Source organism: Carassius gibelio, chromosome B18, assembly GCF_023724105.1.
Source record: "Carassius gibelio isolate Cgi1373 ecotype wild population from Czech Republic chromosome B18, carGib1.2-hapl.c, whole genome shotgun sequence".
In the NCBI taxonomy this organism is placed as follows: domain Eukaryota; kingdom Metazoa; phylum Chordata; class Actinopteri; order Cypriniformes; family Cyprinidae; genus Carassius; species Carassius gibelio.
The window spans coordinates 28,047,462-28,119,550 of record NC_068413.1 but is presented as its reverse complement, the minus strand read 5'-3'; the positions used below and the strand labels follow the sequence as shown (position 1 = coordinate 28,119,550).

Here is a 72,089-nt window from a genome sequence, read left to right as displayed (position 1 = left end):
AGTGTCAAAGGCATCCTGCAGATACTGATAGGTCTGGTGAAGAGTTTCTCCACAGGTATAAATGATTGTGTCGTCAGCATAAAAATGAAACAGAGCATTGTGGACATTTGAACCGAGGTCATTTACGTAAATGGTAAATAAAAGTGGGCCCAGCACCGATCCCTGAGGAACCCCTGATACAATTTGTAAAAAACCTGAAGAGATACCGTCAAAAGTGACGCACTGAGTCCTAATTTTCTTTCCAACCAACTGTCTTCTCAGAAAGACCAATGTTGAGCAGTCTCTGTTTTAAAATACAATGGTTCACCGTATCAAAAGCTTTATAGAGATCGATGAAAAGAGCTGCACACATCTTTTTGCTGTCCAGTGCCTCAATGATGTCATTCACAACCTTCAGTGAAGCAGAGATGGTACTATGTTCCTTTCGGAAACCCGACTGAAACTCTGAGAGAATATTATTAGCACTTAGGTATTCTTTCAATTGTTCACTTACTAGTCGTTCTAGAACCTTTGACAGCACAGACAAGTTGGAGATAGGCCTATAGTTGTTTAGCAAGGTAGGATCACCTCCCTTTAACAAGGGGAGGACATGGGCAGATTTCCAGATTGATGGCATAACATTCTGAACCAAAGACAAATTAAAAATATACATGAGTGGTTTAGCAATAAAATCTGCAGCAGTTTTTAAAAAATATGGCTCTAAACAATCTGGGCCAGCAGGCTTTTTGGTGTCCAATGACATTAGAGCTTTATGTACATCATCGATTGAAAATGGGGCAAAGGTAAAAGAAGAAGGCTGGCCAACACAACATCTTCCAGCAACATTACCATCAGAATGGGAGTTTTTTGGAGGTAGAGATTGGTCAAACAAAGAACCAGATGCAACAAAATGTTCATTAAAACAATTTAGCATCGCCGATCTGTCCGAGATAGTAATATTGTCCCTGATGATATTGGGAGGCAGCTCATTATGAGATTTAGTTAAAGAAATTGACTTGATAGACTTCCAAAAAGTCCTAGGGTTATTTAGATTGTCTGTAGTAGCCGCCAGATAGTATTCAGATTTGGCATGTCGGACAGCGGCTGTGAACTGGTTTCGTAGTCGTCTGAAATTAATCCTATCGGCCTCCACCCCTGATTTCCTAGCCTTTGCCCAAGCCACATCCCTCTCATGAAGAAGTTTGCTAAGCTCCGTCGAAAACCAAGGGTTGTCTCGTCCCTTGACTCTAAACTTACGCAATGGAGCATGTTTATTAATTAGTTGCGAAAATCCATCATGAAAGTATTTCCAGGCTGTTTCGAAATCATCAATAAGCCCGATACAGTCCCAATTAAAATAAAATAAATCATGTGTAAAACCTTGTAAAGAGAAATGTTTCATATCACGTTTTTCAATGCATCGAGGCCTTGTTTTTGGAATTTTGGCATTTCTAACGGCAGCAATCATGCAATGATCACTGATGTCATTAGCCAACACACCAATTTCAGAAAATTTACGGGGAGCATTTGTCAATAGCAAATCAATTAGAGTAGATTTCTCTGGGTGTTTTGAATTTGGACGAGTAGGGGACTCAATTAATTGTGTAAGATTGAATCTACTGCAAAGACCCTTCAATCCGTCTGAAGCAGGTTTGAACCAGTCCCAGTTCATATCACCTGCCAGGACAATCTCACTGTACTGCAGCTGTGATAAAAGCTGTGACAGCGTCTGAAGGGTGTCAGCTAATGCAGAGGGTGGTCTGTAGCTTCCAACAACAGTGACGGTCATGCCTTTGTACACCTCAACATTTAGGGCCAGAAATTCAAGTTGTTTACTCACAGATATGGACAAAACTACATTGGCAATGAACTTGCTCTTTACATATATAGCCACGCCCCCAGCCTTACAAGGCCGGTCAGTTCTAAAGACATTGTATCCACTGACAGCAATGTCTTTGTCTGTGACTAATTTAGAGAGCCATGTTTCTGAAAGAATTATAATATCTGCATTGGTGGATTTTGCCCAAATACGTAAAGAATCAATCTTAGGGAGCATACTTCGCATATTCAAATGAATAATACCCAACCCAGACCTGTTTTTAAAATCAGCCGGAGTATTGCAGATCTTAGAGTCAATATCAACTGGGCCAGGATTTGGCTGCACATCACCACAGATAATTAACAACATAATAATCAAATCTCTGTTTCATAGTTGCACCAAGGTTCACAGCATGTTTAGTATGTAATGAGTTAAAAAACAACTTAAGATCATTGTCAGATAAAACAGTGAAGCTTTTCAGAACAGCAAGGCACAAAGAGCGGAGGAGGGATTCAGAAGGAACACTATAGAGTGGCTGTAGTTTTTGCACAGGTAACTCTGGCCTGGAGCAAGTCATACTGGGAACAAATGAGGGACCCCAAGCCTTCACTAGAGAGGTTTCATCAGAGACATTCATATGCCCGTGTCCCCAGAGCAAGACAAAACTCAGCAGAAAAAGTGTCATTTTCGGCACTGTAGAGTTGCAGCTTAAATTGGAGTGCAATTTGCTTGGCAGATGACTGCGTGTGCCGGCAAAGAGAAGGCTGGAGAGTTTGGTGGCTCAACAAACAAGCACAGGTGCAGGCAAAGGAGAAGTCTTACCAGTCGAAGCCAGGTGAAGCAGCAATAAGTGTACCATAGTTTACCAGTAAGGAGAAGTCTTACCAGTCGAAGCCAGGTGAAGCAGCAATAAGTGTACCATAGTTTACCAGTAAGGCCAAGAAGGAAGCCTGTGGAAGACCGTGCGGCGGGGAGACATGGGCAGCAACAGCAGCAAGGAAGTGCAAGCCAAACAGCAAGAGCAGCATGCAGTGAAGGTAAGTTGATTAGCCAGATCAACGCAGGCAGGCAGCAGCAGCAAACAAATCCAGCAAAACTTTTCAGCTGAGATGGTATAGGCAACGGGCAGCAATTAGCCAGGAAGTTGAGGCATTAAAATACAAAATTCCACTTCTTGGTTGATTCTTGGTCGGGCTCAACAAACATTAGACAAACAAACAAACAAACACTGCTACACATGTGCGGCCATCTTGGAATCTATCAATCGAATCTATCAATCGAATGTAATGAATTTTGAAATAACACATGACATTTCAGAGATGAAAAGTAAACAATTGAATTACTTCATCTGATGTAACAAAAAGTTGCATCATTTGTTTTTGTTTTTTACTGCTTTTGTTGTTCATTTTCATCCCTTCAGATGTTTATGACACTAATATAGTGTAGCTTCCAGCTGTGCTTTAATTAAAAGTTTCCTATTTTCCATGTTTGTGAAGACTCCTGTCAAATTTGCTCTCAGGTGAGTACATGCCACTGGAGATTTACGTCAGTTTGTTTTTGCAGGTTGTTACCTGTCAAAGGCTTTGTGTTGTGTCCGCATTAACCGCACCCCTAGTCCACAAACTTCCTGAGCTTTCAAACATGTGATCATGTGTCCACATTAGGTCAAAAGGTCAAAAGCTTAGCAATATATATAGAGCCTATAGTCACTTATAACACTTTTTTATGCTACTCTAGTGAAGGTCCCCCAGACATCGTCTTTTTGGACATATGTTCTTAGACTATAACTGAAAATAAGTTAACCTTTTCAGGCTTGTGTGACCCATGGCAAGTCTTAATTATCACAAGGATGAAAAGACTTCATTCAGTACAGCAATTCCCTGTCCTCTGCATACATCCTCATGATTCCTACCTACTTTGGCAGCGCTCATGTCCACTTCTTTTATGGGCCTCTTGGCCATAAAGAAACAATGATTGGTTTATTTCTCTTGCAGCATATACTGATCTATGCGGGGGAAAAAAAATGTGCATACAGACTTTGTATGTATATTTTAAACAATTATGATCACTATACTGAATAATATATCTAACATAAACTTTGACAAAATTCACTAAGGGTGCTCTGTTTCAAATAGACCTTTGTCATTTTTATGTGATAGTTTGCGAAAACAATAATGAAACCTGCTGACTATGTATATGTATGAGATTTACTTTTTTCTGACCAACCATTTGTATGCAGTTCAGTTAGATTTAAACATTTAATGTATCAGAATGAATGACAACATAACAATTGAAAAGTTTTCTAAACCAAGATGTCAAAAGTAGATTTTAAAGTTCAGGTCGAATTGGCAGTCTTAAAGGAAAGCAAATTCTAACATGATTTGTTGTGGTAAAAAGTAACTTATTTATTTATTTATAGCTACATTCATTACAAATTCCACTTAGGTGTTAAAATGAAATGAAAAGAAAAATCCTATTGATACAAATCTCACTGGTACATTTTACAGTCTGTTTTGAGTACAGAACTATACTTAAGTCACATCCTGTCACTGCCAATATCAACTGAGTGTTCTGGTCTCCAGCGCCATCTACTGATTTAAAAGCATCATTAACATAAGCTGAATGAAATTAGAGGCAATGTCACTACAATAACACCATTATCACTTTTATCACTCTGGTTCAAGACTGTTAATTATATATATATATATATATATATATATATATATATATATATATATATATATATATATATATATATATATATATATATGTAAACATTCATACAACACACACATACTACTCGCACGCACGCACACGCACACACACACACACACACACACACACATTCATATTTATGTTTGTATCATATGTATATATAAAGTACTGTGCAGAAGTCTTTAACTTGTATTTCCCCATTAGTCAACGATGTTGCTTAATACCCGGCCATAAAGGGACTGGAGCTATCGCGCAGCACGTAACAGAAAACGTCAAATCTAACAGGATTCTATAGATAAACTATACAGAAACCCACTTTTCTTCCTACTCAATGATTAAATTCAGGCAAACTTTAGCATGGGGAGTATTTTGACAAATTTACATAATGAAAAGATGATATAAAATTGCCTCTGAAAATGGCATTTAAGACTTTATACATTTTAAGGGCCTTAATTTCCTCTAGATTGTTTTATCAACTTGTAATACTTTTTAAGATCCCATGGACACCCTGAGTAGAAATTTGTGAACAGGTTTATCAGCTAGAAATGTGCAAATAAAATGTATGATGCCTGCTTCTTGTTTTCTAAACAACAAACAATTAAATTGACCTAATTTAGGCCTGTTAATGAATTTTGAAATAACACAATATGACATTTCAGAGATGAAAAGTAAACAATTGAATTACTTCATCTGATGTAACAAAAAGTTGCATCATTTGTTTTTGTTTTTTACTGCTTTTGTTGTTCATTTTCATCCCTTCAGATGTTTATGACACTAATATAGTGTAGCTTCCAGCTGTGCTTTAATTAAAAGTTTCCTATTTTTATGAACCATGTTTGTGAAGGCTCCTGTCAAATTTGCTCTCAGGTGAGTACATGCCACTGGAGATTTACGCCAGTTTGTTTTTGCAGGTTGTTACCTGTTGAAGGCTTTGTGTTTTGTCCGTATTAACCGCACCCCTAGTCCACAAACTTCCTGAGCTTTCAAACATGTGATCATGTGTCCACATTATATGTGTCTACAAGATAGAGGTCAGAATCTTAACAATATATACAGCCTATAGTCACTTATAACACTTTTTTATCCTTCTCAAGTAAAGGTCCCCCAGACATTGTCTTTCTTGGCCATATGTTCTTACAGTATAACTGAAAAATCAGTTTACCTTTTTAGGCTTGTGTGAGCCATGGCGAGTCCTAATTATCGCAAGGACAGGCATACATCCTTATGATACTTTGACAGAACTCATATCCCCTTCATTGATGGGCCTTAAAGTCAATGATTGGTTTCTTTCTCTTGCAACATGTCCTGCTCTGTGCAGGAAATTAGCTTATACAGGCTTTGTATTTATATTTTAAACAATTGTGTTAACTTTAATGAATAATATATCTAAAAAAACATGAAAGAATTATAGGCTCTAACATCAACTTTGACAAAATTCACCAAGGCTGTTGTTTCAAATACTCATTAAATAGTCATAAAATGTCATTTTCATATGATAGTTTGTGAAAAAAATAATCAAACCTGCTGAACATTTACATGTATGAGATTTACTGTTTTTAACAGTTTTTTTACTGTTTTAAACATTTAATGTATTAGAATGTATGACAACATAAGCAAATGAAAAGCTTTCTTAACCACGATGTGAAAAGTAGATTTTAAAGTTTAGGTCGAATGGTAGATTTAAAGGAAAGCAATTTCTAAATGCAACTTTATTTGTTGTGGGAAAGAAGGAACTTATTTATTTATTTATTCATTCATTTATTAGTTACATTCATTAGAAATTTCACTTAGGTGTTGAAATGAATTGAAAAGAATATTGGTACAAGTCTTACTGGTACATTTTACAGTCTGTTTTGAGTGCAGAACTATACTTAACTCACTTGCTGTTACTGCCAATGTCAACTGAGTGTTCTGGTCTCCAGCGCCCTCTACTGATTTAAAACCAACATTAACATAAGCTGAATAAAATTAGTGGCAATGTCACCACAATAACACCATTATCACTTTTATCACCGATTTATAGTGCATTATATATATATGTGTGTGTGTGTGTGTGTTTGTGTGTGTGTGTGTGTTTGTGTGTTTGTGTGCACGCGTGTGTGCTTATGTAAATAGGGCTTGATGTGTCAGTCAGTCTTTACCCAACAAGCAGTGTATGTATGTATGTTTGTGTATATATATATATATATATATATATATATATATATATATATATATATGTATGTATGTATGTATTGGCTGTAACACTGAGAACCAAAGTGATTGTTCCTTACATATCATAAAATTTGTCCACTGCAATAAGTTTGAGGATTATTACAAAAAAAAAAAAAAATAATAATAATAATTCTCATTAAAACTAATGAAAGATTACAGAAATTGTTTGTTGCAAAGTTTTCTGAGTTCACTATAATTTGCATTTATTTGTTAATCAAGCCATGCACATCAATTGTACAGTACCTGTGGGTCAAGTCTCACAGAAACTCCTAATCATTAAATGTTGTTCAAAATAACAATTCTCCAAACAACTGAAGACAGCTTCTGTTCGTCCCTAATCACTCATGATGTAATGTTACAATTAATATTGTTTTTTTTATAATGACACCTTGGGATCTTATTTCATTGCCTGAGAAGAAAACACTCACTTGTCAGGACATGTCTAAGAGGCTGCCGTACACCTGTCCTACACCCTTAGGCCAATGATAAATTAAATAAGTAGAGCTGATTTTTTTCCCTAAAGGCTTGACTGATTATACCACATCACTGCTTTGAAACTTTATGTCCAATTAAATCACAATCCTGGGCGAACAAAGATTAAATTATGAAACAAAGACATTTTTGACATGTTTTGTTGTTGTTGAAAGGCTCACAAACACAATTCCTCTGCCCACAAGACTTATCTATTTGTTTTTGCCAGTACAGTTGTTTTGCCTTAGAGAATAAAGTAACTCAAGGTTAATTACTGTTAGACTGTGAGAATTTGCATATATATATATATATATATATATATATATATATATATATATATATATATATATATATATATATATATATATATAAAAGAAGAATCTGCAACATTTAGGGAATAAAGAGGTAATAACCTAGGGAATTGCAAAGTATTTTTAATATAAGTATATTGAAAATAAAGGGTGCCTATTCTAATATTTTGTAGTATATCTATGACCAATTATGCTAAACAACAATCTTACATTTGTAAGATTTAGCATTAACACACTTTGTACCTTTTAATAGTACATATGTAAAAAATGCTGGGTTATTATTTCAATCCAAACAATCGGTTGTGACTGTTGGGTAGCGATGCTAGGTTGATTTGACCCAATTTGGGTTGATAATAGTAATAAGTAGCCTGATGGTACTGGGGATGTGGACGTGAAAGATAACATGCAGCACATCATGTGAGTTCAAATGCAAATGATTCTGTCGAAATACATGTTCGCGGTGCACCAAAGTCGCAAAATTGCGACAAGACGTCATACATAATAAAATAGACTATAGTTCATTATATGGTGTAATATCCTATTTGTATTCCCTTCCACTAGATGGCAGACATGTAGTACTTTGATTCTAGACCAACATTATGCCATGTTTCTGTTCACAGTGTTCGAGGAAAAAGCAGAGGAAGTGAGCTCCCATGTCATTGATACGGAAGCAATTCATTTCATAGCGTGAGTGTAAATGGTGTGATCTATGAGAGAAAATCGCGAGATGGCTAATACATAGTTGTACCGCGAGGATGTGTTGCAAATGTTGTTCACCGATTCTGACTCTGAAGGGGAATATTTGCCTTTTGGAAATGACGATCGGCCGTCTAATGAACGCGCTTCTCGCATTACTTTGCAGCGCAATGGTGCTGCCGTGCAAGGCAAGAGTGTTCACGAAGCACAAACAAGCGATCATTTCGACCCTTTGCTCAACAGGTATGCGGGTGGCAGAGGTGAACGTGGTCATAGTGTCCATAGGAGGGCTGTTGCTGATTGTGCACACTCTAATGCATGGCCGGCAGACAATACAGGTGCAGTCTGTGTGGAGAAGGTGCGCTCTGTACTGTGCCATGCAATGAATAAGAGGAACCATACTCTCAAGGACTACGAACTGTGTCACATAGATACCTGATTGGGCAGATAGCTGGTCAACCGATAAATAATAGGCAGACGTATTTTACTATGACACAGTAATATAGTAATAATGTACTACTTTTCCCTTTTTTTCTGATCATTTGGAATGAGAATAAAAAGACAAAAAACAACAACAACAAAAAACAACAACAATCAAAAAAAAAAAAAAAAAAACTGCAAACATCTATTCAATATCTATTATTTCCTGATTATTACTGATCAAAAAGTAGGCTACTGTTCACTTGCGTTTTACTATATAGTGTAGTAATATAGTAATAATTTAGTATTTTCTCCTGTTTTACTCTTACTCTTTACTCTTTATTTTTGCTCGGACAAAACAGTTCCAAATGGAGTTGTTCCTGTAAGAATCCATGTTTTGAGCAAGTCAATGATTCACTCATAAAGACATTCACATGTCTCGAAATAGTGTTTTGAAGAAATTGGTTTAATCAATGCAGCAATGACTCACTCATAAAGTAACATGCTGCCATCTGAGGTAACATCCAGAAAGGAAATATTGACAGCAAATCCACAGCCAATATGTTAGAACAACAAAAAGGGTATTTTCATAGAGGTGCAATAGCCAAAAAACAAAACAAAAAAAAGTATCAGCTTCAGACAGAGTATGCAAAATGTTCATGAAAAACTAAAATATGATTGTTACTGGCATAAAAGTGGGGAAACATTTTATATGATAAAAAATGGATGCTACAAAGCACAGTTACTGTAGCTCAACTGGTAGAGCATTGTGTTAACAAGTGCAAGGTTGGGGGTTTGAATCCCGGGCGAGAGCGAGAGTACTCCTGCCTTCACGTGATATCGGAAACATCCTATTTCCCACCATGAAGTCATAATTACGAGCTTGATGCATTCTTTTATGTTAAAAATAACAGTTAACAGTGAAAAGTTTACTGTTTTGCTGTACTTTGGATCAAATGAATGCTGGCTTGGTGAACAGAAAAGGCTTCTTTAAGAACATTAACAATCTTACTGTTTAAAAACTTTTGACTGGTAGTGGATACTATAGGTGTCACACCCTCAGCTCGTTCCCTCAGCCCCAGTCACCATTGCCAGTCACCATCCACTCAATCTCCCATGCACCGCTCACGTGAACCGTCACCTGAATACTAATTACCTGCACCTGCACCAGCAATCACCACACCTTTAAATACTCACCTCACTCACTCACTCACCGGCTGGAATCAAGATTGCATGGACACTCTTAGTGGATCTTCTGCCTGCTCCTTGTGGACCGTATTGTGACTCTGTGGAGATTCAGACACAGCGATTAAGGGAAGTGACTCTTTGTTGTCTGGCCTAGCTTTGTGCTTGAACTCACCTATTGATCAGTGCTTGAAGATTCACCGTCTGTGACCACACTTACCTGCTCTGTTAAAGTCCTATGTTAATAAAGCTTCACGAAAATACTTACCCGTCTTCTCCTCTCCTTGTGTGGATGTGACAGGATTCCAGCCCATAAAAACAGAACTTCATATCTCCCATGGATGTTAACGCTGCAGCTCAGGGAGCGGCTCCGGACCCGTTCACCGAAATGGTGACTGCCCTCCGCCAAGTACTACAGTCAGTTTCACCACCCACCGAAACTGGTGCTTCCGCCACCAACAGCACGCCCCTTGCACGTCCCACGTGCTATACGGGTGAACCGAGTGGCTGCAGTGGGTTTATTCTGCAGTGCTCACTGTTCGTCAACGCAAATACCAGTAAATTCCCCAATGAGGCCACCAAAGTCGCCTTTGTGATCTCTCTCCTCACCGGACGAGCGCTACAATGGGCAGAGGCTCTTTGGAGCTCCCAGAGTCCAGTTCTATCCTCATTCGACGCCTTCGTCACCCACCTCCAGGAAGTGTTCGGGGTGGCTCTAACTCCTCTTTCAACCCATGATGAACTCTTAAATCTCCGCCAGGGAGCCGCTGAAATACACGACTACACTCTCCGTTTCCGGACATTAGCCGCCACCAGTGGTTGGAACCAAACTGCCCTACTAGCTGCATACCGTAAAGGTTTAAAACCCCAGATCAGAAAGCAAATGGTCATTTACGACGATAATGTCAGTCTAGAGACATTCATTAGAAAAACTATAAATGTTGCTCAGCACCTCTCGGCTTGTGCCTCCCCGGCTTCATATACCATCTCTCCATCGGCCAGAACGCCCTCGCCCCAACGAGACCAGGAAGAACCCATGATCACCGACTCCTACCGCCTAGATGCCTCTGAACGGAGACGCCGCATCCAGGAGCGGCTGTGTTTATACTGTGGCGAGGCCACTCACCTGATCCACGCCTGCCCGGTCCGTCCGCCTCGCCCAATGGTGAGTACAGTTTCAATTACCCCATCTGTATCTCACATACCTCATATCAAAGCCCAGATAACAATTAACTCACGTAATCTTTCCATCCATGTCCTGGTGGATTCCGGAGCCGCAAGCAACTTCATTTCATCTCACTTCGTAGCCAAGCACCGTATACCCATCATCCAGAATGAGACCACTTACCGTATCACTACCATCCAAGGATCACCATTAGGCGGTGGCAAAATAACTAGAAGGACACACGAGCTACAACTCGTTCTGCCCCACGGACACCGGGAACAACTGGCCCTCCTCGTACTTCCTCGCGCTACCGTTGACGTCGTCCTGGGTAGGCCGTGGCTGGCCCAACATAACCCACAAATCAACTGGAGCACAGGGGAGATCCAGGCATGGGACCCGGGATGCCAGAGTCACATTCACCGTTCACCAGTCCAGAGTTCACAGTCTGCGCCACCGCACCTTCAATTGCACTCCACCTCCATAGGAAGACCTGCCTTTTACTCCTCCTACTCCGATGTGTTCAGCAAGGAACAAGCCACCCGATTACCGCCACATCGGCCCTGGGACTGTTGTATCGACCTGCTGCCAGGTGCCAAGCTACCACATGGGAAAATATATCCACTCTCCCGTCCTGAGCAGGTGGCGATGGAGGAATACATCCAGGAGGCTCTCGATCAGGGGTTCATCAGACCATCCACATCTCCAGCTGCATCCAGTTTCTTCTTCGTCCCCAAAAAGGATGGCGGACTTCGACCATGCATCGACTATCGGGTGCTCAATGACGCCACCGTCAAGTTCGCCTACCCGTTACCACTCGTTCCGGCGGCTCTGGAGGAACTGCGCGAAGCCAAGGTATTCACCAAACTCGACCTCCGCAGTGCCTACAATCTGATCCGTATCCGAGAGGGAGACGAGTGGAAGACTGCCTTCATCACTCCTGCCGGGCACTACGAATATCAGGTTATGCCCTATGGGCTTGCTAACAGTCCATCCATCTTCCAGAGTTTCATGAACGAAATATTCCGTGATTATCTCCACCAATTCGTCATTGTCTACATAGACGATATCCTGATCTACTCCCGGAACATAGAAGAACACCAAACCCATGTCCGCCACGTCTTACAACGACTCCGAGACCACCACCTCTACCTAAAAGCTGAGAAGTGTGAGTTTCACTGCACTACCGTCTCCTTCCTCGGATACGTGATCTCTGCGGAGGGAGTTCAGATGGAGTCAGCCAAGGTAGATGCTGTGGCCAACTGGGCGGAGCCCACAACGGTGAAAGAACTCCAGCGTTTCCTTGGCTTTGCCAATTTCTATCGGCGCTTTATCAAGAACTACAGCCTGCACTCGGCTCCTCTAACATCCCTCCTAAAAGGAGGTCAGCGCCAGCTGCGCTGGACACCCCAAGCTCGAGAGGCCTTCAGCCATCTTAAACACCTCTTCACCTCAGCACCCATTCTTCGACATCCTGACCCGTCCAAGCCTTTCGTCGTAGAGGTTGATGCGGCCAATCACGGCATTGGAGCCGTGTTATCCCAAAGGTCTCGTGAACCTTGCTCACTCCATCCGTGTGCGTACTTCTCTAAGAAACTCTCTCCTGCCGAATGCAATTATGGAATCGGAGACCGTGAGTTGTTGGCCATTAAACTCGCCCTTGAGGAGTGGCGGCACTGGCTAGAGGGAGCTCAGTTTCCATTCACTGTTGTCACCGACCACAAAAATCTCCAATATCTGCAGAACGCCAAAAGACTCAATGCTCGTCAGGCTCGTTGGTCACTCTTCTTTGCTCGCTTTAATTTTCAGATCACGTATCAGCCCGGTCACAAGAACACTAAAGCAGATGCCCTGTCCCGTATGTACTCACCAGAACCAGACACCAACAAGCCTGATTCAATTCTACCACCCTCCGTTTTCCTCGCGCCCATCCTCTGGCAGATCGACGAGGAAATTCGAGCCGCCACCCTCGAGGAGCCTGCACCTCCAGAGGTCCTCAGTTTATCTCCAGGGTCTGGCGAGCGTTCTTCCAACTCCTCGGAACATCCGTCAGTCTATCTTCTGGATATCATCCTCAGACCAACGGCCAGACCGAGCGGAAGATTCAAGAAATCTCACGGTACCTCCGTACTTACTGCTCCCAACACCAGGATACCTGGAGCCAGTATCTGCCGTGGGCTGAGTATGCCCAAAACTCCCTTCGCCAAACCACTACAGGCTTAACCCCTTTTCAATGTGTTTTAGGCTATCAACCACCGCTGTTTCCCTGGTCAGGAGAAGTCTCTGAGGTGCCCGCGGTAGATCACTGGTTCCAGGAGAGCGAGAGGGTGTGGGACTCAGCTCACATCCATCTCCAACGGGCAGTTCGGAGGCATACAGAGACCGCTAACCAACGCAGATCGCCTAATCCCGTCTATCTGCCTGGAGACAAGGTTTGGCTCTCCACTCGGGATATCCGCCTCCGACTGCCCTGCAAAAAGCTGAGTCCCCGCTACATAGGGCCGTTCACCATCCATTCTCAGATAAATCCCGTCACCTACCGCCTGGACCTACCACCACGCTACCGGATTTCACCCACGTTTCACGTCTCACTGCTAAAACGTCACACTGATCCAGTTTCTCCTTCCTCCACAGTACCAGAACCGCCTCCCCCTCCAAACCAACCCGAGATCCTCGGAGACAACATCTACCAGGTCCAAGAGATCCTCGACTCCCGGCGGCGGAACGGCCACCTGGAATACCTCATAGATTGGGAGGGGTTCGGTCCCGAAGAGAGGTCGTGGGTACCACGCAATGACATCCTGGATCCGGCTCGCCTCGAAGATTCCACCTCCTCTCCACCGACAACACCCGGACCGCCCGGCTCCCAGAGGTCGTGGTCGTCCCCGTCACCGCTCTAGGATGCCTGGAGTCACCCGTGGGGGGGGGGGGGGGGTAGTGTCACACCCTCAGCTCGTTCCCTCAGCCCCAGTCACCATTGCCAGTCACCATCCACTCAATCTCCCATGCACCGCTCACGTGAACCGTCACCTGAATACTAATTACCTGCACCTGCACCAGCAATCACCACACCTTTAAATACTCACCTCACTCACTCACTCACCGGCTGGAATCAAGATTGCATGGACACTCTTAGTGGATCTTCTGCCTGCTCCTTGTGGACCGTATTGTGACTCTGTGGAGATTCAGACACAGCGATTAAGGGAAGTGACTCTTTGTTGTCTGGCCTAGCTTTGTGCTTGAACTCACCTATTGATCAGTGCTTGAAGATTCACCGTCTGTGACCACACTTACCTGCTCTGTTAAAGTCCTATGTTAATAAAGCTTCACGAAAATACTTACCCGTCTTCTCCTCTCCTTGTGTGGATGTGACAATAGGCAACTTAAAAATTTTAATTGGCTTAGAAATCTATTAACTGCTGGACAATAACAAATAATAATGATTTGTTTATATACTACAAACATTTGTATCATGTAATAAGGCAGAATAGATTCTATACTGTAATAATAGCATTGTTCATATACTTTATTTATCACCTGCTGGAGATGACTTGGAAAAACCATATTGTCACAATTGTTTGTTAATATCTTTGTGTTTCCAAAAGTGTCTCTTTTTCTGTGAAAACTGTTTTCATACAGTGATAGTTGGACACTGTTGCCCATTTTAGGAGTTTCCTTGTATGAGTTTCTGCGAGAGAGCACCCTCCAACTTCGAGTATGAATTAAACACAATCTGTACGAGAGTGTTTAGCGCTCTGTGATGTTCATCTCCTCTTCTGGGTCCGAATGCAATACCAGGTCATGCGCAGACTATCCTGTCTCATTGAGTTTAAATCTTAATTTATTCACACCAGCTCTTGAAATCCTCTATGCAAACGCAATTGACTGAGAAAGTGTGGGGGGGGGGTTCCCGTGAAAGTGTGGGGGGTGGGGGGGCACATACCCTGTGTCCACCGTGTAATCTACGCCCCTCCATCTTATTATAGTGTGCATACTTATTACAGCCTGAATATTGAATGCTGCCTAATTTTTATGTATCAGAGAGCCACAGCTACTCTTAAACTGCTGTAATTGAAATTGTGTTTGAATGCACATGTCACAGGTCAGAGCGGACCACAGGTGTCGTGAGTCACGCCCCTCCCTTGTTTCCACCTCGAGGAGGTCCCAAGAACACCCCAATGACCAGACACACAAGAAAACCAGTAATTAAATATTAAAACCACTTTATTAAATTACTAAAAAAAAAGGTTATTGTGGAAGGGGGAAGGGAAGCTAAAATCCAATTCTCTGATTGGGGAATAACAGTCTCGGGTCTCTTAAGCTCCGTCACGGGAGATCTCAGGTGAGCCCTTCACTCCTTTTTCCTTTGGGCTATATCAACAATCAGCTTATTCACCAGTGTCCCTTGTTCTGGCTAACCTCCTTTCCTGGACGTGACAAACACAAGTGGTAAGTATTTGAAATTTGAATGCACGGTGGATACCTGCTGCTACTCGCGGCAACTCCGAGTCGGCCCAGCGGATTTGGACTCCCGGTCGTCCCGATGAAAGTGGAGCGTACAATGGCTGACGGGATCCAACTGACACCGTACTGGGAAGCGTACGGGGAAGCTCCGCGGTTTCTATATCCTGAGTGGCGGGTCAACGTGTGAGTAGATGCTTCAAAGGGCCCCACTAGTTCTGCACAAGAACATACAGGTAGACATAACAGGACTTGGGCACAGACTGTGGACAGAGGGGCCGCTGGTTCTTTACTCAGGACACAGGTAAGTCTATAGACAAGACAGCTGGGGCTTCTCTTGGCATATAGGCGAGTGTACAACACAATATGCTGGCTTTAACTTTGGGCATAAGGTAAGTACATCAAAGGTAACTGGGACTTCACTTGGGCATACAGGCGGGTGTACAACACAATATGCTGGCTTTAGCTTTGGGCATAAGGCAAGTACATCAAAGTAACTGGGGCTTCACTTGGGCATACAGGCGGGTGTACAACACAATATGCTGGCTTTAGCTTTTGGCATAAGGTAAGTACATCAAAGTAACTGGGGCTTCACTTGGGCATACAGGCGGGTGTACAACACAATATGCTAGCTTTAGCTTCGGGCATAAGGTAAGTACATCAAAGGTAATTGGGGCTTCACTTGGGCATACAGGTGGGTGTACAACACAATATGCTGGCTTTAGCTTTGGGCATAAGGTAAGTACATCAAAGTAACTGGGGCTTCACTTGGGCATACAGGCGGGTGTACAACACAATATGCTGGCTTTAGCTTTGGGCATAAGGTAAGTACATCAAAGTAACTGGGGCTTCACTTGGGCATACAGGCGGGTGTACAACACAATATGCTAGCTTTAGCTTGGGGCATAAGGTAAGTACATCAAAGGTAACTGGGGCTTCACTTGGGCATACAGGCGGGTATACAACACAATATGCTGGCTTTAGCTTTGGGCATAAGGCAAGTACATCAAAGTAACTGGGGCTTCACTTGGGCATACAGGCGGGTGTACAACACAATATGCTGGCTTTAGCTTTTGGCATAAGGTAAGTACATCAAAGTAACTGGGGCTTCACTTGGGCATACAGGCGGGTGTACAACACAATATGCTAGCTTTAGCTTCGGGCATAAGGTAAGTACATCAAAGGTAATTGGGGCTTCACTTGGGCATACAGGTGGGTGTACAACACAATATGCTGGCTTTAGCTTTGGGCATAAGGTAAGTACATCAAAGTAACTGGGGCTTCACTTGGGCATACAGGCGGGTGTACAACACAATATGCTGGCTTTAGCTTTGGGCATAAGGTAAGTACATCAAAGTAACTGGGGCTTCACTTGGGCATACAGGCGGGTGTACAACACAATATGCTAGCTTTAGCTTGGGGCATAAGGTAAGTACATCAAAGGTAACTGGGGCTTCACTTGGGCATACAGGCGGGTATACAACACAATATGCTAGCTTTAGCTTTGGGCATAAGGCTTACGGTGAATCTGCAGGGAAACGGGAAGAGAATGTAACTCACAGACACTTGAGGAAAAGACGTCAGGCGTTCCTTTTCTGAGGATTCAACCAACTGCTGATAGGAATGTGAATAGGCAGCTGCTGCTGCGCCGGGCCGAACACGGCCTCCGCTGGTATCACACACACAGGCAAGTCGTTTCCTCCGGGGCGTGTTACACTGGGGAGTCGAACGCTTTCCTCCTCTTTCTCCCAAACAAAGGCAACAGGTCTAGACAGGGGCGAACCTTTAAAGAACTCCACAGCAGAATATACACACACACACAGCTGATTTCCTCCTACAGCAACCAACTCCTCAACGATAGAACTTCCACTACATCCACACTGTTTTTACTTGAAATTGTTTCTCACCACTGCCACGTAGAGAAGAAAGGTAAGGTGTCGTCGACGGCATATAATTTGAGATGTTTTCTTCGCCCGCCTCAGCACTCTCTTCTTTTACAGGGTTTCGTCAGGCCTGAAAGGTGTTTGTTGACGACACAAATACAGCACCACACTGCAATTTTCCAGTGCATACACTCACAGCAACGGACATAGACTCACCCACTGCACTCCACACACTCTTGGTGAATTAAGGGTCACAACCCCATCTGACTCAAGACTCGTCCTGGAAATCGTAGAAGACTGATGCAACGAATATTCCTTTAAAACGTCACCGCCACGACACCCCAAATTTTTGCTCTCGCTCACTGGTCCCGGCTCACCCACAATCCTCCTCCACAGTGGGGCCGCACAATCACTATGCCACAAACTCACAAGAAGGCTCACAGATAGTTCACTCCAAAGGATATTGTTGCTGGACGATGGTTTAGGGTACTCTCACCGTTATTAACACGAGGCCTCTTTTCCCCTCTGCTTCCCAGCTCTTGGATACTCCTCCAGCTGTCACATAACCCGTCGAAAGGGCCTCCTTTGGCGGTACTTCCAGTGAGTCTTCCTGTTTCCAACCACTCAAAGTTTGTTACACATGTCCATAAAGTCTTTCACAGTTAAGTAGACATCCCAATATACTCAGCCCAGTTTCTGTTTCTGCTGAATCCTTGTCTCCGTCTTCGTCCAGCCAACAATATCCTCCGCCTTCTTCCTGCTGCCCTCGCCCAAACACTCCAACTCACTCGCCGAAATGGCTGGAATAAAAGACCTCCTCTCTGCAGCTTCTGAGGCCCTCTTTATCCTCCTCCTGCTCTTCATACTGCCCAATCCGCGATCTCGCTGCTCGTCTAACCACCTGCGAGCGATAAACCCCTAATTTCTTTTCCCGGATTTCCCTGAAGTATCCAGTGTTTGAGGATTACGGTCCGGGCGGAACCAATCTCCGTCGTTTTTTCGTTCCCCCCTTACAAAGTCACCCCGTGACATTCTCCCCCGCCAATCCGTTCTAGTCCCTAGAACGTCTTTCTGCCCACTCACCGTAACGTGCAGGGGGGCATCCTCGGTTCTCTCGCTGGGACCGCCGAGGTGGCGAAGCAGGGTCAACTCTGGCAGGCACATCCACAGGGCCCCTTGGGACCACTCGGGCGGGCACAATCACAGGGCCCCTTGGGACCACAGCCCATCCCCCAACCCACGGGGCTACGGGCACCGGCTCTTTTGGAGCCTCCTCCACGGGGCTAGGATAATTTGGACAGGGGCGGATCATGTTGCGGTGGACCACTCGGTCCGGCCCGGCCTTCCCTTCTGGGTAAATCGTGTACACAGGCTGCCCAGAACGCTGCTGGCCTTGGATCACATATGGAGTGGTCTCCCACCAGTCACTCAACTTTCCTTTTCCTTGTCGCCTGTGGTTCCGTACCAGTACTCTTTCTCCAGGGAGTAGGGGGGCCTCTCGTGCCGTCCGATCATATAGCCGCTTGTTCTTATCTCCGGCCACTCGTATCCGCTTGGTGACTTGCTCATAAGCAAAATGGAGGCGTTGATGGTGACGGCCCACCCACTCTGTCAGGCTCACCTCTTCCTCGGCCACTGCTGTCCCCAACATCAGATCTGTTGGCATCCGCACATGTCTGCCAAACATTAAATAAGTAGGGGCATACCCTGTAGTACTGTGTACGCTGTTATTGTATGCCTGGATTAAAGTTGGCAAGGCACTCACCCACTCGTTCTGGTGATCCCGGTCCAATGTGCCCAATAGGCCCAACAGGGTCTGATTAAACCTCTCGCACCCCCCGTTACCCTGGGGATGGTAGGAAGTAGTGTGAGTCTTCGTACACCCATACAGTTGGCACAGTTCCTTTATCACTCGAGACTCAAAGTTGGGTCCTTGGTCCGAATGCAGGAAGACAGCCCTCCACAATGCCGTGGCAGTGGTATTAGCCGTCTGATCTGAGGTAGGAACAGCCCAAGCGTACTTCGTGAACAAATCAGTGACCACAAGAATGTTCTGGTAACGGTCCATGGGTCGCCCAGCGTCAAGAAGTCCACAGCTACAATGTGGAGAGGGGCTTTTGCATTTATGGGGACCATCGGTGCTCTGGCCTCTTGCCTTGATTTAAATAGAGTACATCGGGGACAGGCCTGGATAAAAGCATGCACTGATGCCTCTAATCCTGGCCAGTAGAAGTGTCGGCGCAGAAGGGACACCGTTTTCTCCTGTCCTTGATGCCCCAGTTGGTCGTGGTAAGCCGCTAACAACCCGTTCCACTCCCTTCTGCCGTTGGGCTAGCACAGCCCCCAAGCCGAGGTTGCTGGCATCTGTATAAAGAACGAAGGGTTTAGTGAAGTCCGCGTAGGCTAAAATTGGAGCTTGCAACAGCTCCTGCTTCAGCTGTTGAAAGGCAGCCTCACACTCAGGACTCCACGTAATGGCAGGGGACCCGCGGCCTCGAGGGCGTCCCGTCCCGGACAGCAGCTGATTCAAGGGCTTTGCGATCTTAGAAAAATCTTTAATAAACCGTCGATAGTATCGTACAAAACCCAAGAATGATCTCACTTGCCTCACTGTCTTTGGGGGACTCCATCCTCGTACTGCTGATACCTTTTCCGTGTCCACAGAAACCCCCGCGGCACTCACACAGTGGCCCAAAAACTTGACCTCTCTCCGCAGCAGGTGGCACTTGTCTGGTTGGAGCTTCAACCCATACCTCTCCATTGCCTGAAAGACCTGCTCCAGATGTTGCAGATGAGATTCAAAGTCTGGGGAATAGACAATCACATCATCAAGACATACAAGTGTGGACTCCATCAACTGACCTGCCAAACACCGTTGCATGAGCCGCTGGAACGTGGCGGGGGCGTTAGGGCATCCGGTCCAATCAAAAAGACCAAACGGGGTCGTGAAAGCGGTCTTCTCCCGGTCTGCCTCGTCCACCTGTACCTGCCAATATCCACTGGCCAAATCCAACGTGAAATACCAAGCTGATTTTGTCAAGCTGGCGAGTGAGTCTTCAATTCTGGGTAATGGAAAGGCATCCTTCTTAGTCACTTGGTTCAGTTTCCGGTAGTCGACACAAAACCTCCAAGCCCCTGTCTTCTTCTGCACCAGTACAATAGGAGCCGCCCACGGGCTGCTGCTTTCTCGAACGATCCCCTGGTCGAGCATACCTTGCAGCAGACTCGGAACCTCAGTATATAAAGTAGGTGGTATCGGGCGATCTCTCGCGACTGGGTCCAGCTTCCTCCGTGGGGATCCGATGTTTCCCTATATTCGTACATCCATAATCCTCATCATGGGCAGAGAAGACGTGCTGCCACTTCCTTAGAAGTTCCTGTAGTTTATGTGTCTGAGTCTGCTCCAATTCCTCTCCTCGTAGGGATTCACCCGATAGATGGCCGGGCACCTCTTCCCCATCCCTCCTGGAGGGCGAGTCTATTTGGGTCAGGCCCACTTCAACCACTGTAGGGCATACCTGGCGGAAGCTCACGTCCCTTTCTTCTCGCACTTGATGGGGCTCCACCATTGTTACTCTTACCAAACTTTGGTGTTTGTGTAGATGTATGGCACAGGGCTTCTCGTTTCGTACCTTGACCGGAACTCGTCCTCGTCGGATCACCGCCAGTCCTCGGGCCACTTCCACACTTTGACAATCCAAATGGGGCTCTACCAGTACCCAGCCTTCTGGCCCGTGTTCCTGTTGGGGGACCCTTACCCATACTATGGCCTCACTCCGGGCCGGTACGGACAGTGGGTAGCGACAAGCTACTCGACCAGTCTCTTCCCGGTTCCTCCGGACCCTGGTCATCTGTATCCGGCGACAATCAGCCACAACACGTTCCCATTCTTGTCGTTCTGCAGGCGGTATTCTCTGAACGGGCTTAACCCGAAATAATTCCTCCCAACACTCCGAGAGGACATTCATACCTAGGAGGGCTCTATGAGTTCCCAAGCAGTGGTCTTGGACGATGATCACTCCTTTCTGGGGTACAACAATTCCGTGAATTTCCAAATCCGCTAATCTGTAGCCAATATAGGGGATGTCTAACCCATTTGCTCCCTTCAGGGTAAGCCAGGGGACCTCTGTGCCTTGCACATTCTGTTTCCCAAACAGCTCTTGTGACAGACTCTCAGAAAATAGGGTGACTTGCGATCCAGTGTCAACGAGACATTGCACCTTGATGCCACACACTTGGACCTCCACTACAGGGCTATGCCCAATCATCTTGTCCTTCGAGCCAGCTTCTATGGATGGGTCAACTAAGGGGGTCCCGACCACACGACCCACTGTGGCCGGTCGACCTAAAAACCCCCCTCCGAGCCTCTTCGGGGACCACACTGTCGACTGTAGTGGCCAGGTTTTCCGCAACGGTTACAAATCGGTCGCCCCTGTTCATCCCACTCAAATCGAGGGCGGTCAGGTCGGCTAGACCGCCTTCCTAGGTCTTGGCCACCCTCTGAATACACACGGCCTCGGGGGGTCGGCCCTTCCTCTTGCCTCGAAGTGCCGAGTCGCACCTCCAAAAGGGTTTTAGATAACTCTGTTATTTGTTCACGGACATCCTTGAGGAGCTCCGTTTTCAGGGCCTGTTTCCAGTCGGCTGCTGCTGGAACAGCCATTGCAGTACCACTTATGGCCGCACACACAGGGGGATCTTTTACTTCGGCCTGATCGATCTCCAGGGCCACCGCCTCCTTCTTCAGGTCCTCGAATGTAAGCTCCGGGTCTCTTCGGAACTGCACTCGCAGGCTCTGACGTACTGGGCCTTCTCTCAACCCCAGCAGAAATTGGTCTCTCAGCAAGGTCTCTCCATCCCCGAGACCATGATCTTGGCGTCCTTGTAGCCTCGTGAACTGCTCTCGTAGTCGCAATGCAAAAGCTCTGATAGGTTGTCGGGGGCCTTGTTTACAGTTAAAGAACTGGGATCTAAGGACAGCTACTGGGGTGGTATCACCATATTGTTCCGTCAAGAACTGGAAGACGGTTTGAGCGGTGGCTCGGACGGCCTCTGGGGCGGCCTGGACTTCCCGCCGTGCTTCCCCCTCTAGAGAATTTAGAACAAACTGCAGCTGCTGTGCCGCACTCAACCCTTGGATCCCGGCCAAGTATTCAATCTGAGCTTTCCATTCGGCTAATTGTACCTCAGACTCAGTTCCGCCATACTTCTGGATCCAGGGGTTCCCCATGAACACTGGCACGACTCGGGGGAGGGCCTCTGGCAACTCGTGGTCGGCCATTGGGGGACCTTGGTCGCTCAACCCGAGGTGGAACCCTGCCGACTACGCCAAAAATCTGTCACAGGTCGGAGCGGACCACAGGTGTCGTGAGTCACGGCCCTCCCTTGTTTCCACCTCGAGGAGGTCCCAAGAACACCCCAATGACCAGACACACAAGAAAACCAGTAATTAAATATTAAAACCACTTTATTAAATTACTAAAAAAAAAGGTTATTGTGGAAGGGAGAAGGGAAGCTAAAATCCAATTCTCAGATTGGGGAATAACAGTCTCGGGTCTCTTAAGCTCCGTCACGGGAGATCTCAGGTGAGCCCTTCACTCCTTTTTCCTTTGGGCTATATCAACAATCAGCTTATTCACCAGTGTCCCTTGTTCTGGCTTACAGGGCGACTGTCCAGGGCCCCCTCCTTTCCTGGACGTGACAAACACAAGTGGTAAGTATTTGAAATGTGAATGCACGGTGGATACCTGCTGCTACTCGCGGCAACTCCGAGTCGGCCCAGCGGATTTGGACTCCCGGTCGTCCCGATGAAAGTGGAGCGTACAATGGCTGACGGGATCCGACTGACACCGTACTGGGAAGCATACGGGGAAGCTCCGCGGTTTCTATATCCTGAGTGGCGGGTCAACGTGTGAGTAGATGCTTCAAAGGGCCCCACTAGTTCTGCACAAGAACATACAGGTAGACATAACAGGACTTGGGCACAGACTGTGGACAGAGGGGCCGCTGGTTCTTTACTCAGGACACAGGTAAGTCTATAGACAAGACAGCTGGGGCTTCTCTTGGCATATAGGCGAGTGTACAACACAATATGCTGGCTTTAACTTTGGGCATAAGGTAAGTACATCAAAGGTAACTGGGACTTCACTTGGGCATACAGGCGGGTGTACAACACAATATGCTGGCTTTAGCTTTGGGCATAAGGCAAGTACATCAAAGTAACTGGGGCTTCACTTGGGCATACAGGCGCGTGTACAACACAATATGCTGGCTTTAGCTTTGGGCATAAGGTAAGTACATCAAAGTAACTGGGGCTTCACTTGGGCATACAGGCGGGTGTACAACACAATATGCTGGCTTTAGCTTTGGGCATAAGGTAAGTACATCAAAGTAACTGGGGCTTCACTTGGGCATACAGGCGGGTGTACAACACAATATGCTGGCTTTAGCTTGGGGCATAAGGTAAGTACATCAAAGGTAACTGGGGCTTCACTTGGGCATACAGGCGGGTGTACAACACAATATGCTAGCTTTAGCTTCGGGCAAAAGGCTTACGGTGAATCTGCAGGGAAACGGGAAGAGAATGTAACTCACAGACACTTGAGGAAAAGACGTCAGGCGTTCCTTTTCTGAGGATTCAACCAACTGCTGATAGGAATGTGAATAGGCAGCTGCTGCTGCGCCGGGCCGAACACGGCCTCCGCTGGTATCACACACACAGGCAAGTCGTTTCCTCCGGGGTGTGTTACACTGGGGAGTCGAACGCTTTCCTCCTCTTTCTCCCAACCAACAGGGCAACAGGTCTAGACAGGGGCGAAACCTTTAAAGAACTCCACAGCAGAATATACACACACACACAGCTGATTTCCTCCTACAGCAACCAACTCCTCAACGATAGTACTTCCACTACATCCACACTGTTTTTACTTGAAATTGTTTCTCACCACTGCCACGTAGAGAAGAAAGGTAAGGTGTCGTCGACGGCATATAATTTGAGATGTTTTCTTCGCCCGCCTCAGCACTCTCTTCTTTTACAGGGTTTCGTCAGGCCTGAAAGGTGGTTGTTGACGACACAAATACAGCACCACACTGCAATTTTCCAGTGCATACACTCACAGCAACGGACAAAGACTCACCCACTGCACTCCACACACTCTTGGTGAATTTAGGGTCACAACCCCATCTGACTCAAGACTCGTCCTGGAAATCGTACAGGACTGATGCAACGAATATTCCTTTAAAACGTCACCGCCACGACAGCCCAAATTTTGGCTCTCGCTCACTGGTCCCGGCTCACCCACAATCCTCCTCCACAGTGGGGCCGCACAATCACTATGCCACAAACTCACAAGAAGGCTCACAGATAGTTCACTCCAAAGGATATTGTTGCTGTACGATGGTTTAGGGTACTCTCACCGTTATTAACACGAGGCCTCTTTTCCCTTCTGCAATCTCCGTCGTTTTTTCGTTCCGCCCTTACAAAGTCACCCCGTGACACACACGCACATCCTTTTTAGTTTCGCTTTCGTGACAGGGACTGGAAGTGGCCACAAGGGCCCTATGCAGCCGCTTATATCGCTTATTAGATAGGGCCGGTGTCCTGACATTTTATCCTACCGTCAGATTTTCCTACGCGGGTTTACTGCGCACGCGCACATCAATATCGCGTCCTTTGTCTCATGCTAAACAATGATATTTAATGTATCTGCATTACTGTAAGGATAGGTTTAGGGTGGGGTAGGTGTAGACTTTAATAAAAACGCAATCTAATTGGTAGAAAATAATATTTATTGTTGGTTTCCTGTAACTGTATCCCTTTTAGCTCGACCGCGAATATAACACATAATTACTGTATTTGCAGTACTGTAAGGGTATGATTAGGGTTGTGGTAGGTGTAGACATTAATTAACCATAACTTTACAGTAGAATTTTCGTTGTGGAATTGAACTACCCACTTTTTTGTTGGGAGGTAGGAAAATCTGACAGCGTAGGACAAATCGACAGAACACCAGCACTGTTTTCTGGAATGGAATTTTGAGGAAAAACGTGTTTGAAGTCAGACAGGTTTTACTTCTACTTAACGATTGCTGTCATGAGCACTATACTACATTATTACACTACCAGACTAACCTGAAGAGGAAAGTTTTCCATAGTTTATCATGATGGGCATAGTCTCTGAACTTTTGATCACCCCTTGTTTTTTTTAGATAGCACGAATAGTGTACCTTGTAGTTTACATTTAGAAAAGTGAGCACAGCGCAACTGTGCATACAGTATAACAGACTGTCATCAGACTGCTTCTCTTTAGTAACTTCTTCATCCTATCCTTCATGTCTGGATGTGAAATAATCAATTAAAATGTCATTTTGGGCACCGACATCACCTAAACTGGGCAGATTGAGATAAGCAAGATCATCTGCTTCAGACTGCATAGTTTTCTTGTGCTCTGCAATCTCACAATATGAAAAAAATAATAAAATTAAAAAAAACTTTGCGTGCCATAGTTTACACAGGACTGGCGGGAAATGTGCACTGATACACCTTTATTATATATGTTCTGTGTTTTTTTTTTTTTTTTTGATAGGTTAACTTTTTTTGTGGTATTAAGAGAAAGCAACTACACAGCATTCTTAACATGAGAGAACTTTCTACTTGCCGCAAATAAATCACTATTTTTCTGCACTAAACAAGTGAATTTTGCCTAGATATTTTATGAGATAATAGACAAGATGTTATAGAATAATAATTGAATGAAACCCTAATAAAAAATAGAAATAAACATTGACATTCAGCCTATTTTTTTTCAATAGGTTTTTCCGGATCTAATTACATAGTAACTTAAAAGATTAAGCAAAGTAACTATTTAATTTATTTTTAGAATTTGTACATGAATGGAATAAGCAAATCAAATATGTTCATGTCTGAGATTCTGTAACAAGGAGTCAGAGACGTTCGGATCCAATTGCATTATTTAGAGAATGGTCAGACAGGCAGAAATCAGATAACAGCGTCAAGTGTGTCAAGGGATATCAAGAATAAGTAACGATACCAGGCAGAGGTCGGGACAGGTGACAGAGAATCACAGGCGGTATAAACAATCCAACATCAGACACGGAAGGAACAAACACTAGGAAAATGCTCAGACATGTCAGAATGGGCTAAGCAAGACTTCCCCCCAACTCAGAGTCCAAACACGGTATATACAGGGGAATGGTAATGGGGAACACCTGGTGGTTATTAGGGGATCATGGGAAATAGAGTTCAGACCGCAAATTCAATAGTCCTGAGTGGTGTGACATTTACTGGACTTCATGGGCACTCCAGCTGATGATCGTGACATAGAGCTGGAAGCCAGGGCAGAGTTGAAGAGCACCAGTGAGGAGCAGGCAAAGCAGAGAGCCAGGTTGAGACTGGCAAGGCAGGATCCCACCAGAGTGGAGTAGGAGGAGCAGAAGCCCACCAGGGTGGAGCAAATGGAACCGGAGCCTACCAGGCAGAGCAGAGGACCATCACAGCTGAGCAGACGGGACAGATGCCCACGAGGGCAGAGCAGAGGACCACCATAGCCGAGCAGATGGGACAGAAGCCCACAAGGATGGAGCAGAGGACCACCACTGTGGAGTCGATGGCACAGGGGAGCAAGTCTGGTCAGTTAGGACTAAAACAGAGAACAGAGAAAAGGCGGGTAGAAAGTTCCCAAATGGCCTCCGTAGCCATGACAGGGCAGGTAGATATTTCACAGATGGCCTCCATAGCTGTGACAGGACAGGACGAGGGGTTCATAGATGGCTTCCATAGCTGTGACAGGACAGACAGGAAGTTCGTGGGCGGCCTCCGTGGCTGTGACAAGACAGGCAGTGAGTTCATTGATGGCCTCAATGGCCATGACAGGACAGGCAGGAAGTTCACAGGTGGATACTACTGACAACTCTGGAGGTTCTGCAGCTGATGCTGCCACCTCTGGAGGTTCTACAGCATCAGCACCCGATGTGACTGGCTGGCTGTGTATTGCTACGGTATAAATCGTCCCAGCAGCTCAAGATTCCTGAACAGTTTAGTTTAGAGCGAACTATCGGGCCTTGTTCCTCCTCATGTAAACACCTTCAAGCAGTTAACGGCTGCGTGACGTCGACCAGCGTAGCGCAGGCCTAGGGTTCGGTTCGGTGAAAAAAAAAAAAACCTAAGGTTCGGCCGAAACCGAACCCTGTCAAAAAGCCCAGTATTCGGCCGAATCCGAATCCGAATCCTGGATTCGGTGCATCCCTAGTAATTAGTCTAGTAGTTCACCTGTTTCAGTAAATGCAGTCTTGAGCCGGAAAGATAATTGATTAGTTCGTCTCATGAGTCTTTGGGGTTTTCAAGTAACAGTGACAAGTAAAATACCCATAAGCTTTAACCTTTGCAGTCTGAGCCGGGAAGAGACTTAATTAATAACAATAACTCTTTATTACCTTTGTTATAACATTCAGTGTATGGAAAATAACCATTATGACAGAAATTCATACATTTATAGAGCTTGGCAACCGACGTCACAACGCAGTGCATTCTGGGACGTAAACAGGAGGGCGCCACCATTTTGTGAGGCCACACAAAAATTTATCAAAACAATGTTGAAAAGTGGATTAAATTAACGAAATGTACTATATAGAGACAAACTTCTACCGGACGCAAGAAAACGGTACCTGGAAAAGATGGCATTGATCGGAAATCTGGATCCATATGAGGTGCCTTCAAGAGAATGTACTCGAGACCCCGACGATTTACCTCCTCTGACTTTTCCAGATATTTTTGTATATTTAGTATGTGGTGTGAGTGCTTATACCGAGGCTCAATTTCGTAATTTTAAATCTATGGAAGCCCACGTTCAGTTCACAAATGGCTGGGTCCATGACTTGGAAGCGTACAAATCGTTGAGTTGTGAAAACACCGTCGTCCGTACAAAGGTGAGTATCATCTTGCTTACCTACCTGTGATTAGTGAAACACACATCTTTACACAATATTTAATGTGCGTGATATACAGGCCTGCGTGCGCGATCACAAATGACCTATATATTATATACAACAATGTAAAAATGTGTTCGTTAAATTATCTTTTTTTAAAAACACTGTCTCGTTCCTTGAATGAATAAGGTTTTGAACGAATAATTTAAGAATCGAGTGAGCCAGTGATTTATCTGCCCATTCAGATGGACAATTTTCCTGCCTCCCAATGTGCATACTATCTAGCCTATCTGCCCTAAATAGTATTGATCGTTTTATTGTCATCATTATTTATCCATGACGGGCCTAAACTAGGCAAGGTTTTAGCACATTTAGCAAAATATTGTTTAATTATCAATATTGACCAAAATTCCTCCATTTCAGGCCCAAGAAGGAAAAAAGAGAGCTTATAAATAATAGTTTATTTAATAAGGCTACTTTTTCATTAAATGAAAACCTTTAAAAAAAATTATGTGAAATTAGCAACAGGACCCAAATATATATAATACTTGTGACCACTGCTCTTTTCATTTACTGTTGTTCTGTATGTACACAGGTTATGCACTCACAGCGATTGAATGAGCCTCCTCTAAAGCCCTGGGTCATTGTGAGCAGCGCTGGGAAGGTGGAGTGTGCCCATTGTACCTGCATGGCAGGGATAGCTGAGACCTGTACTCATGTAGGTGCTCTCTTGTTTAAGTTGGAGGCAACAGTTCGAATTCGTGGCACAAAGACTGTCACTGATGTGCCAGCATACTGGGTTTTGCCCAGTAACTTAAGCAAGATTCACCCAGAAGTGGGATATAGGATCAATTATACCTCCTCAGTTGCACAAAGGAAGATGTAACCAGGTCTTAAAACGAAGTCTTGGCATAATAATCCCTTTCTTAAAGTTAACTGAGTCTTGAGATAAATGTTTTAAGCTAATTAATCAAAGTACATTTTCTATGTATTAGAGAAAAAAAAAGAAAAAAACATCATCTACAATAAGTGATCAAATGCATAAGAAGATAGAAAAAGAGCGATTTTCCCCTTGAAAAAACTGTTCGCACCACAATTCCCATGCTCCTTTTTGTGAGGAGCTGACCAATCACTGAACTCCAAAGTTTCAGGCAATCGAGCTCCGCCTTGACTTCCTGTTAGCTACTTCCTGACTGAAAGACTGCATGGCTGTTCGTTGCCTATCTGAATTCCAATTTAATTACCATCCATAGGGTAAGAAACATAAATATCCCCTCCAACGGGATTTCATTAATTAATGAGGATGTTAAACATATGATGACGGCTATGTTGTCATGTTTACACTTTATAGAGAGCGCGATCGGCAGACGGTTGCCGCTGATCAGACAGCCAATTTAGAGAGACCCACTCATTGACTCAAAGGTCAGGTTTTTTTTGCCAGATTCATTCCAGTGACGCACATGGATCGGAAGTCACGCTCGACCTGGAGTTGAAGCCTTCCGGTTGAATTGGGATTGGATGTTGGATTCCCAGCTTACGTTGGGTGGCGAGCCACGGACCCACGAGCATAAGTTTATGTGCAGTCTCACTTTCCCTTCTTCACGGATTGTGTGGTAGGATCCACGAGCACTGGCATACTGATACTGTCACGACACTGATTCAACCAAAGAAAAAAGGGCCCCAACGAGCAATAAGACTATTTTTGGAACTGGGTTTTATTTCTTTTGTTTTAAGGGAAACTTATGCCGGCTTTATTATTTTCTTATTTCTGTATGTACATTCTCTGAACTAAATTGTTACACTGTTTGTTATTGTTCCTTTTGTTAAACAAAGAGTGATCACAATAACACAAATTACTGTTTCCTGTCTTTATTGATGTCAAACCACTGGCTCTTAAAGATTTAGCATCTTCTGTTACTGGTCCAAATACTGTTAAGGATAACTAATTACCTGTTACCCTGTTACCATATCGTAAAAAGGGTTACAGTTCTGGCGAGCCAGCCAGGAGCCAATTGGTTTGAATATCAATATTGAACACATGTCCAATATGGACTTTGTACAGAGGTGTGGTGTTAAAATCCCAAATGCAGTTATTGTTAGTGGGCTAACACAAGCAGGGGACCAAGATGGACAGGTTATTGACTTCCTTAAAGAATATGGGTCTATCAAAAGAACCATTTTAGTTGATGAGGATGAATCTGAATTTTACCAAAACCTGATCGTTGAGTATACGCATGACACAGCTCTAGGAACACTAAGTGGAATATTGCCATACAAATATGCCTTGCAAAATGACCCCTCTGTTGTTTACAACATCAGAGCTTGGAGCAGTGCGTACCAAGGTGAAGTCAGTGGTAATATTACCAAAACTTACCTGTCAGAACTTAAGGCCTTAGCCAAACTTAGCGGTGCTGAGTACGGATGTGTGCTTAAAACAGTGATGTCCCAGATTAGTAAAGATATTGAAGCAATGAGCTCTCTATCAGAGGAAGTTCCTCTTACCCATGCTGAAACCCCCACTGAGACCCAGCTGACCATTACCTCCACTGAACAGCACCCCCCTGTCTTATCCTCAGACACCGCTCACAGAAATGATGGCCTTCCTCCCCCTGGCACCATCCCAACCAACAGTGTGGGTACAGCCCCTTCACTTTCAGCAAATGACATGAATCCCCCAGAAGTTCAAAAGGTTGTGGTTGAACACATTGTAAGGAGCGAAGCAATCAGCCCTTGCTTTCAGCCCCAATTAAGGCTCCGCTCCTTCTCTGGAAAGACTCCCAGGCCCAATAACGAAACCGATTATGACACCTGGCGCTCCCATATTGAACTGCTGCTAAATGATCCTAACATACTTCTCCTTCAGATCACCAGAAAGATTGTAGAGAGCTTGCTTCCACCTGCAGCTGATGTGGTCCAAGTATTACGGCCCAATTCACCCCCTGTAGCTTTCCTGCAGCTACTTGATTCGGCTTTTGGCATGGTTGAGGATGGGGAAGACCTTTTTGCACGTTTCTTAAACACGTTTCAGAATCCAGAGGAGATTGCTTCCGCTTACCTTCATCGGCTGCAGGTAGCATTAAACCTTGTAGTAAAAAGGGGTGGGGTTGCACCAGGAGAAGTTGACAGACACCTTCTAAAGCAGTTCTGTATAGGGTGTTGGGACAGTGTTCTGCTCTCTACTCTGCAGCTTGAACAGGCGAGAAGTCACCCGCCTTCATTTGCAGAGCTCCTGCTGATGTTGCGCACAGAGGAAGACAGGCAGCAAGCCAAAGCCAGCCGCATGAGGAAACATATAGGTGCTACCAAACGAGTCCAAGTTCAGTCTCAGAGTGCATGTGCATGCGCAGACCCAAAGGAGAAACCACAGGTTTGTCCCAGTGCCATTGAAGACCTTGTGAAGCAGGTTGCTACCCTGCAGAGCCAGCTGACCTCTTTCATGGCAGAGAAAAAGAAAGATAGAAAAGGAACCGCACAGAAACCGCAGAGCCGAACACCAGACAAAACAAATGCAACCATGCAAACCCAGATAAGAATAAAGCAGATGAACAAACCCCGGCCCTGGTACTGCTTTAAGTGTGGAGAGGATGGGCATATCTCCTCCACATGTACTGAAGCTCCCAATCCTGCTTTGGTGGCTGAAAAACGAAAACAGTTGGAGAAGAGATTAAGTGAGTGGGAAATGCAAGCTAACCCCAGCTCACAGTTAAACGACTAACGGCTCCTGTGGCAGGACATACAGGGGCTGAGACAAATCAATGTCCCTCAGCTTTAAACCTCATAGTCAACTCACAAGCATGCACCAGCATTGAACAATCAGACAGTAGTCCCCCATTCAAGTTTCCTAAAGGACTCATCGGTACGAAAAGTACGGCTTTTGTGAATATAAAAGATCAAGAAGTTACCTGCTTGCTCGACACAGGCTCACAAGTAACAACTATTCCACAGTCATTTTATGAACGACATCTCTCAGGACAGGAGATTAAACCGCTCCATGACCTCTTAGAGGTAGAAGGGGCAGCAGGACAGTCTGTCCCCTACTTGGGGTACATTGAACTAGCTGTAACTTTCCCAAAAGAGTTTGTTGGAGTACCAATTGAAGTAAACACACTTGCATTAGTGGTCCCAAATCTTAACACCATTACAGAACCCCTTGTGCTTATAGACACCAACACCCTTGATGTCCTTTACAAACATCTGTTCCGAATCTGGGGTTAAACATCAGCCTATCCCACATGGCTATCGAGCAGTCCTTAAAGTACTTGAAGTTAGACACAACCAAACAACCCATCCTGAGCCCCAAGGTGTTGTGAAATTACTGGGGAAAAGTGCTCAAATTGTTCCAGCTGGCCAAACTGTCGTACTTGAGGGAGTTTCCCCTGTTAGTGGATTCCAGAATGAGAAATCTGTTCTGATTGAACACCCAAACTTACCCTCCTTGCCGGGTGGCTTGCTTGTAAAGGCCAGCCTGGTTGATCTTCCCCTCCGGCGACCCTATAAGTTACCAGTCATAATTTGTAATGAGTCTGATCATGATGTTGTCATTCCCCCAAAGAGCACAATAGCCCAAATGTTTACCTACCAGACCATCTTGTTAAAGCAGCACAATGCAGAGTCAGCTGAACCATCCAAAAAGACGGCGGAAGCGGAGCCCTCCCAAAAGTCCACTCTGAGCTTTAATTTCGGTGAGTCCCCTATCCTGCCTGTGTGGAAAGAACGCATCACAGAGAAACTAAATAACATGCATGACGTGTTTGCAAAACATGATGCAGATTTTGGCCGAACAGACAACGTGACACATCATATAAAACTTTCAGACGACACTCCTTTCAAACAGCGCGCACGACCAATCCACCCTCAGGATATTGAGGCCGTTCGAAACCACATCCAGGAGCTCCTTGATGCAGGAGTCATCAGAGATTCAGAGTCTCCATTTTCATCACCAATCGTGGTTGTGAGGAAGAAAAATGGCCAAGTCCGCCTGTGCATAGACTATAGACGGTTGAACCTCCAGACCATAAAGGATGCGTATTCTCTCCCAAAGCTAGAGGACACATTCTGTGCACTCAATGGCTCTCAGTGGTTTTCTGTCCTCGATTTAAAATCTGGCTTCTACCAGATAGAGGTTGAAGAGGCAGATAAGCCAAAAACAGCTTTTGTGTGTCCACTCGGCTTCTGGGAGTTTAATCGGATGCCTCAAGGAGTGACTAACGCACCTAGTACGTTCCAAAGGCTAATGGAGAAATGCATGGCGGCCATGCACTTGAAGGAAGTATTGGTTTTTCTTGATGACCTGATCATATTCTCCAAGACCCTTGAAGAACATGAAGAGAGGTTGATGAAGGTGCTATCCCGTCTCAAAGAATTTGGCCTCAAACTCTCCCCAGAAAAGTGTGTCTTCTTTCAGACATCAGTCCGATACCTTGGTCATGTGGTGTCTAGAATTGGAGTACAAACTGACCCAGAAAAAAACTGCTGCTCTCAAGACTTGCCCGTCCCTAAGAGCCTGCGAGAATTAAGATCTTTCCTCGGGTTCGCTGGGTACTATAGGAGGTTTGTTAAAGGTTACTCCAATATTGTGAAGCCCCTCCATGAGCTAACCTCTGGCTACCCACCTTCCCAAAAGAGAGCTAAAGTGACAAAAAGATCAGAATACAGAGACCCAAAAGAGCCCTTTGGGGAACGATGGACCCCTGCTTGCCAACAAGCATTTGAGACTGTAATCGAAAAACTTACCACCGCCCCTGTGCTAGGTTTTGCAGATCCTCAGAAACCTTATGTACTGCACACTGACGCCAGCACCACTGGACTTGGTGCAGTTTTGTGCCAAGAACAGGAGGGCCAGTTGAGAGCGATTGGATATGCGAGCAGAGGGTTATCACGGAGTGAAAGTCGCTATCCGGCACATAAATTGGAATTCTTAGCGTTGAAGTGGTCAGTCACCGAAAAGTTTGCAGATTATCTATATGGTAATCAGTTCACTGTCGTAACTGACAGTAATCCGCTAACTTACATATTGACCTCAGCTAAACTGGATGCGACGAGCTGCAGATGGCTGGCAGCACTGTCCACATTCTCGTTCAAGCTTCTCTACCGACCTGGGAAACAGAACGGTGATGCTGATGGTCTGTCACGCAGGCCACACGGAGTCTTGGAGGATGACCCAAAGCCACAGAAAGAGAGGGAATGCATTTTCCAGTTCACCAAAGACCATCTCTCTGACCCAGATAATGCCAATGCTGTTAATGAGGAAGTTATACAAGCAATCTGTGAAAGACAACTTATTTACAGCACCCAGGTTGATGACAGTAACACTAGAAACGTTGTTTTAGTTGAATGCCTTGCCGCCTATGCAGATGCGGTGCCCCAATGCTATCAACAAGCAGACCAGTCTGGTGGACTTCCCGCCATCCCTCACCTGTCTGAAGCAGAGCTGGCGGATAGACAAAGGGCCGACCAGTGTATAAAACATGCCATTTCCCAAATTGAGACAGGTGACACACCACCCCCTACCTTGCGAAATGAACTTCCTGATCTTCCTTTCTTCTTAAGAGAATTAAGCCGCCTTGAACTTGTGAATAATGTCTTATACAGACGACGCCAAGAAGGTCCCAAAACAAATTACCAGCTTGTCCTCCCAGCTGAGCTTCGTGGCGCAGTTTTGACTAGCCTCCATGACCATATGGGTCATATGGGAGTTGACCGTACATTGGACCTTATTCGGACCAGGTTCTATTGGCCAAGGATGGCTGTTGATGTGGAGAGAAAGGTGAGGACTTGGGGCAGGTGTGTGCGGAGGAAAGCACTTCCAGAGAGAGCTCCACCCCTAATAAATATCAAGACCACAAGACCCCTTGAACTTCTATGTATGGATTTCCTTTCCCTGGAACCTGACAGAAGTGGAACTAAAGACATCCTTGTGATCACTGATCACTTTACAAAGTTTGCTGTGGCCATTCCCACTTCCAACCAAAAGGCCCGTACAGTGGCAAAGTGTTTGTGGGAGGACTTTATGGTGCACTATTGAATGCCAGAAAAACTACACAGTGACCAGGGACCAGATTTTGAATCCCGCATGATAAAGGAACTCTGTCGAGTGGCCGGCATTCAAAAGGTGAGGACAACACCCTACAATCCCAGGGGTAACCCTGTGGAGAGATTTAATCGCACCTTACTCAATATGCTTGGCACCCTTCAGAACCAAGAAAAGTCCCATTGGCGTGATTTTGTCAGACCCCTTGTCCATGCCTACAACTGTACTAAAAATGATGTGACGGGTTCACACCTTATGAGCTGATGTTCGGGCGCCAGCCCCGCCTACCAGTTGATCTGGCATTTGGACTACCGCTGCATGGCAAGCAACACACGTCACACTCCGAATATGTGCAGAGCCTTAAATCACAGCTTGAGGAGAGCTACAAGATAGCCATGAGTAATGCTGCAAAGACTGCACACAAGAACAAAACACGGTTCGACAGACGAGTGATCGCCTCAGACTTGGAGCCTGGAGACCGAATGCTAGTCCGGAACGTCCGCATCCGGGGGAAGCATAAGATCTCAGACAAGTGGGAGTCTACCGTCCACGTAGTAGTGAACAGGGCAGGTACCCTACCTGTCTATACTGTCAAGCCCGAAGTCAGTGATGGTCCATTAAGAACTCTGCACAGGGACTTACTCCTCCCATGTGGATTCCTACCTATGGAGGGAAGCAGCAAGTCTGCCAAACAACCTGCAAAGCGCAGATTAGCAACTAGTGCAAATCCTGTTCTGGATGCTGACCCTTCAGAGTAGGAAGAGGATGAATCCATCCCAGTCCATTGGTTCAGTGAGGTCTCAAATGTGTTCATCCCCACAGTCCATGAAGGTCTAGTACAGCCCAGAGAATCCTTGTCTAATGAACGACATAGGCAGTATACCGTATCTCCAGGTCCCTGTTCTGTCGAGAGCCCAGTAAATGCCCAGACCGTAGATTGCTCCCTTGAACTGTCTGATATGTCTACTGATACCCCAGTCAGTCCCCTGAGGTCCAGTAGACTTACCAACCATTGCAGTAATACAGAAAACTTACTTACTGAAAGCATCGCCCCAATCGACCAAGTACCTGAAACAGACCCCATTAAAAGTAACCTGCCTGATACCCACTTACCTGAAGTGCATTCTGTGGAGAAAGAGACCACACTTGATGTTGTCAATGACATCTGTAATGAACAGCAGTCGGTGTCTCCTGACATGTCAGAGCGTGAGGAGGAAGTAGACAAAAAAACAACTGAGGAGTCTGTGGAAGGAGAGAAACCGGAAATGGATGGAACTGAATCCAGAGAGGAAGCAGAGAGAATGGCAGTCACAGATGCTCCTGTCAGGAAATCTGGAAGGGAACGTCAACCGTCAAGGCGACTGGATTTCCCTGAACTCGGAAACCCATTGGTCACAGTTGTTAAATCATTTCTCCATGGGTTGACCACTGTGTTATCCTATGTTTTGAATGAAGATCAAGTAGTCTCTGCACCTTTCCTCCCATACCCCCCTCAGATAAAGCACATTTGAGCTCTTCCATGTACAGGGACGTACATGAGTTCAGGAGGGGATAGTGTAACCAGGTCTTAAAACGAAGTCTTGGCATAATAATCCCTTTCTTAAAGTTAACTGAGTCTTGAGATAAATGTTTTAAGCTTATTAATCAAAGTACATTTTCTATGTATTAGAGAAAAAAAAAGAAAAAAACATCATCTACAATAAGTGATCAAATGCATAAGAAGATAGAAAAAGAGCGATTTACCCCTTGAAAAAACTGTTCGCACTACAATTCCCATGCTCCTTTTTGTGAGGACCTGACCAATCACTGAACTCCAAAGTTTCAGGCAATCGAGCTCCGCCTTGACTTCCTGTTAGCTACTTCCTGACTGAAAGACTGCATGGCTGTTCGTTGCCTATCTGAATTCCAATTTAATTACCATCCATAGGGTAAGAAACATAAATATCCCCTCCAACGGGATTTCATTAATTAATGAGGATGTTAAACATATGATGACGGCTATGTTGTCATGTTTACACTTTATAGAGAGCGCGATCGGCAGACGGCTGCCGCTGATCAGACAGCCAATTTAGAGAGACCCACTCATTGACTCAAAGGTCAGGTTTTTTTGCCAGATTCATTCCAGTGACGCACATGGATCGGAAGTCACGCTCGACCTGGAGTTGAAGCCTTCCGGTTGAATTGGGATTGGATGTTGGATTCCCAGCTTACGTTGGGTGGCGAGCCACGGACCCACGAGCATAAGTCTATGCGCAGTCTCACTTTCCCCTCTTCACGGATTGTGTGGTAGGATCCACGAGCACTGGCATACTGATACTGTCACGACACTGATTCAACCAAAGAAAAAAGGGCCCCAACGAGCAATAAGACTATTTTTGGAACTGGGTTTTATTTCTTTTGTTTTAAGGGAAACTTATGCCGGCTTTATTATTTTCTTATTTCTTTATGTACATTCTCTGAACTAAATTGTTACACTGTTTGTTATTGTTCCTTTTGTTAAACAAAGAGTGATCACAATAACACAAATTACTGTTTCCTGTCTTTATTGATGTCAAACCACTGGCTCTTAAAGATTTAGCATCTTCTGTTACTGGTCCAAATACTGTTAAGGATAGCTAATTACCTGTTACCCTGTTACTATATCGTAAAAAAGGGTTACAAAGACATTAGACCAGAGAATAAATATGCAGTCCACAGCACCAGCCATAAGGAGTCGGGCACAGAAACTGAAAACTCCTCCAGGTAATCTTGAAGATTTATCACCGCTTCTTGATACATTACTGCACCATAGCAAGGCTGTTGGTTTGTCAGGGATGGAGAAGTACTATGCCCAATACACACAACACACAGCTGCTGCACCATCCTCTTCTTTACCTCCATGCCTGGCAAAATCCCTGTATGATGAAAGCATAGATGCAAGTGACCTGTCTGCTTTCCTGCTGGCCTGTGAGGAGCACATAAATGCTGTAAGTGTGACTGACGAGCAGGCAGTAGCTGTAGAAGAGTACACCAGGAAACAACATCTGTCATCTGCATGGTATGATTACAGAAGCGGAAGAATTACAGCATCAAAAATGCATGCAGTATATGCCACCTCTCTGGAGAGGCCATCCCACACAGTATTTACGCAGGTGTGTTACCCACACATACAGCACACAGTATCAACTGTCCAAACCAGATGGGGTATCAGTCATGAGGGGGATGCTAGAAAGGCCTACACTGAATCCAGAGCTGCATCTCACACAAACTTCAAAATTGAACCGTGTGGCTTTATAATTAACAGTAGCTTCCCTGAAATCGGAGCGTCACCGGATGGCCTGACTATGTGTGAATGCTGTGGGAAGGGCTGCCTGGAGGTGAAGTGTCCTTTCAAGTATCGGTCCTGCAACATCCAGCAGGCATTGGACATGAAGGACAAAGACTTTTGTCTCCAGTTGTCATCAGACAACCTTCAGTTGAAAAGACACCATCGCTTCTACACACAGATCCAGACACAAATTTTTGTCAGCCAATCAAATCACTGTGATCTTGTTGTTTGGACCGAAAACGATTTCACAGTGGTGCGTGTCTTTCCAGACCAGGAGTTCTGGGAACCTCGTCTACAGAAAGCACAAGAATTCTTCAAGAAAGTGTGCCTCCCAGAACTTGTTGCAAAATACCACTCAAAGGACATGCAGCCTCATGTTCCAAGTGAAAAAGAGCAGTAGTAAAGAAGTGGCTGTTGTTCATGAAAGAATTGCACTCAGGCCTACTCAGTTAAGAGTTGTTTTTTTTTAAATGTTTTACTTGACTCAGAGTATTAGCCTGTTACTTGAAACTTGTTACTTGAAATTCAGTGTTTCAAAGTAGTTCAACACAAGAAGCACAAGAAACAAAAACATTTGCAGGATCTTTTTTTGTATTAAAAAATGTTTAATGTTCAAATTGTCATCCATTTTCATCTGAAGTATTTAATGTACAAATAGCATACCATGTTCATTCTAAAGAAGGTACACACACCCCAAATACAAACATGTTCAATATCAGGAGGGTACCACACATTCACACACACCAAATTTCTCCAGGGGTCTTTTTACCATATAACATGCACACTTTTCTGTTTCATCTGGCCTTACAACAACACTTGGACACATGTTAACTAGAATACAACAAACATTAACTATTTTATCAAGAAGGGTAAATTCTTCATCCTTACAGGGAAGCAACAAACTAATTGGTATGGTGTTATGTAACAGTGTGTACTTATTGCGCAAGCTACCTATTACCCTTTCTACATGTATCCTAAGGTGTGCTATAGCACGTGTGTCTTCCACATCCTTAGCATCAAGTTGACATCTGCGTTTAGTGAATGCAGGAATTTTAACTTCCGCGCACATCATTCCCACACTGTCTTTAATATTAAAGCCTCTGTCTGCTAACACTAAATCACCAGGCAACAGTTTGTTAAGAAGCCCACAATTCTCGGTTATGTGCTTGTCAGATGCTCGTCCCCCCATCCCTTAGAAATAAATGAAATTAGGCCTTGGGGTGTAATTCCTATCAAGTATTTCATTGTGTGTGTACCTTTGTAGTGGGAAAATGATTGTGCACGCGCCATTAAATTTGACGGCCTCTCTGTACGTATTTCAAAACAGTCAATAATAATCGCAACACGCTTTCCAAAAGCTTGCAGAAATTGAGGTGGCATTGTGGCTTGTAAACAGTGCCGCTCAGGCCAGTACAACAAGGGAGCGAGGCGTGCATACAGCACATCTATGGTGTCTGCAAAGGTAGCAGAAAGAGTTCTACGTGACACATTAAAAATGTGTGAAAGATGCTGGATTGGAAGATCAAGCCTTAGACGAATGAGTGTCAGTAAAACCATTTGAAACTGTGACAGCTTCTTTGCAACTGGCAGGAAGGGCTTAACAGTAGTAAACATTGAAAACAAAATTGCAAAACATGGAAGTCCCGTATAATATCGTACCTTCTCTGTATTATCTTTGAAAAACTCTTCCTCCATCTTCAATTTGTTTAACTCAGACCGAAGCTCCCTATTTTCTTGCAAAAGGCGCGTTACTTCTGCACTGCTTTGCTCACAGAACTGGCATTCTACTCTTAGTCTCTTAGCCGCTAGTTGGTCTGTTTCTGTCGTTTCCCAGTATTCTTCCTCTTCCACAGCTGCCTCTGCTTGATCCCTATATCCCTCTTCTTCTGAATCTTCTCTCTCATCTTCGTTCATGATGTTTTGATCATTGTGGCCTCCTCCCTCAGATTCTCTCAAATGATGTCTATGCTGTCTGCGGGCATGCCGATCTGACACTGTGGCTGTGACTGTGACTGTGACTGTGACTTCAGAGTGACCCAGGTGCAGGGCTGGAGCCCAGTCTGGATGAGACTCATCCATCTCATATGCTGGTTTACCTTTGGGGAGACAAAATTATCCGAATTGAAACAAAATATTGCAAACAACAGTGGGAATGCTATATACTTCAGTTCCAACTTAACTCATGTGGCAAACAATACTAACAGGTGGCACACATACAAATGTTAAGAGAATTTATCGTGCTTCAGTCATAGTGATCAAAAATTGGTCTCTAGATTCCGCTGGATTACCCCTCAGACATTCTGGGTGCTTTTTTAGGTCACATTCATTTAGCACACTTTATTTGAACTAGCCTAACTTAGCTTGCTCACTGTGCCACAGTGTCGACAGAATAGTGCTAAGTTACAAAATGCAAAGGAACCTAAGACTACTCCACTCGGGAACAGAACAAAATAAGAACACATAATCATTTGCTAAGTGAAGTTTATACACTTACCCGAATGAAAATGCCTGGAATACACTTTCAGTGATCGTGGGATGTCTGCGAAGTGTATGTCCGTGCGTCTTATGGCGGATATCCAGGCCATCCGTCTCCGCTTGGTTACATCGGACACACAACTCCCTTCATTCTGTTTCCAGGCCGGAAAACAATAAAAAGAAAGTCCGTTGTCTAATTTTTTGCCCCTTCGATCGTGTGAACGGACCTTACATCCAACGACACAACATGTTCTTCCCATAGCTACGACTTCATTGGCGCGTAACAACAAGTGGCCTCACAAAATGGCGATTTTTCCCATCAGCCACCGCGGCGCTAGATCAGTGACGTCACGCCCCCATCCCCTATAAACTGTAAGAAATAAAAAGCTTCAATTTGAATTAGCATGATTAGCAAGTTACTAGCATGTCATTATCATGATAAGCAAGTTACTAGCATGTTTTAATATGTTTCTAGCATGATTAGCATGTTACTAGCAAGTGACTAGCATGATTAGCATGTGACTAGCATGTCACTAGCATGTTTCTAGCATGATTAGCATGTGACTAGCATTTTTGTAAAACATGATTACAGTTCTTCTCAGTCACTTTGGTGCATTTCTCAAATCAGAAATGAAATTCTCAAAACTACCTGTACAACCTCCACATCGTCTAGTCATTTATACATATCATATACCTCGTTTCTCATTATTTTGAACAAGTTGTGATTGCTTTGGTACATGCATGCAATTGATTATGCACATTTATCTGCGGTTTCCTACATTATCATTTGCTAATGTCATGTTGCTCAAAATGTAATATAGTTTTCTGTGTAGCACAGGGGCGTCGCTAGGCCCTTTTTAGGGGGGCTTCAGCCCCCCTAAACTTATGCCCAGCCCCCCTAAAAAATTATTTGATTAATTAATTAGTGATCGCTTCAGTCCCCTTTAAAAACTCATTTGAAACGGTGGCAAGCTGCATCAAGTTCCGGCTCCTCCCCTGATCTGAGTCTGCATGGATTCAGCGCGTTTTTCAATCCACAGTGGCGCCGAGCAGAGCGAACATCAGAGAGTACAAGGTGTGTGTGTGCGTACGGGTGTGTGTTTGTTTATATTACATAGTGGGGTCCACAACACGTTAGCACACTCACATAGTGGGGACCGAAAACATAGTGGGGACCAAATCCCCGGTCCCCACAATGTTTTGCTTTTAATCGGCTCAGGAGGCGGTGCTGATATGACTAGTGCAGTTTTTTTCTTGATCCCCTCCATGAACAAAAACCGGATTTCTGTGTGTGAGTGTGTGGGGCCGCGCTGCTCTACAGCGCCCCTGTAGCCAGGTCGCGGAACTGCACCTCTATACACACATGTGACGTAATATATGAAGGTACACATTTTTTAAACCGCTCATGCCAAAGTCGCTTAATTAAACGACAAAAACAACTTTAAACAGTGTCTGTCAACGGGGAAAGTACATTCTTTCAGGTAATTAACCTACTTGTAAATATTATATTACATAATTCAATAAATATACATCACAAATTCGAATTATTTTTAAGAATGTTTATGTGATGGAGTTTTTTAATGAGATTAATTAATTAACGTTAAAGTTTTTATCAGAATCATAATCTTTGAATAAGGCGAATGAATTATTGCTTAACTTAAATTTAATGCTGTTATACAATTTAAAGTGTTTACTTGTGCGTGTTACTGCGTATTGTAAAGTGTTATAAACTGCGGTGTGGCGGGAGATTGTGAGACCGCGTGACCTCTCTGAATTACTGGAACCCGAGGAGCGACGTGAGACGGCCTGTTGAAATGAAACGGAGAAGAATAAAACCGTTAAAAGAAGCGGAAGATCATGTTCTCCGTTGCATCGACAAGACCGACGCACTGGAGGCCAAACACATAAACGATTATAAAGGTAGGTTTGTAAATCACTTCGATGTTGTTGTGACTGATTGTGATTAGCACTACGGCGCTCCCCACATGACGCGGGAAATATAAATATATAACTTCTCATGGCTATGAATTGGATGTCTTCCACGAATTAATTATGAAACTGCTAACACCAGGGAATAAAATAGGAATTCCTGGCCACGAATAAACAAGGCAGCGAAAGATTTCTTATTTTTGCTTCCACTATATAGCAAAGAGCCTATAGTACTGTATAGTAAGGCCTAGGTATTGCTAGCAGCACTGGGTTTCTTAATTGGTAACGTTATGTGTGAGTCACATACGTTTTAAATATGATTTAAGTGGTTCAAAAATACTAAATAAGTAACCATGATTATTTTATGGGATCTGGGTCCATTGGGATATAAAGGATAATGTTAGTGTTGTTTGTTTTAGCAGTTTTAAATTGCTCTTTGTGATAGTATATGTAAATTAATGAAAGAAATACGCATGAGCTATGAAAGAATGTTGAATACATTGGTTAAACTAATACAAAGCATAAAAGTTGTTTACAGTTGGCTAACCATCAACATATTAGTTACATGTCTACAATGAATTTTATTAACAATTGTATTTACCCCCCTCCCCCCACCTTTTTTCAGGTCGTGGAGTCTTTGCCTTAATTCCTTTTATTAAAGGAGATTTTGTTGTCGAATATAGGGGAGAAATGATTAGCTTAATTGAAGCCGAACAAAGAAGAGAGGCCAATCAAGACACTTTTTTTATGTTTGACTTCATCTGGCAGAACAAGAAATGGAGGTATTTGTTTTTTGTTTTTGTTTTTTTGTTTAACGAATACATTAAAAAATTTACAGTAAAGAAAAAATTAAAATTTGTAGTTTGTTAGGTTAAATTATACATTTGTTTTTTTCCTGAAGCATTGATGCAACTCATGAGGATGGCACCCTTGGCCGCCTTATAAATGATGATCACATAAACCCAAATTGTACAATGAAAAGGATTATCGTTGAGGGAAAACCCTGTTTGTGCCTATTCGCTGCAAGAGATATCATTCCTGGAGAGGAACTCACATATGACTATGGAGGAAGTCACTGGCCTTGGAGAAAGGTTTGGCAAAATTTGACTACTTACATAATTTGTACAGTAGAGGAAATGGAAAGTTTTTAATTAAAGACCCAGTATGTGCCTTTTTTTTAGATTAAAATATATAAATAAATTACTATAACAATGCTATATTTTTTTTGACCTCCATACATTATCCCAAATGTTTCCAAGAATGTTTGAAACCAAAGAAATCAGCTATTTTTACCGGTGTAGCGGTGTCATTGCATCACCTGTCAACAATGTCATACCCGCATGGAAACGTCAAATAAATAACTTTTTCTTTTTTTGGTAATACAAATTTATCTAAGGGAATAAAAGCCTTTACAATGGCTTAAAATACATATATAATAGCAATGAGGCAATAATAATTTTGATTCAAAGCAAGCACACCTTGTTTGTTATCTTTATTTTATAAGTTCACAAAGGTTTGTTGTTATTATGTCTGTAGCCAAAAAAAATAGACCCTTTAAAGATTAGAATGATGTGTTGCTCTTATCTGTATGATTAAAACTGAAAGTGTAATTTAAGTTCTTTTCGGGGTTATCAGGAAAAAATGATTCATAACGCGTATCCGCGTTAATCGACTCCAGAGGGTTAAATGGTTTTATTGAACAAAAATGTTAAAATACATAATGTAATATTTAAAAAATATATACTCCTAACTTAAAGGGATACTCCTCCTCAAAATGAAAATTTTGTCATTACCATTGGTACCATGTCGTTCCAAACCTTTAAAAGCTTTGTTCATCTTCAGAACACAATTTAAGATATATTTTATAATAAATCTAGGAGCCTTGTGACTGTCCCATGGACTGCCTGGTAAATAACAGCATCACGGTCCAGAAAAGTTTGAAAGACATTGTCAGAGTACTCCATCGTTCAATCTGAATGCTAGGAAGTGACAAGGATTTCCTCTAAAATGTCTTAAATTTTGTTCCAAAGACGAACAAAGCTTTTATAAGTCTAGAATGGCATGGGGGTAATTGATTAACTACTAAATGTTCTTTTTGGGGTGGAGTATCCCTTAAAGTACATTTATTTATCCCCCAGTTTCACAGACGAGGTTTAAGCCTATAGTAACAGAAATAAGATAAGGAATTTCTTTAAAGTACTTGTTTTGCGAGTACATGTTCGGTGCTGTATGTAGGGCTTGCAGCCAAAGTCCTTTAATAGTCATTGTTGCAGCGCTTAAGTTAAAATACTGAGATTTTATATATATATATATATATATATATATATATATATATATATATATATATATATATATACATACATATATACACACACACAGGCAACGTTGTCCGCACGCACAGCTCCTTTATTCACGTAAACCTCACCCCTTTCTGACGGGAAAATGGATATTCGCATGACTACTAACATTTAATAAGTGTAGCATAAGTGTGCACATCAAATTATCCTCACTCATTGAGCCTGGCTCAAATTAGTGAGACTGTGTGAGTTAAATTGTCGTTTATGAAACCGCTTTAGTCCACAATAACACTTTGCTAAAGTAAGAGTTTGAAATGGTTGAAATGCATAGTGCAGCCTTAGGAAGAGGATTAATGCGTTTCATGGATTCTCATCTGGGTTAATCTACAGTTAAAATAGTAATCATACATTTTTTAAATATAGTACTCCTTAATGGAATCATGGAATCATGACACCCCTTCTGTATGCCATTCTGTCTATCAGTCTATCTTTTCTTTTCTTTTGTTGTCCGTCCATTTGTCTGTCTATTAATTTGTTATATTTGGTATTGACTTGAGAAAGTCTTACACACTGTTTTCAGTGTAATGTACATAGTGGGGACCAGTAGTCTTAGGAAAGCCATTCAAACCCGTTGGTACCAAATACACACATTTCATAGGTTTAGCATAGTGGGGACCATGTCTAATAAGTGATGACTTGTAACTATATTTTAAATAACTTTCTTATAGCCTCCATGCAAGGATGATGACAACATGACAGCAATAGAGAACTGCTCTGATGATTCTGTAACTACTGAAGGCACTTCACGATTCACAGCTGAGGTATGTGTATTTATTATCTCTGTGTCAGTCTCTTTGTCTGTCTGTGTCAGTCTTTGTCTGCCTGTGTCAGTCTCTTTCTCTGTGTCAGTCTCTTTCTCTGTCTGTGTCAGTCTCTTTGTCTGTGCCTGTGTCAGTCTCTTTCTCTGTCTGTGTCAGTCTCTTTCTCTGTGTCAGTCTCTTTCTCTGTCTGTGCCTGTGTCAGTCTCTTTCTCTGTCTGTCTATTAATTTGTTATATTTGGTATTGACTTGAGAAAGTCTTACACACTATTTCCAGTGTAATGTACATAGCGGGGACCAGTAGTCTTAGGAAAGCCATAAAAAACCCATTGGTACCAAATACACACATTTCACATGTTTAGCATAGTGGGGACCTTGTTTAATGAGTGATGACTTGTAACTATATTTTAAATAACTTTCTTATAGCCTCCATGCAAGGATGATGACAACATGACAGCAATAGAGAACTGCTCTGAGGATTCTGTAACTACTGAAGGCACTTCACGATTCACAGCTGAGGTATGTGTATTTATTATCTCTGTCTGTGTCAGTCTCTGTCTGTGCCTGTGTCAGTCTCTTTATCTGTCTGTGCCAGTCTCTTTCTCTGTCTGTGTCAGTCTCTTTCTCTGTCTGTGCCAGTCTCTTTCTCTGTCTGTGCCAGTGTCTTTTTCTGTCTGTGTCAGTCTCTTTATCTGTCTATTAATTTGTTATATTTGGTATTGACTTGAGAAAGTCTTACACACTATTTCCAGTGTAATGTACATAGTGGGGACCAGTAGTCTTAGGAAAGCCATACAAACCCATTGGAACCAAATACACACATTTCACAGGTTTAGCATCGTGGGGACCTTGTCTAATAAGTGATGACTTGTAACTATTTTTTAAATAACTTTCTTATAGCCTCCATGCAAGGATGATGACAACATGACAGCAATAGAGAACTGCTCTGAGGATTCTGTAATTACTGAAGGCACTTCACGATTCACAGCTAAGGTATGTGTATTTATTATCTCTGTCTGTGTCAGTCTCTTTCTCTGTCTCTGTGTCAGTCTCTTTCTCTGTCTGTGTCTGTGCCAGTCTCTTTCTCTGTCTGTGCCAGTCTCTTTCTCTGTCTGTGTCTGTGCCAGTCTCTTTCTCTGTCTGTGTCAGTCTCTTTCTCTGTCTGTGTCTGTGCCAGTCTCTTTCTCTGTCTGTGTCTGTGCCAGTCTCTTTCTCTGTTTGTTTCTCTGTCTGTGTCAGTCTCTTTCTCGGTCTGTGTCTGTGCCAGTCTCTTTCTCTGTCTGTGTCTGTGCCAGTCTCTTTCTCTGTTTGTTTCTCTGTCTGTGTCAGTCTCTTTCTCGGTCTGTGTCTGTGCCAGTCTCTTTCTCGGTCTGTGTCTGTGCCAGTCTCTTTCTCTGTTTGTTTCTCTGTCTGTGTCAGTCTCTTTCTCTGTCTGTGTCAGTCTCTTTCTCGGTCTCTGTCAGTCTCTTTCTTTGTCTCTGTCTGTGTCTGTGTCTGTCTCTTTCTCTGTCTCTGTCTGTGTCAGTCTCTTTCTCTGTCTGTCTATTAATTTGTTATATTTGGTATTGACTTGAGAAAGTCTTACACACTGTTTTCAGTGTAATGTGCATAGTGGGGACCTGTAGTCTTAGGAAAGCCATACAAACCCGTTGGTACCAAATACACACATTTCACAGGTTTAGCATAGTGGGGACCTTGTCTAATAAGTGATGACTTGTAACTATATTTTTAATAACTTTATTATAGCCTCCATGCAAGGATGATGACAACATGACAGCAATAGAGAACTGCTCTGATGATTCTGTAACTACTGAAGGCACTTCACGATTCACAGCTGAGGTATGTGTATTTATTATCTCTGTGTCAGTCTTTTTCTCTGTATGTATGTCTGTCTCTCTGTGTCAGTTTCTTTCTCTGTCTGTATGTTTGTGTCTCTGTGTTAGACTCTTTCTGTGCCAGTCTCTGTCTCTGTCTGTTTCAGTCTCTTTCTCTGTCTGTGCCTGTGTCCGTCTCTGTCTGTGCCAGTCTCTTTCTCTGTCTGTGCCTGTGTCAGTCTCTGTCTTTGCCAGTCTCTTTCTCTGTCTGTGTCTGTGCCAGTCTCTTTCCCTGTCTGTTTCTCTGTCTGTGTCTGTCTCTTTCTCTGCCTGTGCTTGTGTCAGTCTTTTTCTCTTTGTCTGTGCCTGTGTCTTTCTCTTTGTCTGTGCCTGTGTCAGTCTCTTTCTGTCTGTTTCTCTGTCTGTGCCTGTCTCTTTCTCTCTGTTTCTCTGTCTGTGTCAGTCTCTTTCTCTTTGTCTGTGCCTGTGTCAGTCTCTTTCTCTGTCTGTGTCAGTCTCTTTCTCTGTCTGTGCCTGTGTCAGTCTCTTTCTGTCTATTAATTTGTTATATTTGGTATTGACTTGAGAAAGTCTTACACACTATTTCCAGTGTAATGTACATAGTGGGGACCAGTAGTCTTAGGAAAGCCATACAAACCCATTGGAACCAAATACACACATTTCACAGGTTTAACATAGTGGGGACCTTGTCTAATAAGTGATGACTTGTAGCTATTTTTTAAATAACTTTCTTATAGCCTCCATGCAAGGATGATGACAACATGACAGCAATAGAGAACTGCTCTGAGGATTCTGTAACTACTGAAGGCACTTCACGATTCACAGCTGAGGTATGTGTATTTATTATCTCTGTCTGTGTCAGTCTTTTTTCTGTCAGTTTCTTTCTCTGTCTGTGTCTGTGCCAGTCTCTTTCTCCGTCTGTGCCTGTGTCAGTCTCTTTCTCTGTCTGTATGTTTGTGTTTCTGTGCCAGTCTCTTTCTTTGTCTGTGCCTGTGTCAGTCTCTGTCTCTGCCTGTGTCTGTGTCGGTCTCTGTCTGTGTCGGTCTCTGTCTGTGCCTGTGTCAGTCTCTGTCTGTGCCAGTCTCTTTCTCTGTCTGTGTCTGTGCCAGTCTCTTTCTCTGTCTGTGTCTGTGCCAGTCTCTGTCTCTGTCTGTGCCTGTGTCAGTCTCTGTCTGTGCCAGTCTCTTTCTCTGTCTGTTTCTCTGTCTGTAACCATTTCTTTGTCTCTGTCATTCTCTTTCTTTGTCTCTGTCTGTGTCAGTGTCTTTCTCTGTCTGTGTCAGTCTCTTTCTCTGTCTGTCTATTAATTTGTTATATTTGGTATTGACTTGAGAAAGTCTTACACACTGTTTTCAGTGTAATGTACATAGTGGGGACCAGTAGTTTTAGGAAAGCCATACAAACCCATTGGAACCAAATACACACATTTCACATGTTTAGCATAGTGGGGACCTTGTTTAATAAGTGATGACTTGTAACTATATTTTAAATAACTTTCTTATAGCCTCCATGCAAGGATGATGACAACATGACAGCAATAGATAACTGCTCTGAGGATTCTGTAAATACTGAAGGCACTTCACGATTCACAGCTGATGTATGTGTATTTATTATCTCTGTCTGTGTCCGTCTCTATCTCTGTCTGTGTGCCCGTCTCTTTCTCTGTCTGTGCCAGTCTCTTTCTCTGCCTGTGCCTGTGTCTGTCTCTGTCTGTTTCAGTCTCTTTCTCTGTCTGTGCCTGTGTCAGTCTCTGTCTGTGCCAGTCTCTTTCTGTGTCTGTGCCAGTCTCTTTCTGTCTGTTTCTCTGTCTGTGCCAGTCTCTTTCTATGCCTGTGCTTGTGTCAGTCTCTTTCTCTTTGTCTGTGCCTGTGTCAGTCTCTGTCTGTGCCAGTTTCTTTCTCTCGGTTTCTCTGTCTGTCAGTCTCTTTCTCTGTCTGTGCCTTTCTCTGTCTGTGTCTTTCTCTGTCTGTGTCAGTCTCTTTCTCTGTCAGTCTCTTTCTCTCTCTGTGTCTGTGCCAGTCTCTGTGTCTGTCTGTGCCTTTGCCAGTCTCTGTCTGTGCCAGTTTCTTTCTGTCTGTTTCTCTGTCTGTGCCAGTCTCTTTCTGTTTGTGCCAGTCTCTTTCTCTGTCTGTGCCAGTCTCTTTCTCTGCCTGTGCTTGTGTCAGTCTCTTTCTCTTTGTCTGTGCCTGTGTCAGTCTCTGTCTGTGCCAGTCTCTTTCTCTGTTTCTCTGTCTGTGCCAGTCTCTTTCTCTGTCTGTGCCAGTCTCTTTCTGTCTGTTTCTCTGCCTGTGTCAGTCTCTTTGTCTGTGCCTGTGTCAGTGTCTTTCTCTGTCTGTGTCAGTCTCTTTCTCTGTCCGTCTATTAATTTGTTATATTTGGTATTGACTTGAGAAAGTCTTACACACTGTTTTCAGTGTAATGTACATAGTGGGGACCTGTAGTCTTAGGAAAGCCATACAAACCCGTTGGTACCAAATACACACATTTCACAGGTTAAGCATAGTGGGGACCTTGTCTAATAAGTGATGACTTGTAACTATATTTTTAATAACTTTATTATAGCCTCCATGCAAGGATGATGACAACATGACAGCAATAGAGAACTGCTCTGATGATTCTGTAACTACTGAAGGCACTTCACGATTCACAGCTGAGGTATGTGTATTTATTATCTCTGTGTCAGTCTTTTTCTCTGTATGTAGGTCTGTCTCTCTGTGTCAGTTTCTTTCTCTGTCTGTATGTTTGTGTCTCTGTGTTAGACTCTTTCTGTGCCAGTCTCTGTCTCTGTCTGTGCCAGTCTCTTTCTGTGCCAGTCTCTGTCTGTGTCTCTCTTTCTCTGCCTGTGCTTGTGTCAGTCTTTTTCTCTTTGTCTGTGTCTGTGTCTTTCTCTTTGTCTGTGCCTGTGTCAGTCTCTGTCTGTGCCAGTCTCTTTCTGTCTGTTTCTCTGTCTGTGTCAGTCTCTTTCTCTGTGTCAGTCTCTTTCTCTGTCTGTGCCTGTGTCAGTCTCTTTCTCTGTCTGTCTATTAATTTGTTGTATTTGGTATTGACTTGAGAAAGTCTTACACACTGTTTTCAGTGTAATGTACATAGTGGGGACCTGTAGTCTTAGGAAAGCCATACAAACCCGTTGGTACCAAATACACACATTTCACAGGTTAAGCATAGTGGGGACCTTGTCTAATAAGTGATGACTTGTAACTATATTTTTAATAACTTTATTATAGCCTCCATGCAAGGATGATGACAACATGACAGCAATAGAGAACTGCTCTGATGATTCTGTAACTACTGAAGGCACTTCACGATTCACAGCTGAGGTATGTGTATTTATTATCTCTGTGTCAGTCTTTTTCTCTGTATGTATGTCTGTCTCTCTGTGTCAGTTTCTTTCTCTGTCTGTATGTTTGTGTCTCTGTGTTAGACTCTTTCTGTGCCAGTCTCTGTCTCTGTCTGTGCCAGTCTCTTTCTGTGCCAGTCTCTGTCTGTGTCTCTCTTTCTCTGCCTGTGCTTGTGTCAGTCTTTTTCTCTTTGTCTGTGCCTGTGTCTTTCTCTTTGTCTGTGCCTGTGTCAGTCTCTGTCTGTGCCAGTCTCTTTCTGTCTGTTTCTCTGTCTGTGTCAGTCTCTTTCTCTCTGTTTCTCTGTCTGTGCCTGTCTCTTTCTGTCTGTTTCTCTGTCTGTGTCAGTCTCTTTCTCTGTGTCAGTCTCTTTCTCTGTCTGTGCCTGTGTCAGTCTCTTTCTCTGTCTGTCTATTAATTTGTTGTATTTGGTATTGACTTGAGAAAGTCTTACACACTGTTTTCAGTGTAATGTACATAGTGGGGACCTGTAGTCTTAGGAAAGCCATACAAACCCGTTGGTACCAAATACACACATTTCACAGGTTAAGCATAGTGGGGACCTTGTCTAATAAGTGATGACTTGTAACTATATTTTTAATAACTTTATTATAGCCTCCATGCAAGGATGATGACAACATGACAGCTATAGAGAACTGCTCTGATTCTGTAACTACTGAAGGCACTTCACGATTCACAGCTGAGGTATGTGTATTTATTATCTCTGTGTCAGTCTTTTTCTCTGTATGTATGTCTGTCTCTCTGTGTCAGTTTCTTTCTCTGTCTGTATGTTTGTGTCTCTGTGTTAGACTCTTTCTGTGCCAGTCTCTGTCTGTTTCAGTCTCTTTCTCTGTCTGTGCCTGTGTCCGTCTCTGTCTGTGCCAGTCTCTGTCTCTGTCTGTGCCTGTGTCCGTCTCTGTCTTTGCCAGTCTCTTTCTCTGTCTGTGTCTGTGCCAGTCTCTTTCTGTCTGTTTCTCTGTCTGTGTCTGTCTCTTTCTCTGCCTGTGCTTGTGTCAGTCTTTTTCTCTTTGTCTGTGCCTGTGTCTTTCTCTTTGTCTGTGCCTGTGTCAGTCTCTGTCTGTGCCAGTCTCTTTCTGTCTGTTTCTCTGTCTGTCAGTCTCTTTCTCTTTGTCTGTGCCTGTGTCAGTCTCTTTCTCTGTCTGTGTCAGTCTCTTTCTCTGTCTGTGCCTGTGTCAGTCTCTTTCTCGGTCTATTAATTTGTTATATTTGGTATTGACTTGAGAAAGTCTTACACACTATTTCCAGTGTAATGTACATAGTGGGGACCAGTAGTCTTAGGAAAGCCATACAAACCCGTTGGTACCAAATACACACATTTCACAGGTTAAGCATAGTGGGGACCTTGTCTAATAAGTGATGACTTGTAACTATATTTTTAATAACTTTATTATAGCCTCCATGCAAGGATGATGACAACATGACAGCAATAGAGAACTGCTCTGAGGATTCTGTAACTACTGAAGGCACTTCACGATTCACAGCTGAGGTATGTGTATTTATTATCTCTGTCTGTGTCAGTCTTTTTTCTGTCAGTCTCTTTCTCTGTCTGTGTCTGTGCCAGTCTCTTTCTCCGTCTGTATGTTTGTGTTTCTGTGCCAGTCTCTTTCTTTGTCTGTGCCTGTGTCGGTCTCTGTCTGTGCCTGTGTCAGTGTCAGTCTCTGTCTGTGCCAGTCTCTTTCTCTGTCTGTATCAGTGTCTTTCTCTGTCTGTGTCAGTCTCTTTATCTGTCTATTAATTTGTTATATTTGGTATTGACTTGAGAAAGTCTTACACACTATTTCCAGTGTAATGTACATAGTGGGGACCAGTAGTCTTAGGAAAGCCATACAAACCCATTGGAACCTAATACACACATTTTACAGGTTTAGCATAGTGGGGACCTTGTCTAATAAGTGATGACTTGTAACTATTTTTTTTAAATAACTTTCTTATAGCCTCCATGCAAGGATGATGACAACATGACAGCAATAGAGAACTGCTCTGAGGATTCTGTAACTACTGAAGGCACTTCACGATTCACAGCTGAGGTATGTGTATTTATTATCTCTGTCTGTGTCAGTCTTTTTTCTGTCAGTCTCTTTCTCTGTCTGTGTCTGTGCCAGTCTCTTTCTGTCTGTTTCTCTGTCTGTGTCAGTCTCTTTCTCTGTCTGTATGTCTGTGTCTATCTGTGTCAGTTTCTTTTTCTCTGTGTTTCAGTCTCTTTCGGTCTCTTTCTCTCTGTTTCTCTGTCTGTGCCAGTCTCTTTCTCTGTCTGTGCCAGTCTCTTTCTCTGTCTGTTTCTCTGTCTGTGTGTCAGTCTTTTTCTCTGTCTGTATGTCTGTCTATCTGTGTCTGTCTCTGTATCCGTCTGTATGTCTGTCTCTGTTTGACAGATTTTCTCTCTTTCACTTCATTTTCATATTTATCTTTCTTTTTTTGTCTTTAACAGCCTTTGGTTGATTACTCGGACACCGAAGATGAAGTTTTGTGTTCTAAAATTAAGACATCTTATAAAAAGGTATATTTTACATTTACTTAATTTGTTTTTACCTGCCTCACACCTAAATTGAATTATTTTTAGCTGAATAGTGTGAAGTAAATTTAAAAGGATAAATAAACATTGAAAGACCACCATCTTTTGGACCACCTAAAAATCTTTTTTCTATATGCAAGTTACTATTGTGAATATCGTTTCACAACCATAAGTCGTTTGTTAATCTTCAGAACATGAAGATATTTTTGATATCTTTCCCTCCATCTGGAGTTAGAATGGCAGGCAAAAGCTCAAATTTAATCTGTTTTCTGAAGATGAATAAGGGTCTTATGGGTTTGCAACAACATGAGGATATGTAATGTTAATGATAGAATTTTTGGGAGAGCTATCCCTTTAAATCAGGATTCCTCAAATCTGGACCTCAAGATCCACTTTCCGGCAGAGTTTAGATCTAACTCTAATCAAACACACCTGAGCATGCTAATCAATGCCAATGAATGCAGACCTGCCAACATGTACGCATTTTTCGTACTTTGCACGCATTTTGACCCGTAAGTACACTAGTACGATTCACTGCTCTTTAGGTACGCATTTTGTTGCGTCTCGCATTTTGCCGATTTCAGTTTCTATGCAATCTATGATGCTGATTCTGCCGCTGATCCACAGCGTGTAAGTGGAGTGAAAAGCTTTCGGCCAATCAGAGTGGTGCATGTTAACCCACCGCCCACCTGCCCCTCCCATCCACAAGCTTAGTTGGCAGTTAAGTGGTGGAATGGCTTGCAATCTAGAAGGTTTTAGACAGGCCAGGTGCTGATTAACGTAAGATGAAAGTAACAGTTAGGCTATGTTTAGCCTAATTGAATTTATGGACATTAAAAATGACCTTGACATGACATCATAAGCAGTCCAGCTGTGACGAGCTCAGTTCAGTTCACGCGTTCATGTAGGCTAACATGAAAGGGTGGCCCTTCCAATAACGCACCTAAAAGCTGTCACAAAGAACCGGCAAAAGTAATGATTATGAATATTTTGTCAATATAATTACTAATAAACAAGTGTTTTCTGTATCAATGTCGTGTCGACTGCAAAGATAAAGTTGACGAAAAAGTCGCAGTAGTGAACGCGCCAGAGAAATGCACATTTCATACGGATTAACGGTAGATAAGCAGAGAGCAGTCTGTTTTCTTTCGTTTTGAAGTGTTCTGTTCAACCCTCTTGAGTCGTTTAACGCGTATACGCGTTATGAGTTATTTTCTCCTGATAACCAGGAAAAGAACTTAAATTACGCAAAATCGAATCTGTAAAGGGTCTACTTTTATTTGTATACAGACATAATAACAACAAAACTTGTGCACATAAAATAAAGATAACAAACAAGGTGTGCTGTCTTCAGCCTTTGTCTGCTGTGATCTTCATGTACAAACACGTCATTAAAATGAAGTGTAACTCAGTGAATACTCAACGAAGAGACACGAGAGAGATATCTATAGAAAGCCTGAAATGTCTACTTTTAAACTAAACAAGTACCGCCGAAAACAAATATTATGTGATAAAATAATCCATATGAAAACAACACGATGTCTTGTCCGTTTTTCACATCTCCCATTATCTTCTAATTCGACCACGCCCCCGCGCTGAACGCTCTATTCAGATTCTAATGTTAAATAAAGTTTTTATTTTTATTTTACTATTTGCTTCGCGATGAGAGGAATAAGATATAAGTCACCCCAAAATGTGATGTGGTTGAGCATTTGAGATTTGGATTTCCTCAGAAAAAAAAGAATGAAGCACTTTATTCAGCAGAGATCATAAACATGAGTAAGTCTCTTATTATTTATTTATATACTTGTACTAGTTTTCATATAACGTATAAACATTTTACTAGTTAGACTTTTTCCAAACTATAATTCCTGACTAAATGTATAATCAAGTGAAACATTATGAAGTTTCAATAACAATATGCAATACTATACCATTCAAAAGCTTGATGTAAATTATATAAATGTAACAAATAAATGTAACTGTAACAAATGTAACAAACAATGCTGTTCTTTCAATTAATTCCCCTGTAAAAACCTGAAAAAAATATTCTCAGCTCTTTTCAACATTAATAATAATCTATTAATATGAGCACAGAGATGTTTAGTTCTCTGGTGACAAGAAAAGTCATGATTGCCTCCAAAGACAGCATTTGTTACAAAGAGACTTTCACTGATGCACTACTTAAAAAAAGCCAAATCTGCAACCTTTAACAAGTTAAACAATGCAAAAGTTTAAACACTTTGCATGAAAAATTATTTAAAAAAATGTTGTTTGTTTTTAGCAAACTGATTTTGATATTGATAACTGCTGGTTTTGCACATTTATTAAATTTTTTGATTGATTTATTTAGAAAGAATGTCCTCAGTTTACTTTTATTTCTGACAATATTTTCAGGTGGAAGAAGTTTCCATGGCCTATGCCTCCAGTACAAAATGTTCGGAGTGATTGCAGAAATTGTATAACATTTATGGTCTACTTGTATATGTTATGGAGTAAATAATAAATCTTAATTGGTGAAAGGATATTATGTGTATAATATGTATTATAGTGTTAGGTATCTCATAGGTTTCTCACAGATGTGTGTGCAATGGTGGAGCATACATTGGCGGTGGGCTGTAAGGTTCACGCGGTGTGTGTGTGTGTGTGTGTGTGTGTGGGGGGGGGGTGTAGTACTCATAAAATTTCTTCAAGGTTGGCGGGTATGCGAATGTCTTTGGGATCATTAGAAAATCACAGGCAGGTGACTTTGATCAGGGTTGGAGCTAAACTCTGCAGCGCATTGGACCTCCAGGGCAAGATTTGAGGAAGGGGGCTTTAAATTAATAGACATTGATCGAGCATTTAACATGTTGATTTAATAGATACAGATTTTACACATTAAAGTGTAAAAAAAGGCAAAAGTTATTTTTCATTATGATAAACACACTTTTTCTAGAACATTTGTAACTTGTCATTCTGATGTTTTTGTTTGTTTTATTAGAGATCTGTGATTCATGATGACTCGGATGATCTCTTTGAAAATTCGAGTGTAAATGGTAAAGATGACCAAGACATTCAACGTGACGTCAGACGGAATCATGCATCATTTGCAATGAGTGAACAACATTCCGCTTGTACCACAGCATCCAAAAGAGCAAAAAACACAAGAGTAAGTGTTAATTATTTAAATAGCTTAAATAAAGGGTTTCCGCGGGGTCATAAAAAGTCATAAATTTAACCATAAGAATTTAAGGCCATAAAAGTCATAAAAACGTCCGGATTTTCCATACAATGTCATAAAAAACATTTAGCCACGTCTTAAATTGATATGCTAGTCCATTAATTTGTTCTTCCATCAAAATACGCTCGCAGCAGCAATGGCATTCATTTGTTTGACCTGTTGTAGTTCTGTATGAGGAATCTGGGTGGTATCACACTGGTATCACAGCGTTCCAGAACTACAAGGTCCATGCGGCAGCATACAGACTTGTCAGAAGGACTTTCACAGAAACCCGCGCGAACTCCGAACATACTGTGTCATACTGAGTCACTGCTTAGCTTAATTGAAATCATCCTGGCTATCACAATGGTAAAATGTACCTTTAATGATCCATGGTTCGGAGACGGTGCGTTTAGCAGCTGGCTCAAGCCCGTCACTAACAATCGGTATCAAGCATCGATCCATACACACTTTTCCATGCGGAAAAGGTTAACCGATTAGCTGGTAACTATCGCGCTGTGTTCGGTGCAGAGAGAGAGAGCCGCGTATCACGGACAGTCCCTCCTTGCACATGAACCAACAAATACTAATCACAGTTTTGAACAAACAAAAGGACGTGAAAGAGCCCAATTCAGTACCACGGTGTTCAGGGGTTCAGGGTTCACGCTGAGAAAGGCGTCTAAAAACACTTCTACACCGAATTTGCTTCTTTTTGCTCTTGTGCCGACAAATACATAGCCTACAAAATATATCAAAATACCCGCCTTGGAAAGTATGCTCAAAAACTTTTTCTTTTTTTTTCAGTTATTTGTATATTCAATTATAATATATTCAGTTATTTGTGTGTGTGTGTGTGTATATATATATATATATATATATATATATATATATGTCAAAGTAAACAGTTGAGGAAAAAGATGCGTTCATCGTCTCTTAAAGTGACCACGCCTAATTTAGCTATTAGCTGCTGTAATGTTAATCCAAGAAAATGAAAGAAAAATCACTCACTCTCCTTGACTGCATTACTTTGTCGTTTTAATAAGAATTTTAAGCAAACTGTGACATATTAGACCCAAATAATCTTCACAGTGAACTACTAGTGAACTAGATATAAATGTTTTATCTATCTATCTATATATAAAATTGGGAACAAAAATTATTCAGCACCTTATAAAGCACCATGCATTTTTTTCTGAATTGCTAATGCAACCTTTTCACACCACAGTCTGAACAAAATGCATTGGTTGGTAATTGGTCAACAAAGTATTGATAGTTGTGTAAATATTATCAGTAACAGTTGTCTGTAGTTTTGGTTGATTGTAATCCATTACGTACATTTCTATCAAAGTTATGACATTATCAAGACGAATTTAACTCTAAAGTCTTGTCGTATTTTATAACCATTTTAGAAGCAATAGCAATTAAACTGTCTGAATAAATTTTGGTTTGATTGTATATTTAATTTTTACATTGAAGACTATCCAGTGCTATTTTAAATTTAATTATTCGGTTTCTGTACCTGGACACCTACAAACTTGAAAAAAAAAAAACTTAAACATTGTGTAAATAGCAAAAATAAATAAAAATAAACAAACATACATACAAATTAGACAATTTCAAACAGGGCGCACTGGTACAACCTTCACCGCTGACCCCAAATATACCCTGCCTCTGGGTGTTGAATACTGTGACCAAACACCAATAACACTTTTTATTTTGGAAAGTAATGCCATAAAATAATTGTTAATTTACAATGTTACTTTACAATGTTACAATTGTTAAGTGTTCCTGTGTTCTTGATACTCAAGAAAAAGAAGGCAAAGGCTTCAGTTTCTTAATCTTAAGACATAATAGAATAACTCTTCAAATAATAAAACTTGTTACTTTCAATGAAAAGTCAATAATAAATACTTTTGAAAGGAATTTTAATGACTGAATTTATTTATCGTAATTCGTGTAGGTCATAAATTCAAATCCTAATAGTCATGAAAAGGTCTTAAAAAGTCTTAAATTTGACTGATTAAACCCTGCAGAAACCCTGTAAATAGAATAGAATGGAGAATAGCCTATGATAGAGGATTAAATTAACTGAATGGTCATTGTCTTTCAAGGCTAGAGGGAAGATCGCGGAGTACTCGGATGTTTCGAGCGAAGATGAGTTATCTGTTAGTGAGGAAGAGTACATTCCTGATACATCAGAGAGTTACACATCAGATAGTAGCATGAGCTTTACTGCTTCACCAAAGGGTAAAGAAAAAAAGTTACAGACTTTGCCAGTCCGGAGCAGTTCAGCTGTGAACAGAATCAAAAAGTTCAGTATTCAAAGCAGCGGTGACTTAGGGAGCTCCCAGAACCACGACATAGCCAAAGTTCCTGACACATCTTCCATTCTTGACAGCGCAACATCAGTAGTTATCCCAGCTGTAATTAAAAAGAGAGGTGGATTGAGAATGTACAGCAAAAAACAACAGTGCTTTTTTTGTGAAGGTGCTTTTACAAAAATTTCTAGACACCTGGAACGAAAGCATAGAAATGAGGTAGAGGTAGCAAAAGCGTTAAGTCATCCAAAGGGCTCAAAAGAAAGGAGGATGCAACTTGAGTATCTACGTAACAAAGGGAACTTTGCTTACAATAGTACTGTTATTAATACAGGTGCAGGACTGATGATTCCGCGGAAACTGCCCAAAAAGAACCTGGAGGGGGAAAGTTTTATGCACTGCATTTACTGCAAAGGACTCTTCTTAAAAAAAACTTTGTGGCGACATGTCAAGGTTTGCAAATTCAAGCCTGGTGATGAGAAGCTGAAACCTGGAAAAACCCGTGTCCAGGTTCTTTGTGGCTTTGCACAACCTCCCCCACCAGGAGTAACTCATGGTGTTTGGAAGCTGTTAAATTCCATGAACCAGGACCAAGTGGCACTTGAAACTAGAAATGACTGGTGCATTTTAGAGTTAGGAAAGCATCTTTACAACAAGTATGGATCAAGAGTTAAAATGCATGAACACATCCGCCAAAAGATGAGGGAGCTTGGAAGACTCCTAATATGTGCAAGAGAGGTATCCCCCCTTACATCTATTAAAGAGCTCATTCATCCCACAAACTTCATGCATACCATCAATGCAGTTAAAAGGGCTGCTGGCTACAATGAAGAGACCAATGTATTTGAAAAGGCTAGTGTGGCTGTGAAACTTGGACAGAGTCTGAACAAAATCGCAATGCTCATTGAGAGCCACTCTACTATTAGAGGAGACGAAAAGACAGGAAAAATTGCGAACAGTTTTCAACAGCTTTATAAGTCCAGATGGCCCGAATACATTTCTACAACAGCCCGGCGAACACTGGAGGAAGCAAAATGGAATTCCCCACAATTACTTCCATTCACAGAAGATGTTAAGCTCCTTCATATATATCTTGACGAGCAAGAGAAGACCCATCGCAAACTCTTGTTAACACAGCCATCATCTCAGCACTGGGCAAAACTGGCCAAGATCACGTTAACTCAGGTTATGCTTTTCAATCGTAGACGAGAAGGGGAAGTGTCACAAATGCCATTGTCTGCATACATCTCCAGCAACCAATCGGATGCTCATCCAGATATTAGCATGGCCCTCACAGATTTAGAAAATAAACTTTGTCAGTACTTCAAGCGTGTAGAAATTAGAGGCAAAAGAGGCAGAAAGGTTCCCGTGCTTCTCACACCTTCCATGCAAGAATCAATCAGCCTGCTCCTTGAAAATCGGAATACCTGTGGAATTCCAAATGAAAATCCTTTTCTCTTTGCACGCCCGTATGCAATGACATTTTTCAGAGGCTCTGATTGCATTCGCGAATTTGCTGTTGCATGTAGTGCAAAAAATCCTCAGACTCTTACATCAACAAAGTTGAGAAAACAGATCGGGACACTTTCTGAAGTTCTTAATCTTAGCAACACAGAGTTAGATCAGTTGGCAGACTTTCTAGGCCATGACATTCGAGTTCATCGTCAATTTTACAGGTTACCTGAAAGCACCCTCCAACTGGTCAAAATTAGTAAAATTCTTCTGGCCCTCGAAAAAGGACGCTTGGCAGACTTTAAAGGGCGAAATCTTAATGAAATCAACATAGATCCAGAAGGTACTATACACCGTACACAACATGGGTTCAGATTTTGGGAATGCTTTGAATAACATTACCTTGTATTTTAAATAATATATTTCTGTTAGGGGTGCACTGATCAATATCGGCCAATCATTAATGCGCATCTCGTCAGTAAAGCCGGTTCTCTTATCAGCTGTAAATTCCACCAGGCCGTTGTTAACTGACTAGCTGCGCAAATAAACGCTGTATCAAAATATCACGCACCTGGTGCAATTTACAGCTGATTAGAGAACCGGCTTTACTGACGAGATGCGCATTAATGATTGGCCAATCTTGATCGGTGCACCCCTAATTTCTGTATTTTCTACCTTTTAGAGGAAGTTACAGTGGACAGTGATTTGGAGGAGTCCACTTCTAGTCCAAAAGGTAATGATTACATAATGTCAGTTTCAATTTATGTTTGCCTAAATAATGGGACATCGGATGCCCATTTTCCGGAGTTGGACTGATTCTTTAGGGTCTTCATATAATGTCTGCAAAATACCCGTCTGCCGACTCTGAAACCCGGCAGCAGTTCAAGCGGATGATGTAGCACGTCGGCATTGCGTGATTACTGAGAGCACAGAGAGAGAACAAAACAAAATGCTGTTCACGAATTATATATATATTTGTTTGTTTGTTTGTTTTAGTGTTTATAGCTCTTTTGAAGCCAAGAACTCAACCATCTGGAGTCCATTGATCAGCCTGTTTCTTCCTCTTCTTATCACAGCACTCGCCTAAACCTGGCTCCTGGTCAGGTACACTTGTCCCCATTAGCACTCCAATTAACTCACTCATCAAGCCCCACATAAAAGCACACACCTGAGAATCATTCACTGTCCGGTCTCATAAACTGTTTTTATCCTCCATGAAGTCCGAGATCTAGATGATTTTGTGCAGGAGTTTGTGAATTATGGTCAACTCGCCGCATGTGATGACCTTACCTTAATGAAGGGATTCTGGTGCGGTTTGGAGGAAGATGTCCATCTCGTCATGCTGAGAGCTTATCCATGCTGGTCATTGAAGAATTATATTAACTTCGCGCTGTGGTTTGCCAGATTAGACTTCACCATGGATGAGGCGAAGTCCCGTCCACAGTCGTCACGTGGATGCTGTTGTGCTCTGTTCCACTTGCTGTTCCCCAGCTGAGCTTGCATTTGCCAGCCGCCGGTGCCTCAAGTCCTGAATCACTCTCCATGGCTCTGCTGTTCAGCCCGCACTCATGCCCAACACCACCATCCGCGGCCAACACAAATCTGTAGCCGTCAACGGTTTACTCAAGCTGAGTGCCATCTGTGGCAAAGCCTGTGCCGCTGCCCAAAGCAAGATTAATGCCGCCATAAGGTCCTATGGCAAGGCCTTATAACATTAAGATGCCCGCACCTTACAAATGCCCTCCCCTGTGTCAGATTCCCCAGAGCTCAGCCTAGTGCCTGTTTCTCTTGAGCACCCATTAGTTCCTGTAGGCAAACGGGTAGGTATTCTGGATTTGACACTTCTCCCTGAGTTCTCAGCTCCTCTCCTCACCCCAGAGCCTTCATTTCCATTGGCTCCATTGGTTCTGTCCAGTTCTCCTCCTCCAGAGCCTCCGCGGGTCCCGTCCAGTTCCGCTCCTCTAGAGGGTCCTTAAGTGTCATTTTCGCCCACTAGAGCCCACTCCTCCTCAGCGCCCCCATGAACCTAAGACCCTGGACTTTCCCAATTATTTTTTTGGGGGGCTATATAGCCATGGCTGAGTTAAGAGTGGGTGGGCTGTGGGCCAAGATTATCATCGTCGAGCTGCCTGCTCTGCCATGGCCCCCCAGTAACCTGATCCACCATGGCCTCCTGGGTCTCCTACTCCGTCATGGCTCCCCGACTTACCTGGAGGTCCTCCTTTACTCCATCCTATTCCTGCCCTGCACCAGCCCCGGAGCTTATTACAGCTTGGGACGAGCCTTCCGGGAGGGGGAAGTACTGTCACAAGATTAGCATCTTTCTTCCGCATCTCATCACAGCACTCACCTGGCTCCTAATCATGCACACCTGCAGCCCATGAGCACTTTGCTGAACATAAAAGCACATACCTCAGAATCATTCACTATCCAGTCTCATAAACTCGATGTGGACTAAGCAAGCTATTACCTGCCTGTGATACTTGCCACCTGTCTCCTTCCTCAGTGATCCCTTCCGTCTCCAGCTCAATTCTCTAGTCGAGGTGTCTGTTTCCCGTCAGTCCTGGTCTCCACTCTCCGTCTCTACGAGTCTCCTGTAAAGCAAGAAAGATCAGATTATTTCCTGGATCATCCTCTAGACAAATCTCAGTGCTGGCATACTCACCTGAACAATCTCCACTCAGCTCCTTTGCTCTCCTGTTGTTAAATAAACTTCGCCGTTGTTTACTTACCTCGCTCTCTGACCAGTAACTGTTACAGAAATATTTCCATCAAAAACCTAAATTTCTTTTCGACTGAAGACCGAAGTACATACACATCCTAGATGAAATTGGGGTGAGTAAAGTGTCATGAAATGGTTATGTTTGAAAGTGGTCCTAGAACATTGATCCTCAAATCTGGCTCACGAGATTCATTTTCCTGCAAAGTTTAGCTCTAACCCAAATCAAACACGCATGAGTTTGCTAATCGGTGTCTTCAGGATCATTAGAAAATCACAGGCAGGTGTGTTTTAATTAGAGTCGGAGCTAAACTCTGCAGGAAACTGGATCTCGCGAGCCAGATTTGAGGATCACTGTCCTAGAATAACTTTTATATTTTTCCTTTTCTCTTTGGAGTATTACAAGCTCTTGGTGCATAAAAAACATCTGTTAAGTTACGAAGACTAAAGTCTTAAATCCAAAGAGATATTCTTTATTAAAGTTAGGAGTCTGCCACACACCCCTAAAATGGCCCGTTCTAACACACCCCCACATCTCTACGCAAACATTTGGGGGTGATTTGCACCGAACCGCCCAAATGTATACGCAGAGAAAGTAATCATCATTTCTTCACTGTATGTTGTCATGTGCGCCGGTGACACGGACTGTTTTCTGAAAATGGGAGAGAGAAAGGCAGGTTGTGCATTTAACCGCTCTTCAACTCGCCCTGCTCTGAGCGGGCCGCAAACCCTCATCATTCTGTGGTCAGTCAAGTGAGGTATATTTACACTGTTGATGGACAACACGGACATTACAGAGAGTCTGGCGCTTCTTACAGCCTGGCAGGAAGTTACATTTTATAATGTGCTACCTAACTTTACTATTTAAACGCGAAGTGCTTGTGGTTTGTTTCTCCAATTACAAATGCCGATATGGTGTTATGTTTACGTCGCGACGTGTAAAAAGACAATATAAGTCATAAACAGTAATTATGTTCCCGCTTAACACAACAAAAGCCTCATTTGAAATGGCTTTTAATGTTTTTTGCGGGGATGTTTTTTGTAAGGGGCATAACATTTCCGTCAAACGCTTGACTTTGGGCAATCACAATGTACTGGATTGTTGGCCAATCGAAGCATACCTCGGTGTCTTGCAGCTCTGAATTTAGACCAAATCCACCGGTATCAGAAAGGCGGGGCTTACAGGAGATAAAATAATATAAAATATGTGGAAAATAATGCTGTTTATTTTTTATTTAAACCCAGTAAACACATTGCATGATACCAAATAAACACAAAAATGATCTTTATATATACATATGACAAAATGCTGGTGAGGACCGTAAAGAGAAAAGAATAACTTAACTGGCAGGTTCCAGGTCTGGATATGCATGGGAAAAAATAATTTAGTATGGAAAGAATTTGTTTCCAGACTATTTCACCTATTCAGTTTTTTTTTTTTTTTTTTTTTTTTTTTGTAATATAAAATTGAGTTGAATCTGCTGATTTAAATGGTGATATGTCTATAACACCTAAAACTTCTAGTAGATGGGTCCCCAGGACTGAAATTGAGAAACGCTATACTCAGGGCTGGACAATAATTCAATTTCTATCTATGAATCTATCTATCTATATATATGTATGTGTTTTTTTTTTTTTGTTTTTTTTTTCAGTGAAATTGATTTGATTTATTAAACACATTTACAATATTTTGGTACAGGCTGCGTTATCCCATACATTTATTTATTTGCGTGGTTGAATTTGTTGAATAAACATGAGCACTGCACAATTCAAAATCAATATAGATATTGGAATTATATCTTATAGACCGAAATTAAGAAATGTATTGCGACGTAAATTTTGGCAATATTGTTCTGCCCTGATCCTGATTGCACCTCAGGAACTTTGTGTTCTTGAGATGACTGTCTTTTTGGCTGCAGAGATTTGTCAATACTCAAGACTGGCTTAATTTTTACTTTCAGAGTGCACCACAGTATCATCATCACAGCACACGGTTTGTGAGAACGGCACACTTCCAGCAGACCCAGTCTCCAAAAAAAAGAGAGGTATGATAATTTTACTTCACTTAATGCCGATTGTCCTGAAAAAAAGTGAATTTTACCGTAGTACAGTGCTGACTTCGTAGCCTACTTTGACTGAATTGTTTGCTTGCTTTATTTATTTCTTCTTATATATGACTCTATACTTTGTACCTATACCTTTATAGTGGCTATTATTGTTCATTAAAACTGACGTTAACAAAAGTTAGGTTTGTGCCTATTTCATGCTTTCCCACATACACCACGCCTAACAAGTAAGGTCAGTGAAAACACAAGCCTGATCAGGTTTACCTGTACCGAGCTGAACTGTACCATACCACTCAGGTTGAGTGTTTCTCATGGGTAAAATGCTAATGTGTCCCCCCCCCCCCCCCCCCCCCCACAGGTTACGTTAAGAAGACGGCCTGGAACAAACTTGAGATACAGGCTGTGGAGAAGCATATGATGAGGTTTATTAACAATCACAAAATTCCAGGAAAGGCAGACTGCATGAGGTGTAAAGAGGCGGAACCACTTGCACTTAAAAATAGAGAGTGGTCTACACTTAAATTTTACATCAAAAATCGAATCTCTGCTCTAAACAGAAAATATCTGCCAAATTAATTGACACACTGTCAGACTGAATTGTTCATTGGTAGAAACAAGCTTTTATAGTTTTAAAACAAGCTTCCATAGTCAAATGGTTAGCGCAATAGACCATCAGTTCCATATTATTGTTTGGAAATGTAGATTGTTCTTTCGAAAATTAAGGCATTTTAAATAACTTTTAGACTGGAGTCTTTTTTTTTCATCCTTGTCTGCTTCAAATGTAGAATTGTTTTTCTATAAATGCAGACATGGTAGATTTTCATTCTATTGTACTTGTTTTCAAAAACTTGAGAATGCAGTGTTTGTCATGAAGGGTTTTATTAATATATTTTTTTTAATTCAACTAGTGTTTACTGTGAACATCTTTATGAAATATTTCTGCAAATTTTTGTGGACGACTGAAACTTATGCTAATGTTTCTGATCCTGACTGTTGACGTACTAATGTTATGAGTTTTGAAAATGTATGTCATATACTGTATAACACTTTTTTTTTTACTAAACCTTTAAAAGTACTAAGTTAATTTTGTTTCTACATCTAAAACAAACATCTCCAAAATCAATTAAAGCATGGAGCAGATTGTAGCTCCTTTTCTGTCTAAAGTACGCAGATTCTCTTTTGTGTGTGTTTAAAGTCCCCACAATGACCAAAAACTGGTGTTGAGTGTGTGTTTATAGTCCCCACAATGACCAAAAACTGGTGTTGAGTGTGTTTAGATACGATCCCCACAATGACCAAAAACTGGTGTTGAGTGTGTGTTTATAGTCCCCACAATGACCAAAAACTGGTGTTGAGTGTGTTTAGATACGATCCCCATAATGACCAAAAACTGGTTGTGTGTTAGCCGGACCCCAGATATACTCAATACCTGAAAGGTCCCCACAAGTGACCACTGTGTCAGGTTTGTAATTTTTTTAGTGAAATATTTGTAATCTACAGTGATCCTTTGAAACAGGCTTTTTAGCTTTTGTCAAATAATTTTTTTTAGGTCTGTAAGATCATAGGAATGGGTGGTCCCCACTATGTAGCAATACTGACAGGTGACCCCCACAATGCACAAAAACAAGTAGGTGTGTGTGTGCGTGTGTGTGTTCTCGCATCCAATACCAGTACGTCTTCGCTGCGTTCACCTTCAGCCTTTATCACAGTGTGACAGTTGTTTTTTCTTCCAACAAAAATGAAGCGATTAACACCCATGAAAACATACTTTAGAAAACGATCATGATTTATTTTAATTTACTTTTTAAAATGAAAACATATTATTGTGTATTTCGGCATTACATTATGCAGCCATGCAAAATAAATTATTAACGACACACATCATTGTCTGAAAGCACTAAATGGCACAGAGAGAGAAACATCATGTGGAGATATTTTGTTTTCTATTATTAAATATAATTTTGTATTAAGTAATAATGAATCATTAGTGTATCATGATACATATATTAGAGTAAGAGTAAAGGGATCTGTGATTTTTTTTTTTTTTTTTAAGTAATTGAGTTATAGAAGTGGCAAATTGATAATTGTGTTATTTTTAATAAATTGAAATAAATATAGAACAGATTAAACATATTGCCAATAGACAATTACATTAATACATGTTTTGTCTATATTCTTAATGAATATTAGCTGGTTAGTTAAATGATTTGAAATGAAATACATTTTCAGGGGCTGACTTGATGTATAACCAACCGTATTGTTGATTATAAAGGCTAAAAAGCTAAAAATTTATAATAATAATAATAATAATAATAAAAAAATATAATAATTTATATTTCATTGTAGATGGATATACAACATTTTTTTGTTGTGCAGGAGTAGGTCTGCAAATGAGCAACAGTCAGGTGAGAATAGAACAGACAGCCTCACACACACACACACACACACAATACCACTGTGTTCCCAAGATTCATTGCAGTCATTGAACCCTTATGTTGTTTTAATATTCTGCCGATTTCCACGTACATTTCATAAGAAAAAGCAGTGGTATCATCAAAGGATAAACATGAATGTCCTAATACTGAATCAGTTAGTCTTTATTGTAAAAAAAATAAATAAATCTACATTCCCAATTCAAAATTTTCCAGTGACTGGTCACATCTAAAAAACTGTATTAGTTTTTTTTACAGTGTTATATATGGCTCAGTCAGTACTCCTACTCCCATATATGAAATACAGGGAATACAATGGAATAGTGGATTGCAATAAGGTTAGTAGTATACAACCCTACCCTAATAGTCAAATAATATTTTTTAATCATACCCTTATTGGGGGCTGAGCCCCCCTAAAATCAAAATCTTAGAATCGCCCCTGGTGTAGCATTCTTACCCCTCAAAAGATCTAGTCTTTAGTTTATCGTCATTAATTAAATCATTAAATGCAAAATGGTTAATCTAGTTGTCATAAACAACCAAGCACTTTTTTTTTTTTTTTTTTTTTTTTTACATTATTATTACATTTTTTGTCAATTTGGCATGAATTGTGCAAGTGAACTTTGACTTAATAAAGAGAATGTAGATCAGCCAGTGATAAACCATTTTCTCTGAAATAGCTCAAAGTTTCATCTCATGAATCTTCAGTTGGAAAGCTTATACTGTACAGACAGAGGACAACACAAGAGTTACAAATTCTGAAAATTGACTTATTTTCTCCTTTGTGCCCATATTTTTTTTTTCCTTTTCTATATCAAAATGGCATTGTAAAGGTTTTGTTAATTTTTGGGTCAAACAAAGGTGTAACAGGGAATTCTATCTAGTCTCTTTCAATCAATAACCCACATACAGTAATGTGTAAATATGTACTTTTGAAATGGATATATGGCATACATAAGCATTTGGCATACTGTTCAATACAGTAACTGTCATCTAAAATGTTGCCATAGTTTACATCAGAATATCCCTCCAGAGTACACTGTTATACTGACAACATGACTAAGCAATTTGACTGTCTTATCCATCAAGTAAGACACAAGGACTTGTCATTCTGGCACTGACATGTTCATTGACACAGATATTTATTTTTGAGAGACGAACTAAGGATTTTGAGCAAGAGACTGGCTTTTGCAGGTAATACATTGTGTTTTGCTATTTGTACTAGTTGTTTTGAGAAATGCACTTACTGTTTTGCAAATCTCAAGGATGATTAGAGAAATGTACCAAAGCAACTGAGAAAAACTGTATTATTTGGGTCAGACCACTCGTAAGAGTATACAGTTTTTCTCAGTCACTTTGGTGCATTTCCCAAATCAGAAATTAATTTCTCAAAACTACTTGTACAACCTCCACATCATCTAGTCACTTATACACATCATAAAACCAGTTTCTCATTCTTTTGAACAAGTTGTGATTGCTTTTATACATTCATGCAATTGATTACGCACATTTATCTGTGGTTTCCTACATTATCAGTTGCTAATGTCATGTCACTCAAAAATGTATTACCGTATTTTTCGGACTATAAGTCGCACCTGAGTATAAATCGCATCAGTCCAAAAATATGTCATGACGAGGAAAAAAACATATATAAGTCGCACTGGACTATAAGTCACATTTATTTAGAACCAAGCACCAAGAGAAAACATTACCGTCTACAGCCGCGAGAGGGCACACTATGCTGCCCAGGGGTAGGCTTCAGTAGCACTGAGCAGCATAGAGCGCCCTCTCGTGGCTGTAGACGGTAATGTTTTCTCTTGGTTCATTTCTCTTGGTTCATGTCAAATTAATTTTGATAAATAAGTCGCACCTGACTATAAGTCGCAGGACCAGCCAAACTATGAAAAAAAGTGTGACTTATAGTCTGGAAAATACGGTATACAGTTTTCTGTGCAATAGTCTTACCACTCAAAACATCTAGTCTTGAGTTTATCGTATAAATCATTAAATGCAAAATGTTTAATCTAGTTGTCATAAACTGCCAAGCACACTTTTTATTTTTATTTTTACAAATTATTATTAGACTTTTTGTCAATTTGGCATGAAAGGTAATCTTTACTAATGAAGAGAATGTAGGTGATAAACCAATGATAAACCATTTCTCTGAAATAACTCAAAGGTTCATCTCAAGAATCTTCAGTTGGAAAGCTTATACTGTATAGACAGAGGACAACACAAAGAGTTACAAATTCTGAAAATCGACTTATTTCCATCTTTGTGCATATTTCTTTTTCCTTTTCTATATCACAATGGCACTTTAAAGTTATTTTTATTTTATTGTTTTTTGGGGAGTCAGGCCACTAGTAAAAGTGTAACTGGGAATTCTATCCAGTCTCTTTCAATCAATATCCCACATAGAGTAATGTGTAAATTTGTACTTTTGAAATGGATATATGGCATACATAAGCATATGGCATACTGTTCAATACAGTAACTGTCATCCAAAATTTTGCCATAGTTTACATCAGAACATCCCTCCAGAGTACAGTTATATTGACAACATCCAGGGTGCGATTTGCCGGGGGGTATACGTGGAATTTCCCCCTTCCTAGTCAATATATCCTGGTGGGGATAAAAAGTGATCAATGCCACTACACTAGTGGCGAGACGTGGTTTGATTAAAGCTCATTTTATTTTAAAATGCGCTACTTTGGCTGGCTCTGATATAGCTGCCACGCAGCCTCTCTTTATTCACCACTCTGCAGACTTGCCCACGGCGCTATCTGATTGGTTACACCCCACGAGTCATGAGTCTATCAACACTTGTGAGACGGTTGAAGATGGGTCGGCTGGGCAGTGGAGTTGCCAACTTGGTGACTTTGTCGCTACATTTTTTTTTCCAAAAAAGCGACTAGCGAAAAATCTAGCGACTGTTTGGACAATCATTATTTAGTCTCTGAGACCCTCTGGTGCTGCCGTACAAGTGCGAGGTCTCTCTTTTCCAGCGCAAGCCTCTCTCTCTACATCTGCTGTGTTCAGCGAGCGCAGAGAGGAGCAGCCCTTTCAGTAAAAAAAAGATATTTTGTTGCTTCTAACTCTATTTTACAAGCAAGTATAGCCGACATCAGTCACAACACAACCACAGACTTTATCGTATGTGTATTTGATTTAATTAGACAATGTCATGAATAGGATTTTAGTGCAGATTAATGTTTGAGAGCTGGTTATGTAGTCTTAATGGACCGCGTTTCAGTCATTATAAAATTTATTCCATTGTCTGACAACAGAAACATTAAAAAAACGAATATATATATATATATATATATATATATATATATATATATATAAATAAATAACTGTTTTATTGAGAAATTGGCTGAATTAAAATGCAGTTTGTGAGCATAGGGAGGCAATACAATATGACGCACTTACGTCATAAATATGCTAATTAGCACATGCCGTCATCGAACAATATTTAGCGACTTTTCAGACAGGGTTTAGTTACTCTCCACTGAAAGAAGTTGTCCAAACCATGGTCGAAACAAAGGAAGGCAGCATATTCAGCATATTACTGAAGAGGGAATAAACATCACAATCTGATTATCTGTTCCTATGATGACAAGCAGAGTTAGTGTCCCAGTCACACCACTGAGAATGGCCGAAGTTACACATATGGTGTTTCACTCAGTTGAGGCTAAAGCAAAGGTTTTTTGATTACTCACTCACTCTTGAGTGTCTGCCACGAGTGATTTCAATGTAAAGGTGATGTAGAGGTCATGCAGCGCGAATGAGGCGTTTAGCACACTGCATGCATGTCTAGTTCGCGCAAATGAGACGAATTGACTAACACATATAATGCATCTGTCTTTTCTATCATTTCACTGATTTAATTCTTGCATTTTTTTCACTGTGCATGATCACAGTTCATATGTGTGGGGAAAGATAAGCTATTAGAGTAAAAATATTGCATTAGGTTGCTTCATGAGTTAATAAGAAAAAAAGATTTTATAATTCCTGCAAATGCAGTGATGAAGTTCATGATCTCATGATTTCTTTTTATGAATTAAAATTTTTCAAAACA

At 42.1% G+C, this 72,089-nt stretch overlaps 1 protein-coding gene and 1 pseudogene across 1 annotated transcript; one reads left to right on the top strand and one right to left on the bottom strand.

Annotated features, from left to right (window-relative positions):
- Nucleotides 1–39,229: 39,229 nt before the first annotated feature.
- On the bottom strand, nucleotides 39,230–40,675 carry LOC127977114 (uncharacterized; annotated as a pseudogene).
- Nucleotides 40,676–42,193: 1,518 nt separating this feature from the next.
- Nucleotides 42,194–66,739, top strand: LOC127977388 (uncharacterized). Its single transcript, XM_052582266.1, has 16 exons — nucleotides 42,194–42,991; nucleotides 43,626–43,782; nucleotides 43,902–44,091; nucleotides 46,026–46,118; nucleotides 46,543–46,635; nucleotides 47,017–47,109; nucleotides 47,863–47,955; nucleotides 48,689–48,781; nucleotides 49,456–49,548; nucleotides 50,514–50,606; nucleotides 51,176–51,268; nucleotides 52,701–52,793; nucleotides 53,242–53,334; nucleotides 53,736–53,804; nucleotides 65,472–65,555; nucleotides 65,935–66,739. The coding sequence occupies exons 1-16, from the start codon at nucleotides 42,886–42,888 to the stop codon at nucleotides 65,992–65,994; spliced, it is 1,596 nt and encodes a 531-aa protein (XP_052438226.1). The 5' UTR covers nucleotides 42,194–42,885; the 3' UTR covers nucleotides 65,995–66,739.
- The last annotated feature ends 5,350 nt before the right edge of the window (nucleotides 66,740–72,089 follow it).

Coding starts and splice junctions, on each gene's coding strand:
- LOC127977388 (XM_052582266.1), top strand. CDS start 42,886: ATGAAACGGAGAAGAATAAAACCGTTAAAAGAAGCGGAAGATCATGTT. Junction 49,549..50,513: donor CTTCACGATTCACAGCTGAT/GTATGTGTATTT, acceptor ACTTTATTATAG/CCTCCATGCAAGGATGATGA. Junction 52,794..53,241: donor CTTCACGATTCACAGCTGAG/GTATGTGTATTT, acceptor ACTTTCTTATAG/CCTCCATGCAAGGATGATGA.